At 43.0% G+C, this 72,089-nt stretch overlaps 3 protein-coding genes across 3 annotated transcripts; 1 reads left to right on the top strand and 2 right to left on the bottom strand.

Annotated features, from left to right (window-relative positions):
- Positions 1 to 10,610: 10,610 nt before the first annotated feature.
- LOC142662942 (olfactory receptor 8U9-like) lies at positions 10,611 to 11,558 on the bottom strand. The gene has a single exon (XM_075841236.1). It carries the CDS (start codon positions 11,556 to 11,558, stop codon positions 10,611 to 10,613), a length of 948 nt encoding a protein of 315 aa, XP_075697351.1.
- Positions 11,559 to 22,841: 11,283 nt separating this feature from the next.
- On the bottom strand, positions 22,842 to 36,044 carry LOC142662943 (olfactory receptor 5AR1-like). The gene is made up of 4 exons (XM_075841237.1): positions 35,993 to 36,044; positions 34,791 to 35,722; positions 29,921 to 30,009; positions 22,842 to 22,986 (listed from the first exon to the last, which is right to left on the bottom strand). The coding sequence occupies exons 1-4, from the start codon at positions 36,042 to 36,044 to the stop codon at positions 22,842 to 22,844; spliced, it is 1,218 nt and encodes a 405-aa protein (XP_075697352.1).
- Positions 36,045 to 67,551: 31,507 nt separating this feature from the next.
- On the top strand, positions 67,552 to 68,487 carry LOC142662944 (olfactory receptor 5V1-like). Its single transcript, XM_075841238.1, has one exon. It carries the CDS (start codon positions 67,552 to 67,554, stop codon positions 68,485 to 68,487), a length of 936 nt encoding a protein of 311 aa, XP_075697353.1.
- Positions 68,488 to 72,089: the final 3,602 nt, after the last annotated feature.

Consider the following 72,089-nt stretch of genomic DNA (forward strand, 5'->3'; position numbering starts at 1 on the left):
ATCAGCTATTGATGGCCTATCCTGAGGATAGGCCATCAATGTTTAGGGACTGCACAACCCCATTAAGCCTACGATGTAGCAGGCTAAGAGGGCCCATGAGACAGGATCACAGATTGTGTGATCCTGTCTGCTGGGCCCTGTATCTAAGCCAATCACATGGTAGGCTTAGATACATGGTCCATGTGTGATTCTGTCTGATGGGCCCTGTATATAAGCCTACCACACTGTAGGTTTAGATACAGGGCCCCAGCACACAGTAATCTTATACTGTATAAGATTACTGTCTGCTGGACCCTGTATCTAAGCCTACCTTGTGGTAGACTTAGATACAGGGTCCCACAGACAGTATCACACATTGGCCATGTATCTAAGCCTAACGTGTTACTAATCTTTTTTTTTGTGTGTTTTCTTACAGGTTCGGTCGTTGGACTACGTCGGATTCCAGGACTACTTCGATGACGGCTTTTTTTTTTATTATCAATAAAATGGTTAATGAGGGCTGTATGTTTTTTTTTTAATTCAATAAAATATTTCTTCTATGTCTTTGTGGTTTTTTTTAAACGTTATTACTACCGCCTTAGTAATGGCCACCGGCTGATTGACTGCATCCATTGCTAAGGTGGGGCTTAGTGTTAGCCGGTGCAGAGGCTAACACTAACCCCCTTTATTACCCCGGTACCCACCGCCACCAGGGGTGCTGAGAAGAGCCGGGTACCATCCAGTACTTGACCATCTGTAGTGATGGTCGGCCACTGGGGTGGCCACAGGCTGGTATTATCAGGAGGGGAAAGACCAAAAACAGTGGCCCTTCCCACCCTGGTGATGCTAGGCTGCTGCTGATTTATTGTATCTGGCTGGTTATGAAAAATGGGGGGGACGCCACGTCATTTTAAAAATATAAAATAAAATAAAAAAATAATTGGAAAGAACGATGTCGGGTCCCCCCCCAATTTTCATAACCAGCCTGATACAACACAGCAGCAGGCAGCATTAGCAGGGTGGTAGGTGCCACTGTTTTTGGCCTTCCCCAGCCTAATAATACCAGCCTGCGGCCACCCCGGTGCCTGCCTGTCACTACAGATGGTCGGGTACTGGTTCGTACCCGGCTCTTCCCAGTACCCCTGGTGGCGGTGGGTACCGGGGTAATAATGGAGGTTAGTGTTGGCCTTTGCACCGGCTAACATTAAGCCCCACCTTAGTAATGGAGGTTGTCAATCAGCCAGCGGCCATTACTAAGGCGGTGATGATAAAGTTTAAAAAGATACAAGCACATAGAAAAAATATTTTATTGAAATAAAAAAACACAACCCTCATTAACCATTTTATTGAGAATAAAAAAACTTCGTCATTGAAGTCCTCGTATCCGAAGTCCAACAACCGAACCTGTAAAAAAACACAAACACACAAAAATAATCAGTAACACATAAAGAAGCAAAACAATTATTATTCTTACCTTTCCTGTGTCCAGCGCTGGAGCCGCAATGTCAGCGAGCTGAGTCCTGTATCTAATCCTATCATGTGTGATACTGTCTGCTGAGCTGTGTATCTAATCCTGTCATGTGTGATACTGTCTGCTGAGCCACTGTATCTAATCCTATCATGTGTGATACTGTCTGCTGAGCCACTGTATCTAATCCTATCATGTGTGATACTGTCTGCTGGGCCCTATCTCTAATCCTATCATGTGTAATACTGTCTGCTGAATTGTATCTAATCCTATCATGTGTGATACTCTCTGCTGGGCCACTGCATCTAATCCTATCATGTGTGATACTGTCTGCTCAGCCACTGTATCTAATCCTATCATGTGTGATACTGTCTGCTGAGCTGTGTATCTAATCCTATCATGTGTGATACTGTCTTCTGAGCCACTGTATCTAATCCTATCATGTGTGATACTGTCTGCTGAGCCACTGTATCTAATCCTATCATGTGTGATACTGTCTGCTGGGCCCTATCTCTAATCCTATCATGTGTGATACTGTCTGCTGAGTCATTGTATCTAATCCTATCATGTGTGATACTGTCTGCTGGGCCACTGCATCTAATCCTATCATATGTGATACTGTCTGCTCAGCCACTGTATCTAATCCTATCATGTGTGATACTGTCTGCTCAGCCACTGTATCTAATCCTATCATGTGTGATACTGTCTGCTCAGCCACTGTATCTAATCCTATCATGTGTGATACTGTCTGCTGAGCCACTGTATCTAATCCTATCATGTGTGATACTGTCTGCTGAGCCAATGTATCTAATCCTATCCATAGTTTATAGGGTCGTAGTGCTATAGATATGCTATGCTGTCTCCTATACACACATTTTTTTTGGGCGGACACATATGTATTGGGGCTATTTCCCCTGACATTTTAAGTCTTTAGTGACGCTCCCGGCTGCTAGTGCTGCATTGTTGGGTCACTTATGAGACCCAGCGATACAGCTGAAAGCCGCGGGCCGTCGGCCATGAGAAATTTGCGGGAGGAGGGGGGAGGCCTAATAAGAACTTTTGCATTGGGCCCATGAGCCTTTAGCTGCGCCCCTGGTGCCAACTATTATTTAGCTTTGTTTTTGTTTGGCTCACTTTGGCGCATTTTAAGCCACGCCACTTTGAACACTGAACCACGGCCCCTTTTCAAGACACTTTTTAAAAGTGTCTAGTGAAGCACAAACACCTGTTTTTAAATTAGTCTAAAATGACTAAGGCTGAGTTCAGATGGTGCGGATAAGCTGTGTAAAGTTACACAGCATATCTCCCCCGATGGCCGCAGGGAATTCCGGGTGAAAAACCGCACCAAACTGTGGTGCAGTTTTTTGTCCGGAATGTCCACTATGGAAAAATGAAACACTTAGCTGGCCTCCTAGCAGGCCGGCCTCCTGGGATGACGTTTCATCACATGGGATGAGACTTCATCCCAGGAGGCCATTCTGGATGAAGAAACCCGCAACAAACAGCAGCGTTTACGCAAATACAATTGACATGCTGCAGAATAAAATTCCGCACCGAATGTCAATTTAAGAGCGTTTTTTTCCCGCTCAGTATTTATGCAGAGTGTGGATGAGATTTGTTATATCTTATCCACATTGCTGCTACTGTATTATGCTGCAGATTTACGCAACTTGTGAACTGACCCTAACTGGATAATATTACTTACATCCTTGTTAAACAGATCAAAGGCCTCCTTCGCACAAGGTTTTATTTTTATTGTAAAACCATGTGTAGTTTTGTAAATGTGTTTTTGGTTTTTTTGAAGATTCATTCATAAAAGCCAATGGAAAAAATTCCTGAAAAATTAGAGCATGCTGTGCTTTGATAAAAACGCCACTAACCCAAAAGCAATTAAAATGCCACCATCAATTTTGGCAAAAAATGCAGTGAAAAACAACACAGAAAACACTGCTAAACCCTGAGTGTGTGTTTACACGGGGCAGGTACTCTTCATAAAAGTCTGCAGGGTATCTGTCTTGGAACCTGCAGAGAATTCTGGGTGGATTCTCCGCTGCATAGACACTGCTGGGAAAAAAAAACTACCCCCGGGTATTGTTATAGCGATGCGTCCCTCTGTTCTCTGTGCAGTCAAGCCTCTTGGGATGAAGCTGCAGTCCATGTTACCGCTGCAGCCTGCGATTGGCTGCAGCAGTCACATGGGATGAAACGTCAACCCAGGAGGCCGAACTGGGCAGAAGAATGCCGGCCTGGGCGGAGAACAAAAGAATGTGTTGCTATGACAAAGCTGGGGGGGAGTATTAACTTTTTTCTTACTTTCAAACAAAAGAAGGGGGTTTTTTTCTGATATCCACTGCAAAAATTGCAACATTTTATATTTGTTGCGGGTTTTACCTCCCCATTCGCGATTCCGCAGCATAAATAGGCACGCTGTGGATTAAAAAAAACACACTGCAGGTTAATTTATGAACGGTTTCTCTGCAGATTTTTTTCTGCAGCGTGTGGATGAGATTTGTACAAATGTCATTCCCTATGCTGCTATTGTAATACACTGCAGATTTGCCACAATTAAATCTGTTGCAGAAAATCTGCAGTGTTTACGCAGTGTGTGAACATACCTTAAGGCCTCATGCACACGAACGTGCTATTGCGGCCGCAATTCCCCTGAAAATCCACGGGAGAATTGCAGCCCCATTCATTCCTATGGGTCCATGCACATGACCGTGGTTTTCACGGTCCGTGCATGGCCCAGGAGCCCGCACCACAGAAAGACCGGACATGTCTTATTACGGCCATGTTCTGCGGTCCGTGCTCATTGAAAATAATGTGCACTGACCGCGATTTGCAGACGGCTTGCGGCTGTCACTCCGTGGCCGGCTGACCCGAAAATCACGGGCGTGCACATGGCTACGGTCATGTGGATGAGGCCTAAGAGTAGGGTTTTGTGTAACCCAAAGAATGTAATATATCCCTATACCATTCAAATTTACTAAAAAGCCATAGGATTAATTGCCAGGTACATACAGTAGCTGCTACCATGGGGCCCAAAATCTAAAGCAGGCTATCTCCGCTCAGAAAAAGGAGAGAAGGAAAAAAAGTGTAAAAGATTAGATAAGGACACATAGGTGACCAAAATAGTCATAATTTCTCATATACTTGATGCCGAAAGAGCCCCATTCCTTGATGCCCCATTCCAAGCTTAATTATGAGGCCCTATAGGTTCCTGTTACGACACTGTGTTCAACCAATAAAAAAAGTGAACTTTTAATCCTTCATTGTTATTATATAGTTAGTACAGTTGGAAAAAGACGCATGTCTATCAAGTTCAACCAAGGCATGGGAGACAGGGAAGGTATGGGAGAAACTATAGAACTTTACCCCTTGTTGGGGTGTGGGTGTTCTTGCCATCATGAACAGTCCTCACTCAAGATTTGGCAAACAACGCTCGTATTTATTTTGAGCAAATACAAAATAAAACAAACAACAAAAAAACAAAACCGGTACATTAGGGGGTTGAATTGCAGCTGCCTTCATATTGAGCAGCACCCTAATCCTCAGCTCATATGCTCTGAACGGAACCTGTCCCACCCTCCTATGGGTGCACTTAAATACACAATATTCTTTTTCCCAGAATTCTGCAGTCTTAAAGGGACACAGACATTTGTGTTTAAATTTCAAACACATACATATTATACATAAACCACATATTATACATATTCCATACTTCATGTCTCCTTTTAAAAAGAAAAGGAGCTTACAATCTCTATACACATAACCAAATCATACAAAAGAAAAATACATCTTCTTTGTGTGGCTGCAGCTCTGCTTCACCTGCCATTAATCAAGTGCCTCCTATATAAACCCACCACACCTTACATTCAGGTTTGATCACATGCAGGTGAGGCGCAGGTAATGCAGTGTGTTATTGGGGGAATGCTGAAGCAGTTTTTCTGTAGAAATAATAGCGGACAGAGACAAAGGTTTGCTGGCCAGCAGGTGAGAGAGAGATACACAGACAAGCTAATTCACTATTCACCCCTCAACACCCCTATTGATCAAGAGTAATTTTTTCAACAAATAAGTATATAAAAATTGAAAATGCCTATAAGGCATTAACCAATCTTCCCTAAAAAGTAAACATTGCCTCCTGATCTCGAGTGGCAATCTGACTGGATCAGCATTCAAAGAAGAATTCTACAGATTGACATCGGAGCTGATATTTTTTCGTTCTAGGAAATGATCTAAGCCTTTTTTAAAGCCATCTACCGTAGCTGCTGTGACCAGCTCCTGCGGGAGGCTATTATATAGATTCACAGTTAGGCCTTATTCACACGAATGTGTCCGTTTTGCGCGCGTAAAAAACACAGCGTCTTTCCTGCGTGCAGTTCCGTGTGAGCTCCGTGTACAGTGTGTCTGCGGTTTTTACGCGCGTATGTCATCCATGTCACACGTTTTTTACGTCCGCAAAATAAACTGATGGAGGTGGTTTTCTTTTTCTCATAATTTCTTTAGCAACTGTTGTGTGAAAAACGCATGGCACACGGTTGTGCGTGATGCGCAAAAAACTCACAAGTATAGGACATGCAGTGAGTTTCACGCAGCGGACACGCTGCGTGAAAACACAATATCTGAATGGCCCCATTGAATTGCATAGGTCCGTGTGGCGTGTTTTTTAACGCGCGTAACACGAACGCGAAACACGCTCGTGTCAATAATGCCTAAAGAAGGCTTGTCGCCTCTGCAGATTGAACATTTTGTTTTCCAGACGGAGGGAGTGCCCCCTTGTTTTTTGAGGGGGTTTTACATGGAACAGGATTTCACCATATTTTTTGTATGTGCCATTCATATATTTATATAAGTTAATCATGCCCCCCCTTCAGTCGTCTCTTTTCAGGCTAAACAGATTTAATTATTTTAATCTTTCTTCATAACGAAGATCATCCATGCCACCTATTAGTTTAGCTGCTCTTTTTTTTGTACCTTTCTAAGAACTGGAGCCCAGAACTGAACTGCATATTCTAGATGAATAATCAATAATGCTTTGTAAAGTGGTAATATTATATCAAAATATAACAATTTAATAAAGCTGTGAAAAAGCAGTGTTACCCTCTGTGCGGTGTAATCTGTCATTTTCGTTTTGCTAAATACGCATACAATGTAAATGCAAAGTCTTATTTTTACTTATTTGTTTATTGCAATTCCCCCCAGTACAATTTTTATACATGAATGCAGATTACTGTACATACATTTATAGATCTACAATAGCTGGAAATAAAGTTGAATCCTGCGAGTTCTACGGCAGTTTCTTGACTGCTGAATGCAGATACAACAAGAAGACAGTTGCACAGCTACATTTACAGAAGACTGCTTACAATGGCAATTTGGGAAACTTGCATTTCTTTGTTCTTTTTTATTCTAGATAGGATTTACAAGGATTGTTAAATCAACTACAAAGAAAAAACAAAATGTCATCAAATAAAATGCAGTCCTCATTAACCCCTTAACGCACCATGACGTAACTGTACGTCATGGTGAGCAGTAAGTTCGCGCACCTTGACGTACAGTTACGGCAGTGCTTTGACAGTTAACCGCCGCGCGGCGCTACACCGCAGTGGTGGTTAACTGTGCAGGGTGTCAGCCCTGCTCTCCCCGTTGCCGATCAAGGGCCTGTCGCCGCTGATATCGGCAGTTAACCCCTTAATTGCGGCACTCGATTTTGAACGCCACAATTAAGGTCTTTAGCGCCGATCGGCAGCCCCCATGTGAAATCACGGGGGCTGGCGATGGTACCCATGGCAACCGGACGCCAGACAATGGCTTCCGGGTTGCCATGTACAGAAGCCTATGAGGACCACCCCGAGGGTGGTCGTCGTAGGCTTCCTGTCAGTGTGACTGTCAAGTCACAATGACAGTTGAAATGCATTACACTACGTGTGTAGTGTAATGTATTCCAGCAGCGATCAGAGCTGCAAGTCTAAGTGTCCCCTAGTGGGACAAGTGAAAAAAGTAAAAAAAAGAATAAAAATGTTTTAAAAAAAGTGTAAAAATAAAAGTTATAAGTGATATAAACAAGAACTGCTTTTTTTCCTATAATAAGTCTTTCATTATAGGAAAAAAAATGAACACGTAAAAAAAAAGTACACATATTTGGTATCACCGCGTTCGTAACGACCCCAACTATAAAACTATAATATTATTTTTCCCGCACAGTGAACCACGCAAAAAAAAAAAACGAAAAACAATGCCAGAATCACAATTTTTTGGTCACCACCCCTCACAAAATATGTAATAAAAAGTGATCAAAAAGTCGCATGTACGCCAAAATAGTACCCATACAAACTACAACCCGTCCCGCAAAAAACAAGCCCTTATACAGCTTTTTTGACTGAAAAATAAAAAAGTTATGGCTCTCAGAATACGGTGACACAGAAAATACATTTATTTTCTAAATAAGTTATTTTATTGCTCAAACGCTGCAAAACATAAAAAACCCTATATACATATGGTATCGCCGTAATCGTACCGACCCGCAGAATAAAGTATAACAGTCATTTATAGCCCAGGGTAAACGCCGTCAAAAATAAATAAAAATCATTGTCAGAATTGATGGTTTTTGGTCACCTGGCTTGCCGAAAAATTGAATAAAAAGTGATCAACAAAATCGCATGTACCCCAAAATGGTACCAATGAAAATTACAGACTGTCCCGCAACAAATAAGCCCTCACACGGCTCAGGTGGTGAAAAAATAAAAAAAGTTCCGGCTCCCAGATTATGGCGATGCAAAATGTACAGAGTGTTCCAAAAGTGGATAAGATCGGGCACCATTTATCAGTGCGACACCGGCCACATATCTGTGGATTATTATTTATTTACCCCATTATTATACCCTCTTATTATGCCCCTGATGTACTCTGCCCAGCCTACATGTGCCCCAACATTATAAACTGAAATACCAGCAAAACGCCAGAGCTACTACCAAGCAAAATATGCGCTCCAAAAGCCAAATGGCGTCCCTCCCTTCTGAGCCCTACAGCGTGCCCAAACAGCCGTTTATGTCCACCGATATGGCATCGTACCAAAAAATGGTACCAATAAAAACGACAGCTCGTCCCGCAAAAAATAAGCCCCCACACCGCTCTATTGACAGAAAAATAAAAAAGTAGTGGCTCTTGGAAAGCGGGGAGGAAAAACGAAAAAGCAAAACATGAATCAGTTCGTAAAGGGTTAATTACTTTCTAATGAAAAAACATTTATGACCACATGTGGGGTATTGCCGAACTCGGGAGAAATTGCTTTACAAACGTTGGGGTGCATTTTCTCGTTTATCCTTTGTGAAATTGAAAAAATTCAACATTTTAGTGGAAATAATGTTGATATTAATTTTCACGGCCTAATTCTAATAAATTCTGCAAAAGACGTGTGGGGCCTAAATGCTCACTATACCCCTAGATAGATTCCTTAAGTGGTGTAGTTTCCCAAATGGGGTTACTTTTGGGGGGCTTCCACTGTTTCGGTCTCTCAGGGGCTTTGCAAATTCGACATGACACCCAAAAACATTCCAGCTAAATTTGAGCTCCAAAAGCCAAATTGCGCTCCTTCCCTTCTAAGCCCCGGTGTGGGTCCAAACAGTAGTTTATTACCACATATGGGGTATTTACGTAATCAGGAGAAATTGTTTTACAAATGTTGGGGCGCTTTTTCTCCTTTATTCCTTGTAAAAATTAAAAATGGCTACCTTTTTTCAGAAAAAAAGTAGATTTTCATCTTCACATACTAATTCAAATAAATTTAGCAAAAAAACTGTGGGTTCAAAATGCTAACTATACCCATAGATAAATTCCTTGAGGGGTATAGTTTCCAAAATGGGGTCACTATTGGGGGGTTTCCACGGTTTTCTTCCCTCCAGTGCATTGCAAACGCGACACGGCACTGAAAACTATTCCAGCAAAATCAGAAATCCAAAATCCAAATGGTGCTCCTTCTCTTCTGAGGCCTGCTGTGGGTCCAAACAGCAATTTATTACCACATATGGGTTATTGCTATAATCGGAAGACATTGCTTTACATATGTTGGGGTGTTTTTTCTACTTTATTCCTTGTAAAAATTTAAAATTTCCTAATTTTTTCACAAAAAAAGTAGATTTTCACCTTCACATACTAATTCAAATAAATTTAGCAAAAAAACTGTGGGTTCAAAATGCTAACTATACCCATAGATAAATTCCTTGAGGGGTATAGTTTCCAAAATGGGGTCACTTTTGGGGTGTTTCCACTGTTTTGGCAGCACAAGGCCTCCTCACACCTGACATGGTACCTAAAATATATTCTAATAAAATAGAGGCCCAAAATCCACTAGGTGCTCCTTTGCTTCTGAGGCCTGTGTTTCAGTCCATGACCGCGCTAGGGCCACATGTGGGGTATTTCTAAAAACTGCAGAATCTGGGCAATAAATATTGAGTTGCATTTCTTGGGTAAAACCTTCTGTGGTACAGAAAAAATTTATTACAAATGAATTTTTGAAGAAAAAAAATGAAATTTGTAAATTTCACCTCTACTTTGCTTTAATTCCTGTGAAACGCCTAAAGGGCTAAAATACTTTGTGAATGCTGTTTTGAATACTTTGAGGGGTGCAGTTTTCAAAATGGGGTGATTTATGGTGACTTTCTAATATATAAGGCCCTCAAAGCCATTTCAGAACTGAACTGGTCCCTGAAAAAATAGCCTTTTGAAATTTTCTTGAAAATATGAGAAATTGCTGCTAAAGTTCTAAGCGTTGTAACGTCCTAGAAAAATAAAAGAATGTTCAAAAAATGACGCAAACATAAAGTAGACATATGGGAAATATAAACTAGTATGTATTTTGTGTGGTATTACTATCTGTTTAACAAGTAAATACATAAAAATTTAGAAAAATGCTAATTTTTGCTAATTTTCTCTAAATCTTGGCGTTTCTTACAAATAAATATTGAATTTAATGACAACATTTTTTCAGTATCATAAAGTACAACATGTCACGAGAAAACAATCCCAGAATCGCTTGGATAGGTAAAAGCATTCTGGAGTTATTGCCACATAAAGTGACACATGTCAGATTTGCAAAAATGGGGCTGGTCCTGTAGGCCAAAACAGGCTTAGACACTAAGGGGTTAAAACCATACATCAGTTGTTAAAAACTTGAATTTAATATTTTGTTTGAAAGATTCTTGAAACCAATTTTAAATTGCTGATTTTTCAAGCTATAAATAACAGGGTTCAATAAAGGAATAAGCACCCCGGATAAAAGAGAAAAAAATTTGTCCCGTTCAGCAGAATAACTTGATGAGGGCCTCATGTACAAAACAAATAAAGTCCCATAAAAAATAATTACACAAGTTAGGTGTGAGGAACAAGTAGAAAATGCTTTACGTCGACCTTCAGAAGACTTTATTTTCAGAATGGTGGAAATAATAAACATGTAAGAAACAATAGTAAGCACAAATGCATTGAAAGTGACAAGTACACCTTCTATATAATTCATAATTTCTACATCAAATGTATCACTGCAGGTCAGTTTTAATAGAGGTGAAATATCACAATAAAAATGGTCGATGAGATGTGAGCCGCAAAAGGATTGCTTAGATATGAGCACAGCATGTCCAATAGAAATGAGAAAGCTAAAGGTCCATGCAGCTATTGCAAGTCCAGCACAGTGTCTTATACTCATAAGCAGCACATATTGTAGTGGGTGGCAGATGGCCACATATCGGTCATATGCCATAACCTCCAGCAAAAGAACCTCCGTACAAGTCAAGGCTATGTAGATATACATCTGTGTCATACAGGCAATAAAAGTAACTGCATTGTTTTTAGTGACCGTAATAGACATCAAATTGGGTAGAATATTTGAAGCATAGATAATATCAGCCGCTGAAAGGTTCATTAATAAAATATACATGGGGATATGAAGTCGAGGATTTGCTAAAATAATGGTAACAATCATCAGATTACCTAAAAGAATGCTGAAGTAGACACACAAACATATTAGGAATACTAAAAATTGAAGCTCTGGGGCATCAGAAAGAGCTTGAATGGAGAAACCAGCTCCACTTGCATTCAAATGGATTCCAGATTTCATCTTCAACTTGCAAATTCTAAGTTATATGTAAATGAAAAAAAAAATTATCATAGTCTGCATGGTTAAGCAAGACATATATACAGGCTGTTAACTAAGGACATAAATACTGTACAAAACATTGATCCCCATGGCAAAAAAAAAAAAACGAAAGATGCTCCTTAAAGAGGACCTGTCACCTCTCCTGACATGTCTATTTTAATAAATGTTTACACCATGAAATAATAATTCTGGGGTATTTTTTTTTTAACATTTTGTTGTGCCATTTTTCTCCTAGAAATGTATGAATAAATTGACAACTGGGTGTTACCAGTTGGGGGTGTGTCCCTTCACAGACTGACACTGTCCAATCAGTGCTGACAAAGTGACACTGTAGGGACAGGCCCCTATGACAAGGCTATTTCTAGGAGGAATAACAGAGGATTGGCACAATACAGAGATATAAAAAAAAATATGTTCTAGAATTGTATCTGCTAAAAAAGACATGTCAGGAGAGGTGAAAGGTGTTTTTTAAGTGAGTTATGCTGTAGTCCAAAATACAATCAACATCTCCGAAATTCCATAATAGTAAAGCTTACTAAAAAAAAAACACAATTTTTTTCCAACCCAAGGCTTCTGAATTATAAAGCATGTCTAGTACAACGCACTAATTGTAAATCAGTTCAGAGATTATCAAATAGAAGCATAGTGGTAAGGTGAGATGGAGAAAACCATTGGGTTAACCACTTGTTATTCCAGAATCTAATAGAAAATAATTATATATATACTGTATATATATACTGTATATATATATATATATATCAGTAGTATATACATTGCACACCTTTACATTTATGTATTTAATAATCATCCATTGATTTGTATGCACCATGAATTACCTGCCACCTTTGTAACAGAAATACTTACTATTATTTATTTTAAATAAGCTCATTAGATGATTTAATTCTTAAAAATGTTTGTGCCTTTTTTATATATTTCCTGTTTAAATATAAACTACATTTTTATGGTCTGATGAAGACACCATTTTAGTGTTGAAACACGTTGCCACAATAAATGTAACTTTGATTACTTCAAAAAGTCCTCCTGGTCTTTGATGTCAGTAGTTCCAACAATTCCTCACCCTTTATGTTTCCGACTCATTTGTTTTCCTTTTCAGGAGCAAACATATCATATGTGCAACCTGTGCAGTTGCAAAGGGGCCCAGTAGGTAAGGTGGTCCATTACCACCTTAAAAGCTGCTTCCTTCTGTGTATTGGATTGTATATAAGGGACTGAGCTCTTGACAGTGGCTCACAATTACTGGTGGATTATTGGAGAGAAAAAAGGGACAGTTATCTATGATCAACTCTTGGAGAGCAAAGGACCCATACACAATTCTTGCACAAGAGCCCTCTGCAGTCTGTGTCCTTGATCCTACTGAAAAGTAATCACTGGACAATCACTTAGAAAGTCCCTTTGTCTCCATATTCATACATGAATAAAACATTCATTAACATTTAGACCGGTATGTTAGGAATACGTTGCAAAATATTATATAAATAATTTCCTTACCTACAACCTGTGCATATGAGTAGGACATATGAGAAAAACAGATGTAGCAGCATTCATAAACGTCAAAATGTCTTTTGAATTTGGAGAATGTATGAAACAGAGCAGTGTATTTTATAGTGTATTAGGTTAATGAACTTCCCTTGAGAAACAGAGTTAATATTAGGATTGACTCTTTCTGTAGAGGTTTGAAAAGCCAGCTGAACTCATTGCAATGATAATACAATATGGTAGGATGTGTTCACATGAATAACATATTTTGTCATTTTATTTCTTCATGCTTTTTGATCCTTATCATCCTTAACAAACAACTTCATAATACAAAAATATAATTCATCATAAATACTTTCTATCAGTTTTCTTAAAAGGGCCTCAGCCCATTGGCTTATATCTTACATAGCATCCACCCTTGACCAAGTACTGTGTCGGTAAACAATCAACCGTGTTCCAGTGAATTGGGATGTGTTGCAGTTTCTACACAGTGCTCAGCCATAGTGGTGGTAGTCAATGTTCCCTATAAGGTGCGTGGCTGTGTGGCCGCACACCTTCCACGCCCCCCCCCCCCGCTCAATGAACTGTAAAGCTTGCGCACTGTTAGTGCGGCAAACGGAAGTTTCTCAATATCCTCCCTCACTCACCTTCACGGAGCGGCCACCCAATGTGAACTCCCAGAAGGTTTGAGAGGGAGGAGATAGTCCAGAGTATCAGAGACGGCATGCAGGCCGTCCACTGACAAGTGAAAATCTGCAGGCGGGCCGCTGACAAGTGAGGTCGATGCCGGGAGTGGACCAATCCAGTCACCTGACATGAGGTCAGGTGACTGAACTAGCCCAGTCCTGTGCCATCACCGACCCCAGACAAAAGTGATCCGATCTTCGCCACATGACCACCTCCTTCTCCTCCTGACGGTGAGTTGTATCAGACAGAGCGGAGAATTGTAGCGGTAGGCTACCGCTCTCCGCTCTGTTTGCACTAAGTAGAAGGGAAGGGGGAGGCTGTGCGGCGCTACTTTCAAGGGAATGGGGGGTGCTATCTAGAAGGGTGGCTGTGTGTGGCTATCTAGAAGGGTGGCTGTGTGTGGCTATCTACAAGGGGGTCTGTGTGTGGCTATCTACAACGGGGTGCTGTGTGTGGCTATATACGAGGGGGGACTGTGTGTGGCTATATACGAGGGGGGGACTGTGTGTGGCTATATATGAGGGGGGGCTGTGTGTGGCTTTCTACAAGGGGGGGCTGTGTGTAGCTTTCTACAAGGGGGGCTGTGTGTGGCTTTCTACAAGGGGGACTGTGTGTGGCTATCTACAAGGGGGGCTGTGTAGTAGAACACAAGAGAAAACGGAGTCAGAAACTATTAAATAATATAAATTGCCAATGGCATAGAAAAATACACATTTTATTGGACAGTACAAATGTATAATTATTTGTACTGTCCAATAAAAATTTTATTTTTCTATGCCATTGGCAATTTATATTATTTAATAGTTTCTGACTCCGTTTTCTCTTGTGTTCTAATTGATATTGATTGGAGTTTCTATTGCTACTGGGGAGTCCAATAATAAAAACCGCACCTGCTGGTGACTTAGCCCATACACTCTGTAGTCCCATGAGACATATGTTGATAATAAGGGGGGCTGTGTGTAGCTATCTACAAGGGGGCTGTGTTTGGCTAACTACATGGGGGAACTGTGTGGCAGTATATACAAGGGGGGCTGTGTGGCAGTATATACAAGGGGTGCTGTGTGGCAGTATATATAAAGGCCTGTGTAGCAGTATATACAAGGGGGGCTGTGTGGCAGTATATACAAGGGGGGTCTGTGTGGCAGTATATACAAGGGGGGCTGTGTGGCAGTATATACAAGGGGGGTTGTGTGGCAGTATATACAAGGGGTGCTGTGTGGCAGTATATACAAGGGTCTATGTGGCAGTATACAAGGGGGGCTGTGTGTAGCTATCTACAAGGGGGCTGTGTTTGGCTAACTACATGGGGGGGACTATGTGTGGCTATCTACAAGAGGGGCTGTGTGGCAGTATATACAAGGGGGGCTGTGTGGCAATATATACAAGGGGTGCTGTGAGGCAGTATATACAAGGGGTGCTGTGTTGCAGTATATATAAAGGCCTGTGTGGCAGTATATACAAGGGGGGCTATGTGGCAGTATTTACAAGGGGGGGTCTGTGTGGCAGTATATACAAGGGGGGCTGTGTCGCAGTATATACAAGGGGGGTTGTGTGGCAGAATATACAAGGGGCGCTGTGCGGCAGTATATACAAGGGGCGCTGTGTAGCAGTATATACAAGGGGTGCTGTGTGGCAGTATATACAAGGGTCTATGTGGCAGTATACAAGGGGGGCTGTGTGGCAGTATATGCAAGGAGGCTGTGTGGCAGTATATACAAGGGGGGGCTGTGTGGCACTATATATAAGGGGGAGGTCTGTGTGGCAGTATATACAAGGGGGCTGTGTGGCAGTATATACAAGGGGGCTGTGTGGCAGTTTATACAAGGGGGGTGTAAAGGATCTGCCAGACACAGCTTCTGTGTCGACGCCCGTGGGTAATCAGTCTCCACCTGCTCCTAAGTCTGAGAGAGTGACACGATCTTCTACCAGTCAGGCTGGGAGGCTGAGGAGTGGGAGAGCCTATCACAGCCTGGCCAGACGGAGCTAGCTCCCGCCCTCTGTCTATTTATACCTGCATTTCCTGCTCCTCCTTTGCCTGTGATTCTGTCTGTGTCCTGGCTCTGCTGCTGCTGCTGCTTGAACATTTTGTCCTCTGCTTCATTTTGACCCTGGCTTTACTGACAATTCTCCTGCTCTGCGTTTGGTACCTCGTACACTCCTGGTTTGACTCGGCTCGTTCACTACTCTCGTTGCTCACGGTGCTGCCGTGGGCAACTGCCCCATTTCCCTAACTTCTGTTTACCCTTGTCTGTTTGTCTGTCGTGCACTTATTGAGCGTAGGGACCGTCGCCCAGTTGTACGCCGTCGCCTAGGACGGGCCGTTGTATGTAGGCAGGGACTGAGTGGCGGGTAGATTAGGGCTCACCTGTCTGTCTCCCTACCCCGTCATTACATAATCACAGGCCCATATACCTTTTCTACCCTGGTCCCTGACACTACCATGGACCCCATTGAGACCCTGGCTCAGCAAATGCAGGGCCTCTCCCTACAGGTCCAAGCACAGGCTCAGAGGGGCAAGCAGCATGATGCTACCCTTGTAGTGCCCCCCACCTCACCTCTTGAACCCCACCTCAAGTTGCCTGACCGGTTCTCAGGGGACCGGAAGACTTTTATCTCCTTTCGGGAGAGTTGTAGGCTCTATTTCCACTTAAAGCCCCACTCCTCAGGTTCTGAGAGCCAGCGAGTGGGTATAATTATGTTCCGGCTCCAGGACGGGCCCCATGAATGGGCCTTCTCCTTGGCTCCTGACGCCCCTGAACTTTCCTGTGTTGATCTTTTATTTTCTGCTCTCGGGCTCATATATGACGAGACTGAAGACTGTCTTTGCCGAGAGTCAGCTGGTGACCTTACGTCAGGGTAAGAGACCTGTTGAGGAGTACTGTTCTGACTTTAGGAAGTGGTGTGTAGCTTCTCGGTGGAATGACCCTGCCTTAAGGTGCCAGTTTAGATTGGGTCTGTCGAACGCCCTGAAAGACGTGTTAGTTAGCTATCCCTCTTCTGACTCCCTAGATCAGGTTATGGCTTTAGCGGTACGTTTTGACCGACGTCTCAGGGAACGTTTTTGTGCCTTCTCCTCTGGCTCCCCCATGATGGCTCCAGAGGTTCCGTTGCTTCGTTCTTCCACGGAAGACTCGGATGAACCTATGCAACTCGGGGCCTCCGTGTCTCCCCAACAACGTAAAGAGTTCCGCAGGAAGAATGGTCTCTGCTTCTACTGTGGGGATGACAAGCATCAAGTGAACAACTGTCCTAGGTGTAAGAATAAGCAGCCGGAAAACTTCTGCGCTTAAGTGATTATCGGGGAGGTCACTTGGGCGCACAGGTATTTCCCGTAAATATGAAACCTAATAAAATCTTGCTTCCCTTTCAGGTCTCTTTTGGTGGAAGGTCTGCTGCCGGCAGTGCCTTCGTGGATTCAGGGTCTTCTGCTAATATTATGTCTGTGGAATTTGCTATGTCTCTAGCTATGCCATTGATTGATTTGCCTAAGCCTGTCCCGGTAGTGGGTATCGACGCCACTCCTCTTGCTAATGGTTATTTTACGCAGCATACCCCTGTTTTTGAACTCCTTGTTGGCTCCATGCATTTTGAGCAGTGCTCTGTACTGGTGATGCAGGGATAATCGTCCGATTTGGTTTTAGGCCTTCCCTGGTTGCAGATGCATAATGCCACGTTTAACTGGAATACTGGGGATCTTACCAAATGGGGTAATGAATGCATAATGTCATGTTTTTCTGTTAATTCTATTTCTCTCCCTGAGGAGGTGAACACTCTACCTGAGTTTGTTCAGGACTTCGCTGATGTTTTTTTCTAAAAAGGCCTCCGAAGTGTTACCTCCTCAAAGAGAATACGATTGCGCAATCGATTTGGTACCAGGAGCTAAGCTCCCTAAGGGTAGGATATTTAATCTCTCTTGTCCTAAACGTAAAGCCATGAGAGAGTATATCCAGGAGTGCCTGGCCAAGGGTTACATTCGCCCCTCTACTTCTCCGGTAGGTGCTGGCTTCTTCTTCGTAGGGAAGAAGGATGGTGGTCTTAGGCAGTGCATTGACTACCGAAACTTGAATAAGGTCACTGTAAGGAACCAGTATCCCCTTCCTTTGATTCCTGATCTCTTCAATCAGTTTCACGGGGCCCAATGGTTCTCTAAGTTTGATCTACGGGGGGCTTATAACCTTATCCGCATCAAAGAGGGGGATGAGTGGAAGACTGCGTTTAACACGCCCGAAGGTCATTTCGAATACCTCGTCATGCCCTTTGGGTTGTGTAATGCTCCTGCGGTCTTCCAGAATTTCATAAATGAGATTTTGAGAGATTACCTGGGGGTATTTCTTGTAGTGTACCTTGATGACCTACTTGTGTTTTCCAAGGACTGGTACTCCCACATTGAGCATGTCAGGAAGGTGCTCCAGGCCCTTCGGGAAAACAAACTGTTTGCTAAAACCGAAAAATGTGTATTTGGGGTGCAGGAGATACCATTTTTGGGTCAAATCCTCACTCCTCATAAATTCTGCATGTACCCCGCCAAGGTGCAGGCTGTGGCTGAATGGGTCCAACCTGCCTCCCTGAAGGCGTTACAGTGCTTCCTGGGGTTCGCTAATTATTACAGGAGATGTATTGCTAACTTCTCGGTCATTGCTAAGCCTCTTACAGATCTTACTCGCAAAGGTGCTGATCTCCTCCACTGGCCTCCAGAGGCGGTCCAGGCTTTTGAGGTCCTTAAGAAGTGCTTTATCTCGGCCCCTGTGCTGATTCAGCCTAATACCATGGAGCCATTCATCATGGAGGTTGACGCCTCCGAGGTGGGAGTGGGTGCTGTCTTGTCCCAGGGTACCAGGTCCCTCACCCATCTCCGTCCCTGTGCCTACTTCTCCAGGAAGTTCTCGCCCACTGAGAGTAACTATGATATTGGCAACCGCGAACTCTTAGCCATTAAATGGGCATTTGAAGAGTGGTGCCACTTCCTGGAGTGGGCTAGGCACCAGGTAACGGTCCTTACTGACCACAAGAATCTGGTTTTCCCAGAATCTGCCCGGAGGCTAAACCCAAGACAAGCTTGATGGGCGTTATTTATTACTAGATTCAACTTTTTGGTCACCTATAGGGCTGGGTTTAAAAATATTAAGTCTGATGCACTGTCGCGTAGCTTCATGGCCAGCCCTCCTTCGGAGGAAGATCCTGCTTGTGTTTTGCCTCCAGGTATAATCATTTCCTTTGTTGATTCTGACTTAGTCTCCGAAATTGCGGCTGATCAAGTTTCAGCTCCCGGGAACCTTCCTGAGAACAAGCTGTTTGTTCCCCTGCAATTCCGGCTAAGGGTACTTAGGGAAAATCATGACTCTGCACTATCTGGCCATCCAGGCATCCTGGGTACCAAGCATCTCATTGCCAGAAACTATTGGTGGCCTGGGTTGCTTAAAGACGTTAAAGAGGCTCTGTCACCAGATTTTGCAACCCCTATCTGCTATTGCAGCAGATAGGCGCTGCAATGTAGATTACAGTAACGTTTTTATTTTTAAAAAACGAGCATTTTTGGCCAAGTTATGACCATTTTCGTATTTATGCAAATGAGCCTTGCAAAAGTACAACTGGGCGTGTTGAAAAGTAAAAGTACAACTGGGCGTGTATTATGTGTGTACATCGGGGCGTGTTTACTACTTTTACTAGCTGGGCGTTGTGTATAGAAGTATCATCCACTTCTCTTCACAACGCCCAGCTTCTGGCAGTGCAGATCTGTGACGTCACTCACAGGTCCTGCATTGTGTCGGCACCAGAGGCTACAGTTGATTCTGCAGCAGCATCAGCATTTGCAGGTAAGTAGCTACATCGACTTACCTGCAAACGCCGATGCTGCTGCAGAATCATCTGTAGCCTCTGGTGCCAGTGTCCTCGCTCGTCTGACACGATGCAGGACCTGTGAGTGACGTCACAGCGTGATCTCTCGAGAACACGCTGTGTCTGCACTGCCAGAAGCTGGGCGTTGTGAAGAGAAGTGGATGATACTTCTATACACAACGCCCAGCTAGTAAAAGTAGTTAACACGCCCCGATGTACGCACATAATACACGCCCAGTTGTACTTTTACTTTTCAACACGCCCAGTTGTACTTTTGCAAGCCTCATTTGCATAAATACGAAAATGGTCATAACTTGGCCAAAAATGCTCGTTTTTTAAAAATAAAAACGTTACTGTAATCTACATTGCAGCGCCTATCTGCTGCAATAGCAGATAGGGGTTGCAAAATCTGGTGACAGAGCCTCTTTAAGGCCTACGTCGCCGCTTGTGAAATTTGTGCTAGGTCCAAGACTCCCAGGTCCCGACCAGCGGGCTTACTATGTTCTTTGCCCATTCCCCAGAGACCTTGGACCCATGTCTCCATGGATTTTATCACCGATTTGCCTCCATCTCAAGGCAAGTCGGTGGTGTGGGTTGTAGTAGACCGTTTCAGTAAGATGTGCCACTTTGTGCCCCTCAAGAAACTACCCAATGCTAAGACGTTAGCTACCTTGTTTGTCAAACACATCCTGCGTCTCCATGGGGTTCCTGTCAATATTGTTTCTGACAGAGGGGTACAATTTGTTTCATTGTTTTGGAGAGCCTTCTGTAAAAAGTTGGAGATTGATCTGTACTTCTCCTCGGCCTTCCATCCTGAAACTAATGGCCAAACTGAGAGGACTAATCAGTCTCTAGAACAATATTTAAGGTGTTTTATCTCTGACTGTCAACATGATTGGGTCTCCTTCATTCCCCTCGCCGAATTTTACCTTAATAACCGGGTCAGTAACTCGTCAGGGGTCTCCCCCTTTTTCTGTAATTTTGGGTTTAATCCACGGTTCTCCTCCGTTTCACCTGGTAGTTCCAACAATCCCGAGGTAGATGTCGTTCATCAGGAACTGTGCACAGTCTGGGCCCAGGTTCAGAAGAACCTAGAGGCGTCCCAGAGCATACAAAAGACTCAGGCAGATAGAAGACGTCCTGCTAACCCCTTGTTTGTGGTCGGGGATCTGGTGTGGCTATCTTCTAAAAATTTGCGCCTTAAAGTCCCGTCCCAAAAATTTGCTCCCCGATATATAGGGCCATACAAGGTCATTGAAGTCCTTAACCCTGTCTCCTTCCGAATGGAGTTACCCCCGTCTTTTCGAGTACATGACGTGTTTCATGCCTCCCTCCTTAAACGCTGCTCCCCTTTCTTGGCTCCCTCGAGGAAACCTCCCGTCCCTATTCTCACCCCTGAAGGGGTAGAATTTGAGGTGGCCAAGATTGTGGACAGCAGGATGGTCCAAGGCTCCCTCCAGTACCTGGTCCATTGGAGAGGATACGGGCCTGAGGAGAGGACTTGGGTACCCGCCCGGGATGTTCACACTGGGGTATTGCTCAGGAGGTTCCATCTTCGCTTCCCCAATAAGCCAGGTCCACCTAGAAAGGGTCCAGTGGCCCCTTTTAAAAGGGGGGGGTACTGTAACGGATCTGCCAGACACAGCTTCTGTGTCGACGCCCGTGGGTAATCAGTCTCCACCTGCTCCTAAGTCTGAGAGAGTGACACGATCTTCTACCAATCAGGCTGGGAGGCTGAGGAGTATAAGAGCCTATCACAGCCTGGCCAGACGGAGCTAGCTCCCGCCCTCTGTCTATTTATACCTGCATTTCCTTCTCCTCCTTTGACTGTGATTCTGTCTGTGTCCCGGCTCTGCTGCTGCTGCTGCTGCTTGAACATTTTGTCCTCTGCTTCATTTTGACCCTGGCTTTACTGACAATTCTCCTGCTCTGCGTTTGGTACCTCGTACACTCCTGGTTTGACTCTGCTCGTTCACTACTGTCGTTGCTCACGGTGCTGCCGTGGGTGACTGCCCCATTTCCCTAACTTCTGTTTACCCTTGTCTGTTTGTCTGTCGTGCACTTATTGAGCGTAGGGTTCGTCGCCCAGTTGTACGCCGTCGCCTAGGATGGGCAGTTGCAAGTAGGCAGGGACTGAGTGGAGAGTAGATTAGGGCTCACCTGTCTGTCTCCCTACCTCGTCATTACAGGGGGGTCTGTGTGGCAGTATATACAGTATCAACATGGGGTAGTATCTACATGATGATGTGTGGTGTTATCTACTGGGGATGTGTGTGGCGCTATCTAGAGGGGGCTCTGTGGCGCTATCTACAGGGGGTCTCTGTGGCGCTATCTATAAGGACAGTGGTGTAACAAAGGATTCTTTCATTGATGCCTATAATTGGTGTTTATAACTGTCGTCCATTTTACTGCTGGACATGTCATATTACAGATTTTAAAAAAGTAATTAAAACTAATTTAACATAAGTTTTCTTATTCTCTTATGTAGTATGATATATTAGCTTTTACTGTGGGTATTAATTTTGGTCATCAGATCACCACCATTGATAGAGACCTGCCCTGCTCCATAACTGCCCCCCTCAGGAGCTGCCAAGACCTAGAGGGAACATTGGTGGCAGTGTGTAGGACAATACCCAACAGGCAATCATGCTTTCAGTAGCCCTCCAGTTTGGTTTATAGATGTAACGTCCGTGGTCGCTGACCACGAACTCCTTCCATCCCGTCGACGCCCTTCTCTCGAGATGTCTGCACATACGCCGGTCCTGCTCCACTATGACCACCAGGGTGCGCTCACGAGCTCAGTCCAGACTTAAAAAGCCAAAGCGCACAAATCCCCCTTTTTCTCATATTAAATTACAGAGATTATATATATCAATAGGGCCACAACTTAATAATATAATGCCATCAGCAATGTCAGGTTTGGGTATAGGGTCCCACCAGTGCATTGACAAGTCCTGTACATCGTCATCCTCTTCTGTCTTCTGCTTTTCACTGACTGTTCTCCTTAGGGTAACACACATAATTGTGGAGTCAGACTCTACGGTGGTGTCCAGTGGGGGATTTATTATGACCCTCCTCCTGGTCACTTACTTATTAAAACACATGGATGCTGCTGACAGGTTCACTCAGGTCTTTGGCCTTTGCTTTACTTTGACAATTGCTGATGTCATCAGGACTTGGTTTGGTCCTCCTCATCTGTCAGTCAACGTCTCTTGTTATTGTACATCACCGGGCTGTACTGTGAGCCTGGGATGAGTTCCCACGTAGACGACATAGCGGAGTTTTATTGTGACTGCCACAGAACTCTCCGCATCGAAATTGTCTTCCTCCGGTAAGTTGCTTGTCTGCGCGGCTGCTTAGAATTGTGACACTGCATTCAGTTCATGACAAGCACATTGTGTTGGCTCAGACTGCACCTGCCGCATCTCAGTGATGGAGTTCATCATGTTAAAAGTCTTTTAGTTCATGTTTACTGGCACTTGCTGAGGACCCAACATTTGTCAATTGTTAAAATAAATGCTAATCTGGTGATAACATTTACATAATATAAAAGTTGTTCTAAGTACTTATCAATAACAATGTCAGGCCCTTAAACTAAATCAAACACCTTTATATAAGAAAAACTTTTCTGTCCCAATGGACAGGGCACCTAGAAAATGTGTAGTTACTGGGTACATTTTATTTGCACTTGGTTTTACACTTTTCAGCAGGATTTGTACCTTGATCTGAGCGGATTACCTGTAACAGCTCCTACCCACAAAAATATACACAGATATCATATGTTTATCTGACAAGTGTCTCATACCAATTTTTTCTTCCTCTGACTTGTATTGCCTGGGAAGGCCTCTCAAGGTCTGTTCTCTTCGTGGGAGGTGGGTATGATAAAGTTGGCACCGGTCTGCCAGGACTGTTCTGTAGGCAAATCAAACAGCTCTAACAGAATTTCGCAGCAACAGCTGTAAAACCTTGGACATACCAATTAGATCTTACCAAATCGATCCTTTCGGTCTTGGGGGCATATGTGAGGTCACACACCATCAATGCAAGTGCCATCAAGAGTACATTGGGTGTTACTGGTTTACCTTCCTTTATCCATCCACATTCTGTTAGAATTTGGTTTTCACGCCTTTCGCTCCCAGTTGGACACTTCCTGTGGAGAACCATCTTAATCATTACATAATAATTAATTGATCTTAATCAAATTATTCAGTTGTAGAAAAACATTAACAAATAACATCTTCACATTAACCCCTTCCCGACATATGACATACAGTTACGTTATAGCCAGGTAGGGGAAGTATGGAACGGGCTCATGGAGTGACCCCGCTTCATACGATGCTGGTGTCGGCTGTATGTTACAGCCGACACTTCAGAATAATGAGCGGCATCGCGCTCGAGCGTGATCCTGCTCGTTTAACTAGTTAAATGCCGCGCTCAATACCGACCGCAGCATTTAAATCGTAAGAAAGAGGGGGTCGACCCCCTCTAACAGCTGATCGCTCCCCCCGCAACGCAATCGCGGGGGGGCGATGGTTGCTATGGCTGCTTGGGGGCCTAATGAAGACCCCCAGGTCTGCCATCTTTGTACACCTATTAAGCCCTGCCTCCGGCAGAGCTTAATAGATGCCTGTCAGAATCACGATATACTGCAATACATTAGTATTGCAGTATATCATGCAAGCGATCTAATGATCGCTGGTTGAAGTCCCCTAGGGGGACTTATAAAAAAAGTACAAATTAGTTAAAGTTTTTTTTGTATAAAAAAAAATATATACAGTGAAGGAAATAAGTATTTGATCCCTTGCTGATTTTGTAAGTTTGCCCACTGTCAAAGACATGAACAGTCTAGAATTTTTAGGCTAGGTTAATTTTACCAGTGAGAGATAGATTATATTTAAAAAAAAACAGAAAATCACATAGTCAAAATGATATATATTTATTTGCATTGTGCACAGAGAAATAAGTATTTGATCCCCTACCAACCATTAAGAGTTCAGCCTCCTCCAGACCAGTTACACGCTCCAAATCAACTTGGTGCCTGCATTAAAGACAGGTGTCTTACATGGTCACCTGTATAAAAGACTCCTGTCCACAGACTCAATTAATCAGTCTGACTCTAACCTCTACAACGTGGGCAAGACCAAAGAGCTTTCTAAGGAGGTCAGGGACAAGATCATAGACCAGCACAAGGCTGGAATGGGCTACAAAACCATAAGTAAGACGCTGGGTGAGAAGGAGACAACTGTTGGTGCAATAGTAAGAAAATGGAAGACATACAAAATGACTGTCAATCGACATCGATCTGGGGCTCCATGCAAAATCTCACCTCGTGGGGTATCCTTGATCCTGAGGAAGGTGAGAGCTCAGCCGAAAACTACACGGGGGGAACTTGTTAATGATCTCAAGGCAGCTGGGACCACAGTCACCAAGAAAACCATTGGTAACACATTACGCCATAATGGATTAAAATCCTGCAGTGCCCGCAAGGTCCCCCTGCTCAAGAAGGCACATGTACAGGCCCATCTGAAGTTTTCAAATGAACATCTGGATGATTCTGAGAGTGATTGGGAGAAGGTGCTGTGGTCAGATGAGACTAAAATTGAGCTCTTTGGCATTAACTCAACTCGCCGTGTTTGGAGAAAGAGAAATGCTGCCTATGACCCAAAGAACACCGTCCCCACTGTCAAGCATGGAGGTGGAAACATTATGTTTTGGGGGTGTTTCTCTGATAAGGGCACAGGACTACTTCACCGCATCAATGGGAGAATGGATGGAGCCATGTACCGTCAAATCCTGAGTGACAACCTCCTTCCCTTCACCAGGACATTAAAATTGGCTCGTGGCTGGGTCTTCCAGCACGACAATGACCCGAAACATACAGCCAAGGCAACAAAGGAGTGGCTCAAAAAGAAGCACATTAAGGTCATGGAGTGGCCTAGCCAGTCTCCAGACCTTAATCCCATCGAAAACTTATGGAGGGAGCTGAAGATCCGAGTTGCCAAGCGACAGCCTCGAAATCTTAATGATTTACAGATGATCTGCAAAGAGGAGTGGGCCAAAATTCCATCTAACATGTGTGCAAACCTCATCATCAACTACAAAAAATGTCTGACTGCTGTGCTTGCCAACAAGGGTTTTGCCACCAAGTATTAAGTCTTGTTTGCCAAAGGGATCAAATACTTATTTCTCTGAGCACAATGCAAATAAATATATATAATTTTGACAATGTGATTTTTCTGTTTGTTTTTTTATATAATCTATCTCTCACTTGTACAATTAACCTAGCCTAAAAATTCTAGACTGTTCATGTCTTTGACAGTGGGCAAATTTACAAAATCAGCAAGGGATCAAATACTTATTTCCTTCACTGCATATTAAAAGTTCCCAAAAAAACCCTTTTATCATTTTCCCCCTAGAGCATAGTAAAAAATTAATTAAATAAACATAATTGGTATCGCCGCGTCCGTAAAAGTCTGAACTATTACAATATATAATTAACCTGCACGGTGTACGCCGTAAAAAAATATTGTAAACGCCAGAATGTCTATTTTTTTGTCACCTAATCTCCCACAAAAAATGAAATAAAAGGTGATCAAACCGTTGAATTTACACCAAAATGGTATTATTACAAACTACAGCTCATCCCACAAAAAATAAGCCCTCAAACCACTTAATCGACTGAAAAATAAAAAAGTTATGGCTCTCGGAATTTGGCGACACAAAATAAATTTTCTTTTTTACACTTAGGTTTTTACTTGTAAACAGGAATTTCAGGGCCCCATACAGCTAAATTTTCTGGGCCCCCCTTTTACTGCTCGCGGGAAAAAGACGTCGACACCTCCCATTGAAATCAATGATAGGCATTTTCGGGCCATTTTTGACAAGTTTTGCGACGCGGTTTCCGTGTCAAAAAACTCGTCAAAATACTCAGTGTGAACATAGCCTTACACGTATAAATTCCCTGCGAGTGATGCAGCACCCCAGCCTACTGTATAATGACATTCTGCAGCTTTCTGTCTTCCTGCTTCAGTTCCTCATGATTTTCAAGATCTCTGCCTGCTGTCTGTGAATGAGAACATTAAAACCAGTCCAAGCTTATTACTTTCACAGCTGATGGTCTTGTTACAATGTATCAGTGTAGATAAGAGCCATCTGCCTGGAGTCCAGCACAGGAGAGGGGTTTGTGCTGTTGCTGCGTTTAGCTCACAGATGATTGACTGATACATTGTAACAAACTTTCTTATATACAACTTTAACGCCATACAGCCCCCTCTGTAAATAACGCCATACAGACCCCCTGTAGATGACGCCATACAGACCCCTCTGTAGATAATGCCATATAGCCCCCCTGTAGATAACGCCATATAGCCCCCTTTGTAGATAACGCCATACAGCCCCCTCTGTAGATATCTATGGGGGGGGGGTGTATGGCGTTATCTAGAGGGGGGGTGTATTGCGTTAGCTACAGGGGGGCTGCATAGCGTTACCCACAGGGGGGGCTGTATAGCGTTACCTACAGGGGGGGGCTGTATAGCGTTATCTACAAAGGGGGCTGTATGGCGTTATCTACAGGGGGCACTCTGTATGGCATTCTCTACAGTGGGGGCTGTATGGTGTTATCTACAGAGGGGGCTGTATGGCGCTAACGCTACATACAGCCCCCCCTGTAGGTAACGCTACATACCGCCCCCCTGTAGGTAACGCTATACAGCCCCCCCTGTAGGTAACGCTATACAGCCCCCCCTGTAGGTTCTGCTATGCAGCCCCCCTGTAGGTAACGCTATGCATCTCCCCTGTAGGTAACGCCATGCAGCCCCAACCCCCACAAAAAAATCTGACCTACAGTGTGTCCTACAAAAGACATGTATCCCCTATCCACAGGATAGGGGATACATGTGTGATCGCTGGCAGCGATAGGGAGAACGAGGGACTGAAAGTACCCTGAAGTTCTCCATGACTAACCTCTGATTTCCGGCGTCTGCGCAGCTCAATAAAAATGAAAAGAGCGCTGGTCACGCATGCGCACAAGCGCGACCGGCGCTCCATTCATTTCTACGGAGCTGCCGACACAGACCCCGGAAGTCCGAGGTTTGTGATGAGAACTTCAGGGGACTCTCAGTCCCCCGTTCTCCCTATCAATGCCAGCGATCACACATGTATCCCCTATCCTGTGGATAGGGGATACATGTGTTTTGTTTAATGGCAGAGCGGGGAGATACCTCCCTGCTCTGCCATAGTGTTCAGTGGTGTCGCGCTGTAGCAGCCATAGCGGCTGCTAGCGGAGCCTCCGGCCATGGCCACTGGCCGGGCCCCTTACAGAAGTACTCCTAATACCCCCTGATGGCGGCCCTGCTTGTAAAAGTAATAAAATATAGAAAAAACTATATATATTTGGTATCACCGTAATCGTATTGACCCACAGAATAAAGTTAACATGTTGTTTTAATTGCACAGTGTATTCCGTAAAAACGGCATGCAAAAAACCATGGAGGAATTGCTGTTTTTTTCATTATGTACCCCACAAATAATTTTTTCCCCGTTTCGTAGTAAATTATACGGCAAAATAAATGGTGCTACGAAAAAGTACAACTCGTCCCGCAAAAATCAAGCCCTCAAAGTACTATATTGATGGAAAAATAAAGACATTATGGCTTTTGGAAGGTGGGGAGGAAAGAACGATAATTAAAGGGAACCTGTCACCAGCATTTCACCTATTGAACTTTACTTATCCCTCACTGGCCGCTGCTATCAAAAGTTCATTGCCGTTATCCCCTCTCCTAAACTCCTCCTCCGACTGTAAATAACGGTCTGCAAACATTTTGCGGCTTTTATTGTAATAATACGGTGTCCCATCGTACGCACACAACAGATGAGGACATCAATGCACAAGCGCAGGATTTTGTGTGCTGGGGGAAGGCGAGGAGCTGTCAATCAGAAGTAAGGAGGCGGGGAGAACTCGGAAAGACTTGAGGAATGAAGATATGACTCTTTTCAAAAGAAGATTTGACTCTTTTATGCTCATTAGCATACGTTGTGGGAACACTAAAAAGCTGAATACTAAAGCTACAGAGCCAAGTAAGTAGACAATTATAGGTTATATAGAAATGATTTTTCACCCACTACCACCTGGTATTGCTGGTTTAATAGGTGAAATTCTGGTGACAGCTTCCCTTTAAAATCTGAAAGTTGTTTACGACGGTAAGGGGTTAAACATTCACATTGAGCAGTAACTAGCAGTGATACTTGCAAACTGATTCTTTTTCTATATATATACTTCACAGAATTTTCTGCTCTAAAATTTTCCTTTCACAACAAAAAATGTTTTCAAATGGGAATATACCGCTGCTGTACCTTTTATCTGACACATGCCTCCAATACTCCAATGCTAAGACACGTTGGTCTAGAACTTTACATAAAACGTAACCTCCGTATTTAATATTCCCACAACACTTCTTGAATACCATTATTAAACAAACTTAGGCCTCATTTACACGAGCGTGTGCATTTTGCGCACGCCAAAAAACGCAGCCTTTTGCGTGCGCAAAAGGCACTTGACAGCTCCGTGTGTCATCAGTGTATGATGCGCGGCTGCGTGATTTTCGCGCAGCCACCATCATAGTGATGAGGCTAGTCGACGTCAGTCACTGTCCAGGGTGCTGAAAGAGTTAACTGATCGGCAGTAACTCTTTCAACACTCTCGACAGTGAATTCCGATAACAATATACAGCAACCTGTGAATAAAAAAAAGACGTTCATACTTACCAAGAACTTCCTGCTTCCTCCCGGCCGTTGCCTTGGTGACGCGTCCCTCTCTTGACATCCGGCCCCACCTCCCTGGATGACGCGGCAGTCCATGTGACCGCTGCAGCCTGTGCTTGGCCTGTGATTGGCTGGAGCTGTCACTTGGACTGAATTGTCATCCCGGGAGGTCAGACTGGAGGAAGAAGCCGGGAGTTATCGGTAAGTCAGAACTTCTTTTTTTTTTTTACAGGTTCATGTATATTGTGATCGGAAGTCACTGTCCAGGGTGCTGAACCAGTTTAACTCTTTCAGCACCCTGAACAGTGACTGTCTCCTGACGTCGCGTACCGGAAATTTTTTTGCCGGGTTCGGTCAAAACGAGTTCGGCCGAACCCGGTGAAGTTCGGTTCGCTCATCTCTAAATTCTGACACTCCGTTTGGATGTTTGTAAACAGAAAAGCACGTGGTGCTTTTCTGTTTACATTCAGAGTTTGACAGCTCTTGCGCGAATCACGCAGTTCACACGGAAGTGCTTCCGTGCGACCTTCGTGGTTTTCACGCACCCATTGACTTCAATGCGTGCGTGATGCGCGAAAAACGCAGAAATGTAGAACATGTCGTGAGTTTTTTTCAGCGCACTCACGCTGAGCAAAATTCACGGACTGTCTGCATGCCCCCATATACTTGTATAGGTCCGTGCGACCCGTGTGAAAAGCACGCGCGTCGCACGGACGTATATCACGTTCGCGTAAAGGAGGCCTAACTTTGGGATAACATCTGGAGAACTGCTGATATCTTATCATTGTACAAACACCAGTTCAATACTTGGGATAAAAACTATTCCCCTGTCACTACACACTACTTCTGCAGTGGGGAAGGTACTGGCCAGGCTTCAGGCCACCCTGAGAACAGGTCTACACATTCGAGAACCTTTTCATACACACCTACCTCGCGTAGTTGTATGTTCTGCAGTTGCTGAAACGGGTAATCTGGCCGGGGTGCACTTTCATACGTACCTTTGCTGTTTTACCTATGTCATGCCTTGCGCACATCATGCAGGCTGCTACAAACCTAGTGGTGACATTATTGAATCCAGGTAGAAGCACATTTTCTGTTACCTGGCTGCACATACTCTTGTTGTCAGGACTGTCTTCTCTCGCTCTCTCAATTGGCTTACCCGATGATCCAACAAAGGTCCTACTACCAATGGGCCCATAATTGTGGGCGATGCCTAAAGCGTACCTAGAGTCAGTGGTCGTCTTACCTCTTGCCAAGTTACAAGCCTCAGCGAGCACCTCCAGCTCCACTTCTTGAGATAAACAAGAAGGTGAGAGTGGTTTCTGAATGATTTACCCCGTGCATCGTATCCTGTCTTGTACATACTATATATGATGAAATATTTCTACATTACAAATTTACAATGGAAACCCATGTCGCATATAGATAGACTATTTCAAAACGGTGTTTTATTTTTCCACATGCATTTGATAATCCAGAACACTTGTAAATCCCACCCCCATCAGGTCCTTTGAATACCTTATTAATTCAAATACAAACAAATTATTTTACTAAAATCTGGCATAAAATTAACAATGTTCAGACAATTTTCACCTCCTTCCCATCTAAATCTGTAAAGACTCATCTGTGAGTGACGTCACCTCGGCTCCTGTACAGATTTGCTGGAGGGGGATGGTCTCTTACACAATACCTCATATTGGGTGGTGACTACAGCACAGCATACCCAGTGCCATTTTTACCGTTCTGGAAGGATCTGGACCCATCTACACAGAAAACCTCAAAATCTGGGTTACTCTCTTACACATTTAATCTGCATTACTCATTGGGGTCTCATACACATTTTGTAGATCTCCTAGAACCAAATTCATTAATTCAAAACAAAACAAAATACAAAACAAAATAAAATTGTACCTGATCAGTCTGATCAAGATTGAAATGTATGTAGGGTGTGCCACAAACCCACTAATGTTTATATGCTAAGCACCTAATGTTATGTTATGTAATGCAACTGTATTTGTATTAGAAGAAAAAATTATTTTCCATAGAGCACTATATATTTTGTACAGACGGGACTCTGTGAAGGCACATTAGCATCAGAGGTCAGTTGTGGCGTGTGGCCCCTTTAAAAAAAATGGGAGGAGCCTAGTCTTTAACCCCTTCCCTCCACAGCCATTTTTCGGATTTTCCCTTTTGTTTTTTTCCTCCCCACCTTCCAAAAGCCATAACTCTTTTATTTTTCAATATGGCCGTATGAGTGCTTGTTTTTTGCGGGACGAGTTGTAGATTTTCACAGCACCATTTTTTATACCATATAATGTAGTGGGAAACGAGAAAAAAAGTATATGTGGGGTGGAATAGGAAAAAAAAACAGCGATTCCTCAACATTTTGGGTGGTTTTGTTTTTACGGCGTTCCCCGTACAGTAAAAACGGCATGTTAACTTTATTTTTCGGGTCAATATGATTACAGCGATATCAAATTTATATAGTTTTCTTTATGCTTTACTACTTTTACAAGGAAAAAACTGGTTGTTAAAAATAAAATTTGAGTTTTGTCGCCACATTCTGAGAGCCATAACGTTTTTATTTTTCTGTCGATTTAGCCGTGTGAGGGCTTATTTTTTGCGGGGCGAGCTGCAGTTTATATTGGTATAATTTTGGGGTACATGAGACTTTTGATCACTTTTTATTTCATTTTTTGTGGGAGAAGAAGGGCAAATCTGATGTTTTTTATTTTTTACGGCGTTCACCGTGCGGAATAAATAATGATATATTGTAATAGTTCAGACTTTAACGGACGTGTCGATACCAGTTATGTTAGCTTTTTATTTTTTTACATTGTGCTTGAGGCAAAATGGGAAAAGACCAGCAAAATGGGAAAAGACCAGCGATTGTTAGATCGTTTGCGCGATATACTGCAATACTAATGTATTGCAATATACGCGATTCTGACAGTCTCCTATGAAGCCCTGCTAACACACAGCCGACACACTTGCTCTATGGAGCGGTCTCAGCCTGTGAGCCCTCTCCATATTCCCTCACACGGCGTGTGCCGTATATACACGGCGGATGTCGGGAAGGGGTTAAAAAAATTATTTATTTATTTTTTTTTATATATTTTTTTTTTTATAATGACAGTTGGTGAGTGATGGAGGAGACAGACAGAAAGAGTGATGCGTGTGGGGTAAGCGGGAGGAGAAAGAAGTCAGTACAAAGTGGGTGGATTTGCCGAGCGGGGTGTGAGCCACTGTTGGATAGCTGGGCAGGGCGAGACCTGCCACTTGAGATTGCCAGGCAGGGCGCAAGCTACCAAGTGACTGATCCACCAAAAAGACTTTATCTTGCTGGGCTGAACTGCGTATCTCTAGTGCAGCATTTCACATGAGAACAAAGATCCCCTGCACCACAAGTTTTAGTTGAGACTGAACCATTAGCCAACACGATGTCCCGTTCCCACCAGTTACATCTGAAACTGTCAAGTGTAAAGCCCATTTATTAGTGAAACCGTCAAGATTATGTACCAAATATTGTAACCATGAAGATTGTGCCTCTGCTGGAGTAAAGTTCTGTTCAGCATCTTATAACTGTGTCGTCTGAAATTCTTGCTGTGCAATTTCCTCTGCGGAACAGTAACCATCCTATACCCCCTCCCATCTGTTTACAAAATGTAACATTAGGTGCTGAACATATATACGTAAGTGGGTTCAGGGCACACCCTACATATAAGTCCTCTAGTGACTGATGTTGATTTTTGACTGATGTTAACCTGCAGTCCTTTGGAATCCACCAAGAACATATCCAAAAATCATATAAAACTGGTGATCGGCTCACAGGCATCCTTTGACATGTCCAATTCTGGTCGATATAATATTTATGATTTTTACAATATTATGATTTTTTTTAATAAAAGAAGCACTTTTTTTTCCCATAAATCATAAACTCGTGGTATTATTAATAAATTACATCCTTTCCATGATTTTGGCTTTCCTTACAATTACCATTAGTTACTGAATTTCTGTGCTCTTTTAGACCTGCTGACACCACTTCACACCACCCCTCCATGCCTACAGTTGCCAAGATTCCCCTGTCACACTCACACACACCGCAGAGATGGATCGCAGTGACGTTAGGATAGGAGTGTGAAGAAGAGGAGTCATTTTGCAGAGACTGCGGTGTTCACTGAGGCAAGCAGAATTGTAGTCAGCAGAAAGTGGGTCATGCTGTGAGATGGTGACCCCTTGCTAGAGCAGAAAGACCAGTAAAGCGCAGGGGATCACCATCACATCACATGACCTAACCTAACAGGAGGAATCTATGCTTTTTTTACCAAAAAAGTTATAGAATAAAAAGGTAAAAGTAGCGGCATTACACATATTTTCTGAATAACTGTCTATGACGATAATAAAAAATATTACCAGAGTGCTTTTTTAACAAAAGTCCATACCATTGTTAATGCTGGCTAATATTATTGAATATGTGTATGTGCTATCTAACAAGTTGAAGAGCATTGAATATATACTGTATTAGTATTTGCGAGATATATACTAGCAATACTTTTGGACGTTCTGTTTGTAGCTTACACCCTCTTTTAGTGTTTTTAATTGTCTTTATGTGTATGTGTTTTTATGAGGTGATAGTGGTTGACCTAAGTATGACTATTTGATATAATACATGATGATTATGTTCCTGATACATGATTTATATGTTTGCCTTATTATGTTTCTGACAGGTGTGTAGCAGTTGCACCCGAGCCCTGGAGCCTGAGAGAACCCAAAATCACGTCAGCTGCATAAGAAGACACCAGTATTATAAATAATATATGGTACGGGGGGCCCTGTTATAGATTTTGCTTTGGGTCCCAGCAGCTTCATATTACGCTTCTGGTTTCTGATACATGGCTTATGTGTTTTCTTTAGGCTATTATAGGTTATTTATTCAGTTTGTTGCCCGGGTTTCCTTGGGTTTACTATTTAATTGATTAGGGTGTCCTCTATTTATAGGTTTAAATGGTCTAATAGATTGCCTGTCAGTTTATGACTGGTGGCCAATAATGCTTTGTAATGCTAAGTATTCCAAAGTATTATATATATTTAAACAACTGATCCTCTAAAAAAACGATGTGAAAAAGATTTGTAAAAAAATTTAAATAACGCCTTTTTTTAATAAAAATATTTTATTGTTCATAAATAGTACACGCTTAAAAATACATATCATTTATACCACATGGCACGTGGTGCGAAAAAAAAAAATCCCTAAAATGATGCAAATGAAGGCCCAAAGTATTCCAGCCCTTAAGGGATTTATCATGTATAGTTATCTACATTTTCAGTTTTAAAATCCTGTTCGCCTTCTACAGAAGATATTGTATTTAGATTCAATATACCTGTTTAAATAGTTTCTTTGGTTTAAATATATTATTTTTTATTAATTGTCTTAAGTTTTCTCAAACCCTTTTTGACTTCTTCATTTTTTAGACTGTAAATAAAAGGATTTAACATTGGAACCAATGCAGCATATACAAGAGAAAAGCACTTGTCAATTTTTAAAGAATAAGTTGATGTGGGTCTCATGTGCAGACACATTATTGTTCCATAAAACATAATGACGCAAGTTAGATGTGAAGAGCAAGTAGAAAAAGCTTTACCTCGACCTCCTGGGGATTTAATAGTAAGAATTTTCAAAATGATAAAAATATATGATAATAATGTAAAAATTAATGTAAGAATTCCCACAAGAGTCCCTACAGCATAGGTTAACATTTCCACACTATGAATATCACTACATGAGATCCTTAACAATGGTGAAATATCACAGTAGAAATGACTGAGTACATGAGAAGCACAAAAAGACATTCTTGATATGAGGGTGACATGTCCGACTGGACTCAAAAGTCCAACAGTCCATGCCATGATAGATAGTCCAGCAGTGTGCTTTAAACTCATTATAATAATATATTGGAAAGGGTAGCAGATTGCTAAATAGCGATCATACGCCATGGCTGCAAGAAGGAAAACCTCAGTGCAAACAAACAAAATAAAAAGATATAGCTGAGTTATACATTCCCCGAATGAGATTGTATTATACTTTATGAAGATCATAATTAAAAGCTTTGGTAGAATATTTGAGGTAGATGCAATGTCAATGACGGACAGGTTTAATAAGAAGATATACATCGGAGTGTGCAGACGAGAATCCTGCCAAATAACCAAAAATATGATACCGTTTCCACAAATGATTATAAAATAGATGATTAGGAATACTACTAAAAATATGTACTGCAGCATTGGGTCATGTGTTAAACCTTCAAATATAAAATCTGTTCGGTTTAATGACTCTTCTGATTTCATTCCTAGAAGAAAAATAATAGAATAAGATAAGGAAATGAAATCGAAATAAATCACATTAGATTTAATACTATTTATATATAAGTGCCAATGAGTCCTAGATCTATATTGAGTATGATGGACAATCTAAGAAGTCTTACTGTCCACCTCATGATGGTTTGGTTGATAACTAAGCGGAATAATTTACTGAAACATTATCAGTGTGCGGAAACATTGCCCATTGCTTCACACATCTAAAAGACTCTGAAATTTAAAAAAAAACTTTATAAGCCCACTTGGCACTTCATGGCGACCTTGTTCAGGTGGGTTCAAGGTGCCGGACGGCATTGCGATCAACGCCACGGGAACACAGCACCTGCAGTGGCAGTAGCCTAAGGCTGGGTTCACACGAGCATATTACGTCCATAATGGACGGAATGTATTTCGGCCGCAAGTCCCGGACCGAACACACTGCAGGGAGCCGGGCTCCTAGCATCACAGTTATGTACGATGCTCTGAGTCCCTGCCTCGCTGCAAGACAACTGTCCCGTACTGTAATCATGTTTTCAGTACGGGACAGTAGTTCCACATAGAGGCAGGGACTCCTAGCATTGTACATAACTATGATGCTAGGAGCCCGGCTCCCTGCAGTGTATTCGGTCCGGGACTTGCGGCCGAAATACGTTCCGTCCATTACGGACGTAATATGCTCGTGTGAATCCAGCCTAACAGTACCCCTGCTGCCAGGCCCCCTTGGCTCTAAGCTACGCCATTCCACAGACAAAGCACTAAAGCAACAGAGACCACATGACAGCGCTGCAACCATGTGAACAGATCAATATGTTAATCTCTCTATGTGGCCTCCAAAACAATCTGAAAGCAAATAGGAAGAAACCTATATGCAGTCCCCTGCAGTCTTTCGGCCAAATTAAAAGGAAAGCTAATAATGTTTGTAATATATAATATGTAATTTACCTCAATCATCTGTCAACAATGCAAATACCAGACTAGTTGACTGATATATAAGAAGCATCAAAATAGGGGGTGCGGAGGTAGTCAGTCCTGGTTTATGAACGGGCCCCAATTTCCCACTGCCACCTAAGAAATGTGACACCAGTATTATATATGGTAGGTGAGCGGCCCTGTTGCATATTTTGCATTGGGGCCCAATTACACGTTTGTGTTAGATAGCTGGCTGACAAAACAATGTTTCTTATTCCTTTGGTTCAGCAAGAGGGGATAATGCGTTATTTTTTTGGGCAAGCGCTGTCAATTTTGCTAATGTTTTCCACCATCCTTCTGAATATGAGTTTCATGTACCAAAATTCACTCAGGAAGCTGTCAACTAGCACCATTTTTGCAGAATAAGTGGAAAAGGTTCCAGCAAGGTATATAAAGATTAGTAACTGAAACATTGCAAACATTATTACTTTACAAATAATTGACATAAAATAAAACTATTTGACATTTTTTCTTTTTTTTCACATTTCTTTTTGGCTGCACTGACTACAATATATGCATTTAATATATGTATCTGTGCTAACACTGCAGAATAAAATATTTGATGGATTTTTTTTCTGAACTTTATATTACCAATCTAATATTTAAATCTAATGTTTAAATTAACCTATTATATCCCATTTGCATCTTCCATTTCGAAGGCCTCAGGCACATGATGGTATTATAATTCCGTAAAACCTCAATGTTGTACAAAGTCGCATTAAGGCGCCAAAAAAGTCTCTGAGGGATTACTGTGTCTTTGTGCCTTCATACTTCATATTAGATAGTTTGCTTCTCATAATGAATATCTAAAAAACATGGCACCATATGGCGCACCATGGGGCGGCACAGGTGTTGCCCATGGCTCCTTAGTTCTTAATATTAGTTTGTGTTATTCACAACTTTGTACTATACTAGAAATGCCTCCTTAAGTGCTATGTACACCTCACAGGAAACGCTGACACTGAACCTGTCAGGTCCGCGGGACTGACGGATTCATTGTAAAACGAGCGACACAGCTGTTCTGTATAGCGAATACAAAACAGCTATATCTCCAAAAGTAAAATGGCTTTTTAATAAAGACTAATAACAAAGTCACACTAACTGATCTATTTATTTTAGTTTATTTTTTTAAATGCCCTCAAAGGTGTACATAGCCTTTAACTACTTTTTTTTTCTTTTAAATTGTATTTATATGTAGCAATGTTTAATTTATATTATTGCATTGATAATTTTTCTCAAAAGGAAAGATATTACTTACCTGTCTTGTTTGCAACTATATGTAAATCAATGGCGTAGTCACTGCTAAGTATCAGAAGTCTCTGCAATGAGCTAATTTATAGTAAGTGTGTGAGAAGGTTTATTCTCTGGGGACTGTTCAAAGTATAAGCAAAACAAAAGTTAAAAAGGAAACAAATACGGAAACAAAAGAACACTAGTAAATGTTAGTCATGGTCAAGTTTTGAGTTTTCGGTTAGGAGCAATTAAGCCAAGGAAAGTCTAAAAACAAAAGTCAAAACTGTTATGTAGTAAAAATAATAGTAATAATTAAGGACCCATCATAGTACAGACTATACTAAAACCTCTCAAACAAAATAAAAAAAATTAGATACCAAAATTAAGTAGAATGAATTCTGATGGATTGTGTATTCAATCGGCAAAGTGTATTAAGTTATAATAAAAGCTCAATTCACACTGCACATGGTAATGTAAATATATATTTTTATTGCAGTCAATGGGAGATATATGCAACAGTATAGCCATATAGCTGCATATGTCTGTCTATACGTTTGGCGGGACCATTTGAAACAGTCCCACCGATTGTAAACGCTTTACACTGTATATTTTTGGTCTAATCCATAAATCCCACAGACACTGGCGATTCAAATAGAAATAACGTTTATTATACTGTACTAACAAGTACAATGCGAGACTGGGATACAAAAGGTTAAACTTTAAACCCCAACTCAAGTTTTAGCTGATGGCTTATCTGGGGCCATTTCCTTTTCCTATTATGCCTAAAATATGCAGATTTATTAAACCCATTAGATAAGTTAGATATATGTAACCAATTTTATATATATACAGATATAATAAAATATCAATGCAGGAAAATATTACATACATTTCATGTTTCAAGAACATGGTAGGGTCTTTGACGTTCTGTATGCTGGTGCTGTATTCACTTCATTTGCTGATGTATGGCACCATATTATGAAAGTATTCTGCCAGAGAAGCAATTAGTCCTGTAATACAGCATCTGATGGAACATGGCACATGTCACGGTTTATGAGTACAGTATGTGGACCCACTAGGCCGCAAAGCCATAGTGCGGAGGCAGCTGGCCAAACAACAGGGAACCCCAGCAATACACACAAGGGTACCTGGATAGTCCAGACAGTGGCCGCAGCTCTGGCACAGATGGAGGTGGGAGCAGCAGGTAAAGCAGGTAAAGCCAGAAGTGGCGCATGACAGCAGGAGCCGCAGGTTGCGCCAGACGTGGCGAATCACACTGGACGTGGCAGATGGCACAGGACGTGGCGGATGACACAGGACATGACAAACAACAGCAGGTGCAGTAGACACGACTCCAACTAGTAGGCACAGGAACAAGAACACAGCACGGGATACAGGAACATTTAACAGGGCACGTGTAACAATTAGAACAGGAAACACTAAGGGACCATTTGTAAGACAGACTTGGGATATACTAACTAAGCTCAGGCAAGGATCAGAAGGGATGGGGCCTTCCTATAGTCCGGGAAATCATGTGAGTTGATGATGATGATTGTCTTCATATGTGTGCGCTGGCCCTTTAAGAGCGGGCAAGAGCGTGCACGCGCACCCTACGGGACACAGCGGACTAGAGCGGAGGTGAACGCTGGCGTCTCCTAGGAAGGAGATGGGGACCAGCGCTCACAGATCCATGGCTGCGGGGGTCAGGAGGTGAGTATACCCGACGGCCCGCGGCCTTGGACGCTACAGTATCCCCCCTCTTACGCCCCATCTTCTTGGGACCAGAGCGAGAGAGGAATTTCTTAATGAGAGCAAGGGTATCGAGGTTCTCCTTTGGCTCCCAGGACCTCTCGCTTTTTGCTTCATGCGATCGACTGCCAGCGAAATAGAGGACCGGGTCTGTTGCCATATTTACAGAAAGTCCCAAAATGAGTCAGCAGCGGGTACCTGAGAAGTAGTAGACACTGGAAGAGGGACTCTAGGATTTTGACTGTACACAATGCAAAACGGAGTGGAAGTGGTGGACTCGCTTGTGTGGTTGTTGTACGAGAACTCGCCCATGGAAGAAGCTGTACCCAGTTATCATGCTGTAAGGAGATGAAGTGACGGAGATTATTCTCCATGATCTGGTTGATCCTCTTGACTTGCCCATTGGACTGGGGGGTGATAGGCTGAGGAAAAGTCCAATCTGACATCCAGGAGTTTACAGAGGACTCTCTAGAATTTCGAGGTAAACTGAACCCCCCGATCGGACACAATGTGAAGGGGCAAGCCATGCAAGCGGAAGATGTGCTAAGTGAAAAGACTCGCCAGTCGGGGAGCAGAAGGTAGGCCGGTCAGCGGGATAAAATGTGCCATCTTCGAGAACAGGTCCACCACCACCCAGACAGTGTTGCATCCTGCTGAGGGAGGAAGGTCAGTGACAAAGTCCATTGCAATGTGATGCCAGCGGGCATTGGGTACAGGCAGAGGATGAAGCAGGCCGTCAGGCTTGGAGTGAGTAACCATGTTAGAAGCACACACCGTGCAAGAAGAGACAAAGTCCGCAATATCCTTGGGTAGCGTGGGCCACCAGAAGTGAAGAGCAATCAGGTCTCGGGTTTTACGAACACCAGGGCGCCCAGCCAGTTTAGAACTGTGTCCCCATTGGAGAATTCTTCTCCTATCTGCCAACCGAACAAATTTCCCCCCGGAGGGATGTCTCTAACCTGCAAAGGATTGGCAGTGACAATGCAGGACAGGTCTCAAATGACCTGGACAGGCCATCGGCCCCCACATTTTTGTCTGCGGGATGGTAGTGGAGAACAAATTGGAAACGGGTGAAGAACAGCGACCACCTGGCTTCATAGGGATTTTGACGTTGAGCGGACTGAAGGTAGATGAGGTTCTTGTGGTCGGTGTAGATCAGGATGGGATGAGCTGCGCCCTCCAGCAGATGTCTCCACTCCTCCAGAGCCAATTTGATGGCCAGTAGCTCCCGATCCCCAATAGAGTAATTGCGCTCTGCAAAAGAAAAAAAGTCTCGAGTAGTAGCCACATACTACTGCCTTTCCTTTGGAGCTCTTCTGGAACAGAAGTGCACCTGCACCAACAGAAGAGGTGTCCACCTCCAAAGGAAACTGCAGAGATACGTCAGGATGATGGAGGATCGAGGCTGAAGTGAAGGCCTTTTTGAGACTAATAAATGTGGACTCTGCCTCTGGAGTCCACACCTTGGCGTTCACACCCTTCTTGGTAAGGGTGGAAATGGCAGATGTCAGTGATGAGAAGTTTGGGATAAGCTGCCGGTAGAAATTGGCGAATCCCCATTTTATGGACCTCAGGCCTTGAGGACGTGGCCACTCCAGGACAGCTCTCACTTTCTCAGAATCCATCTTGAGACCTTGATCCGAGATGATGTAGCCCAGGAAGGGCAGAGAACTCTTCTCAAAGATGCACTTCTCCAGCTTGGCGTATAAACGATTCTCCCTTAATCGTAGTAGAACTTGACGGAAATGCCTCCGATGAGTCATCGGATTCGGGGAGAAAATCAAAATATCATCGAGAAAAACCACAACACAGATATAGAGGAGATCTCGGAAGATATCATTAATGAATTCCTGGAAGACCGTGGGAGCGTTACACAGTCCAAATGGCATTACCAGGTATTCATAGTGCCCGTCTCGAGTGTTGAACGCCGTCTTCCACTCGTCCTCTTGACGGATTCGGATCAAATTATAAGCCCCACGCAAGTATAGTTTAGAAAAAATTCTAGCTCCTCGTATACGGTCAAACAGTTCAGATATAAGTGGCAATGGGTATTTGTTCTTGACTGTGATCTGGTTGAGACCATGGTAGTCAATGCAGGGTCGAAGAGATCTGTCTTTCTTTTTAACGAAGAAGAACCCAGCCCGGGCCGGGGAGGAAGACTTTCGTATGAAACCCCTCTCCAAATTCTCCTTGATATGGGCCGACATGGATAGACAAATGACAGAAAAATCAGCAAAGCGCACAATAGTGCATGAAACGGTGTATATATGAGTGTGTACTGGGTTCAAGTAATGCTAACCTTTTGCGGTTATGCTGGGAGCATAACATCCAGTAGAGCAGAATCCAGGATACCTCAAGGGTATAATGGTGATTAGGTTCGGTTGCAGCCTGAGACCCGGTTTGAGAGCTTGGCAGGAAGCCTCAATGCTGAAATGGAGTAGATAAAAAAGAAAGAACGGGTATTTCTCTGGCGCTGCCGATCGGAGTGTCATCCGTGATGAGAAAGATCCATTCGTCTCATGGATGAAGACAAGGTGAGTGATTGAAAGGTTTATTAGTACAAGTACACAGAACAACAGCAGACTGTTTCGAAACTGGACCGGTTTCTTCCCCAGGTAGCGTACAAATGAATAAGTGGGTGGGGTGTGGGTTAAATAACCGAGTTAAAGGTCGGTTAAAAGCTACCAGGTCAGGTATACAGGTCAGGTCTGGCAAACATGCATATACATACAGATACAAACAATTACAAACAATTAACGAAATTGTGTTTGTGGCGGTGTTTGAAAATTCCACTGGCGATTATTATGTTATAAATAATGATTAAAAAGATTTTATTATTTTGGTTAAAAGGTGCTTTCCTAAAAAATGTACGAAAGATTAATTAAAACATCTATAATAAAAGATCTATGATAAAAAAACACGTTATATTAATGGTTTAAAAAGGAGAAAATAGCTGTAATTTAAAGTCTCACTTGTTTAGCGTCAGCGGTTGCCATAGTGAAAACTCTCGGCATACAAATGTAGTATCATCCTGTTTTTCAATTATTGTTATACTAAAGACTGAATTCCATGGATAGAGACTCTGGCAAGGAGAGAGAATATACTCGTCCATGGGGGAGAGAGGCATTAGGAACCAGTTCCATGGGGCAGTCATAAGTCCGATGTGGAGGCAGCGTCTCAGCCTCCCTTTTGCTGAAGACATCTGCAAACTGAGCGAAATGGGGGGGCTGTCCCGCCAATGACTGAGGCAGAATCTGCAATAGACAACGACCGAGGCACTTGGAGCCCCATTGGAGAACCTCTTCAGAATTCCAGTCCAGGACTGGGGCATGCAGTCGAAGCCAAGGCAGGCCCAGCAGAACAGGATTGATGGCCTTGGGCAAAACAAGGAAATAAATTAATTCAGAATGAAGGACTCCAACCTGGAGCTTCCACGGCTTTGTTTTAAAAACGATGGAATCAGGCAGAGGCAGTCCATTCACTGAGGCAACAGCCAAAGATGTCTCCAGGGGAACTGTGGGCAACTGAAGATGATCCACTAGCTCCTTTTGGATGAAGTTTGTCGCAGACCCAGAGTCAAGATAGTCAGAAACCTGATGCGTCCTCTCGCCGGATACTAGGGTCACAGGAATAGTCAATTTGGAACAGAATGCTTTATTAGGTACCGTTGCACCTAGGGTTGTCTCTCCAGCCAAACCTAGGCAATGGGGTCTCTCTGGCTTCTGTGGACACAGACGCACAATATGGCCTCCGAGGCCGTAATACAGACAAAGTTCAGAAGTGCGTCTGCATTGTTTCTCCTGGGTAGACAATTTGACATGGTTCATCTGCATAGGATCCTCTGGTGAGATGACTGAGGAGGATAGTAAGGATTACTGGAAAGTAGAATCCAGACTAGGAAGTACTCTCTCCCAGAGAACCTCTTGGGAACGCTCCCGGATCCTCATGTCAACCCGGGTGGCAAGTAGGATAAGATCGTCCAGGGTAGATGGCAGATCGCGAGCAGCCAGCTCGTCCTTAATCCCTGAAGACAGTCCCTGCCAGAAGCCACCAAAGCCTCGTTGTTCCAGGTTAATTCAGCACGGAGAGGTCTCCCTAGTGTAGGGTCAGCAGAGATGCAGCAGCTGAAGAAACTCTCCCAGGTTCCTCAAAGATCGAGCGGAAGGTCCGTAAGAAGCACTGCAAGTCACGGGTCTCTGGTCCCTGATGTTCAAACAGAGGATTTGCCCATGCCATGGCTTTGCCAGTAAGGAGAGAGATGATGAAGGTGATCCTGACGTCATCTGAAGAGAAGGCCCTGGCATGTAGTCTGAAGTGGATCTGGCACAGATTCAAAAATCCCCTGCAGGTCCTCGGGTCTCCGTCATAGCGTGGAGGTAGCGGCAAGAAGCACAGGGGATCAGCACTGGTACAGACAGGAAGTGTAGCAGGAGGAACAGCAGGAATGGGTGCGGTGACGACTGTGGTTGGAGCAACCAGCCGATGGGCAATGGCGTTCACCGACAGGAGGAGTTGGTCTTGCCGTGACTGGAGGTCTTGCATCTCGGCCAGCATGGCTTGTATTGTCAAGGTCTCAGGTTGACCTGCGGGTCCATGGCGTACTCTCACGGTTTGTGGGTATGTGGACCCACTAGGCCGCACCGCCGTAGTGGGGAGGCAGCTGGCCAAACAACAGGGAACCCCAGCAATACAAAGTCCCGCACAAGGGTACCTGGATAGTCCAGACAGTGGCCGCAGCTCTGGCACAGATGGAGGTGGGAGCAGCAGGTAACGCCAGACGTGGCGGATGACAGCAGGTGCCACAGGTTGCGCCAGACGTGGCGAATAACACTGGATGTGGCAGATGGCACAGGACGTGGCGGATAACACAGGACATGGCAAACAACAGCAGCTGCAGTAGACACGACTCCAACTAGTAGGCACAGGAACAAGAACACAGCACGGGATACAGGAACAGGTAACAGGGCATGGGTAACAACTGGAACGGGAAACACTAAGGGACCATTTGCAAGACAGACTTGGGATATACTAACAATGCTCAAGCAAGGATCAGAAGGGCTGGGGCCTTCTTATAGTCCAGGAAATCATGTAAGTTGATGATGATGATTGTCTTCATGTGCGCGCGCTGGCCCTTTAAGAGCGGGCACGAGCGGACCGGAGCGGAAGTGAGCGCTGGTGTCTCACAGATCCATGGCTGCGGGCGTCAGGAGGTGAGCAGACCTTTTTACACATTATTTAGAAGTTTTTTACTTATGAGATATTTTTTCAGACCCGAGAGATTGATTTCATATATAAACTAACAAACAGATGCCAGAGGCAGAATAGCCCTATTTCCCAGCCACCATTAAAAATATTTAGTATTCTTTATTATGCTGTATTTAGCAAAAGGACTAACAGACACAACAGACATAAAAGGTTAAAATTGCAAATGTGTGGAGCGGGCTAATGAACTTAAGTAAGTACGGCAGAGTGCATGTGTATATAACGTCTATCAGACAAGGCGTGCAGCCTAAATACAGGGACCTCTGGGATCAGCAGAAGTCACCTAAGTATATAGGTATTATAAGTATGGCAGAGTGCACGTGTCCACAGCATCTGTCAGATAAGACATGCAGCCTAAATGCAGAGACCGCTGGTGTCAGCAGCAGTCATCTAAGTAAATAGATATTGAGCCCAAAGACCAAGCATGAGTTAAAATTATAAGAGTAGCCCCCCCCCCCCCGACATGTTTCGCCACAGATGCAGCGTCCTCAGGGGTTATCGGGGCTTAGCCAAACAGTGTGCGCCTGAATATAATAATACCACACACTGTAAAACACCACATATACACAGCCCCCTGTACATAGTGCCACACACAACCCCTGTAGATATTACACACCCCCATAGATAGCGCCACACACAGCCCCCTGTAGATATCACACATCCCCCCCGTAGAGAGCATTACACACAGCCCCTATTGTGAAGGATGATTTATTTGCTTATATTCTCTGTATGAAATTACATTGTGAATTATCAAGCAGGATGCCGAATTACTTAGATATGTATTATGTGAAAGTGATGATAATGTTTAAATGATTTAGTTTCGTGCAGCAGCCATCTTGTCTGGAGTTCCCATCTTGGTTCTTTTGTAGTGAATAGAAAAGTCATTGTTTCTTTAATACAAGTAATGTTGATTTCGTATGTTTTATCTTTGACCTTGGTTCCCATGTGAAGTTGGACAGGGAGGGTGGCAAGTATGCGTGAGGGAAGGTCTCCCCCATCTCCACGAGGACATTCTGTCCTAAAGAGATTAGACACCTGCAAAACCTGATGTATGAAGAATTATAATGATGTATCTGGGATGTATTTTATTGTATGCTTTTTACTGAATAACAAATATTGTTACATTGTCTCTGATTGGTTTACCTCAAGCCTACACCCCTTTCTGAATTTCAGTTTAACAGTTTGAGTTTGGTAATAAATCCTTCAGAGGAGCATTTTGAACATTTCAGCGTGTCTGTGTGTTTTCTTCTCCTCTCTCGATATATATCGGTGAAATATCCTAATTAGGATTCTGACTAATGGAGTCTGGCCTTGAGAGTCTGTTTGTACTCGTATAAATTTCAGTCTAATATATATTTTGAGCGATGGATTTCCACGACAGTAATGGTGCCGATTAAAACCCGGGAAGATTGCACGTCTGATAAGCTGTCACTGGAGAGGTCTGGCTTTGCATCTGTGAATTACAAAAAACCGCGGTAGGTAAGGAGCTTATTCTTACACCATTCACACATGTATTGCGTAAGCCTTGGAATCTAGCTGTCAGACGTCACTTCTTTATGGACGAGGCTCTTTAGTCAGAACGGGTTGAAAGATGGAGCCAAAAAGGTATGTTGAAGCTTTTTGTGGGATGAAGGATTGCAGGTGTGTACGTGATCTTAAACTGTTGATATGAAAGACATGAGAGAATTTTTGCCAGCAAATAAATAGTTAACCAGGAAAATTGTGAGAAGTGTAAAACCTCCGCCTTTGGAATGCAGTGACGTAGCGCATGGCAGAGAGAAGTCGTAACTCACATGTGAAGTATTTGAAATGAAAAGATTGTAGTCTGGACTGTGAGGAAAAAACAAAACTTGTGCTTGCTGCTTTGTTTTAGTGTCATTTGTTATTTAGTTGTCTAAAATTGTTGAGAATTAATAGTTGATCTGTTACCCGTTTGTCTGGGATTATAGTTGGGAGGTACTGACTGTTTGTAGGTGAGAGGAAAGTTGGATAGTTGTGAGTAATATCCTGTAGTACCACAGGGGCTTCAATGGTTAAGTCCTGATAATGTAGAATCCAGTGTAAGGAGAAGCAATTGTGTCTATATTGAATTTGCACTCAATACCATTACCCAGTGCAACAGGGAAAACTTTGAATACTGTATTAGAAAATCATTTATATTTTCCTGGCTCATTGCCAGCCAGTGATATTGTGTGTAAGGGTCCATAAACCAGTTGTATGCATTGCCAGACTGGCATAAGGTGGGAATCAGTACAGACTGATTTCTAGCACATGTGATAATCCGGCATATACACTTTGATGTAAAATAACATCCAAGTAATTAAGTCTGTAGTAGTATAACATCAGACCGCTGGATTGAATACCGTTGTAATATAACATCCTGTATTCAATGAATGACCCTGACACTTACCCCAGGTGCCACCTGTGTCGTAGTAGTAATTACAGTGAAGAACATTGGTATTGGATCAGACCCATAGCCCGTAAAGAAATTATCACCAACATAGATAACAGCCCCCTAAACTACAACCCACAGAGTGAACGGCTGAGCGGGGAGGATAATATATATATGTTACCAAATATAATTTGCATGTGAAACCATTGCAAAGATGCTAGAGGAAAGAGTTTGGGATATATGCTACATCACGGGCTGTATGAACTGAAAGACACACCCCGGCAGCAAGTGTTCTGCATAAGTGAAGTGTTACCAACTCCTGCTTGAATCAATGGAGGTTCATGAATGTCGATTGTGTTGAAGAATTTGCTCTTGTAATTGTTGATTGGCAGCATTTTGTCTGTTCTTGATGTTCAATACAGTGAGGGATCAGAGGATCCTACTGCTAGAATGTCTGGAGGAACGACTTTTGATATCGTATTGGTAAGACAGTCTAGGAGATAGATTGGTCTGAGATATCTGTCGGCAAACGTAGCATGGCCTGTTTGCCTGGAGGTGGGGGATTTACCGGAAATCACCCTACTGCTCTCCGACCATGGGGTCAGGAGGAAGTTGGACAAAGATGCTTTGGGGCACTGGTCCCGGCCAACATTAGAATGAGCAAAAGGAGCTGGGGCTTTAATTGTAAAGTATGTGAAAGCAAAATAACACACTGAAAAAAATAGTTGAAGAGGCTGGCAGCGGTAAGAAGGATGCTTGCATGTGATAAAGACAATGGTTTGTGGAAAGTTGAGAAAGGGAGTGGAGTGGCCAGGACAAGGCATAAGTTAAAAGGACAAAGCAGGTGATTACAGGTGGTTACAAGTAAGATGATGTGAGAAAGAACAATTTAAATACAGGTGTAGATTTTCATTGGAAGAGTGAAGAAAACGGAGCAGCCAGGTAACATTGCAGTGACTAATGTGGGTCAGAACGGGGGGAGTGTAATGTGAACAGATGTGATGAGACATCTGTGTGATGTGTAATGTAACATGTGTGATGTGATGAGACATCTGTGTGATGTGTGCAATGTAACATGTGTGATGTGATGAGACATCTGTGTGATGTGTGTAATGTAACATGTCTGAAGTTTGAAACTAATGGCCACAATAAAAGCAGAACTATATTGTATGTTTCCTATTTTTAACAGCAGTAATGTCTAAAAATGTTTATGTAATGTGTCTTATCTTGGCGCACGCGCAGTCGTCTGTAACTACACCAAGCGAGAAAAATATTACAGCCGGCTGGATCTGTTTGTAAAAAGATAAAAGCTATACTGCAGATTAATGTGTTATAATGTGATAAGATTTAATGTTGGAATGTTTTGATGTTGATTCAAATGTATTAAACTACAGATATTGTGAGACACGGTGTAAAGGATCTGCCAGGCACTGCTTCAGGGTTAACTCCCAGAATTAATCAGTCAACACCTGAGTGTACATCCCTGAGACAGACACCAGCTTCCTCCACTCAGGCTGGCAGGCTTAGGAGTGGGAGAGCCTATCGCAACCTGGCCAGACTCAGCTAGCTCCCGCCCTCGGTCTATTTAAGCCTGCTCTTCCTGTCCATCTGTGCTTGTGAATTCTTTCCCTGAGGTTTCCTGGCCCAGCTACAGCTCCTGCTACTTTTTGATCCTGCTCCATACAGACCCCGGCTTACCGACTACTCTTCTGCTTTTCGCTTTGTACCTCGCACTCTCCTGGCTTGACTCGGCTCGTTCACTACTCTGTTGCTCACGGTGTTTCCGCGAGCAACTGCCCATTTCCCTTGCTTGTGTTCCCTTGTTTGTTTGTCGTGTTTGTCATGCACTTACTGAGCGCAGGGACCGCCGCCCAGTTGTACCCCGTCGTCTAGGGCGGGTCGTTGCAAGTAGGCAGGGACAGAGTGGCGGGTAGATTAGGGCTCACTTGTCCGTTTCCCTACCCCCCCCACCTTTACAAATTCACAAGCCCCCTATACCTAGTCTACCCTGGTCCCTGACACCATTATGGAACCCCGTGAAACCCTGGCTCAGCAAATGCAGGGTCTCTCCCTACAGGTCCAGGCCCTGGCTCAGAGGGTCAACCAGCCTGATGCTACCTTGGTAGTTCCCCTCACCGCACCCCTTGAACCCCACCTCAAGTTGCCCGACCGGTTCTCAGGTGACCGGAGGGCTTTTCTCTCCTTTCGGGAGAGTTGTAAGCTTTACTTTCGCTTAAAGCCTCACTCCTCAGGTTCTGAGAGCCAGCGGGTGGGTATAATTATGTCCCGGCTCCAGGAAGGGCCCCAAGAGTGGGCCTTCTCCTTGGCTCCTGGCGCCCCTGAACTTTCCTCCGTTGATTGTTTCTTTTCTGCCCTCGGACTTATTTATGACGAGACTGACAGAACTGCCTTTGCCGAGAGTCAGCTGGTGACCTTACGTCAGGGTAAGAGACCTGTTGAGGAGTATTGCTCTGACTTTCGGAAGTGGTGCGTAGCTTCTCGGTGGAATGACCCTGCCTTAAGGTGCCAGTTTAGGTTGGGTCTGTCGAACGCCCTGAAAGACCTGCTAGTTAGTTATCCCTCTTCTGACTCCTTAGACCAGGTTATGGCTTTAGTGGTACGACTTGACCGACGTCTCAGGGAACGACAACGTGAACGTTTATGTGTTTTTTCCTCCGACTCCCCCATGATGCCTCCCGAAGTCCCGTTGCTTCGTTTCTCCCCTAAAGACTCAGAAATACCTATGCAACTCGGGGCCTCCGTGTCCCCTCAACAACGTAGAGAATTCCGCAGGAAGAATGGTCTCTGCTTCTACTGTGGGGATGTCAAGCATCAAGTAAACAACTGTCCCAAGCGTAAGAATGCTGCCAGAGAGCTCCCGCGTCTAAGTGATCATCGGGGAGGTCACTTGGGCGCACAGGTATTTCCCGTAAATATGAAACGTACTAAGATATTGCTTCCCTTTCAGGTCTCGTTTGGTGGTAGGTCTGCTACCGGCAGTGCCTTCGTGGATTCAGGGTCCTCTACTAATATCATGTCTGTGGAATTTGCTATGTCTCTCGCTATGCCTCTGATTGATTTGCCTAAACCTGTTCCGGTAGTGGGTATCGACTCCACTCCTCTTGCTAATGGTTATTTTACACAGCATACCCCTGTTTTTGAACTCCTTGTTGGCTCCATGCATTTGGAGCAATGCTCTGTACTATTGATGCAGGGATTATCGTACGATTTGGTTCTAGGTCTTCCCTGGTTGCAGTTGCATAATCCTACGTTTGACTGGAATACTGGGGAGCTAACCAAATGGGGTAATGAATGTTGTACGTCATGTTTTTCTGTTAATTCTATTTCTCCCCCTAAGGAGGTGAATACGCTACCCGAGTTTGTTCAGGACTTCGCTGATGTTTTCTCTAAAGAGGCCTCCGAAGTATTACCGCCTCATAGAGAATACGATTGCGCTATCGAATTGGTACCAGGAGCTAAGCTTCCTAAGGGTAGGATATTTAACCTTTCTTGTCCCGAACGTGAAGCCATGAGGGAGTATATCCAGGAATCCCTGGCCAAGGGTTACATTCGTCCCTCTTCTTCTCCGGTAGGTGCTGGCTTCTTCTTCGTAGGGAAGAAGGATGGGGGTCTTAGGCCATGCATTGACTACCGTGGCCTGAATAAGGTCACGGTAAGGAACCAGTATCCCCTTCCTTTGATTCCTGATCTCTTTAATCAGGTTCAGGGGGCCCAATGGTTCTCTAAATTGGATCTACGGGGGGCGTATAACCTTATTCGCATCAAAGAGGGGGATGAGTGGAAGACTGCGTTTAACACGCCCGAAGGCCATTTCGAATACCTCGTCATGCCCTTTGGGTTGTGCAATGCCCCTGCGGTCTTCCAGAACTTCATAAATGAGATTTTGAGAAATTACCTGGGGATATTTCTTGTAGTGTACCTTGATGACATATTGGTGTTTTCCAGGGACTGGTCCTCCCACATAGAGCATGTCAGGAAAGTGCTCCAGGTCCTTCGAGAAAACAAACTGTTTGCCAAAATCGAAAAATGTGTATTTGGGGTACAGGAGATACCATTTTTAGGTCAAATCCTCACTCCTCATGAATTCCGCATGGACCCTGCCAAGGTTCAGGCTGTGGCTGAATGGGTCCAACCTGCCTCCCTGAAAGCGCTACAGTGTTTTTTGGGGTTCGCTAACTATTACAGGAGATTTATTGCTAACTTCTCGGTCGTCGCTAAGCCTCTTACGGACCTCACTCGCAAGGGTGCTGATGTCCTCCATTGGCCCCCTGAGGCCGTCCAGGCTTTTGAGACCCTCAAGAAGTGCTTTATCTCGGCCCCCGTGCTGGTTCAGCCCAACCAAAGGGAGCCATTTATTGTGGAGGTTGACGCGTCCGAGGTGGGAGTGGGGGCCGTCTTGTCCCAGGGTACCAGCTCCCTCACCCATCTCCGCCCCTGTGCTTACTTTTCTAGGAAGTTTTCGCCCACGGAGTGTAACTATGATATTGGCAACCGCGAACTTTTAGCCATTAAATGGGCATTTGAAGAGTGGCGCCACTTCCTGGAGGGGGCTAGGCACCAGGTAACGGTCCTTACCGACCACAAGAATCTGGTTTTCCTAGAATCTGCCCGGAGGCTAAACCCGAGACAAGCTCGATGGGCGTTGTTTTTTACCAGATTCAATTTTTTGGTTACCTATAGGGCCGGGTCTAAAAATATTAAGGCGGATGCACTGTCGCGTAGCTTCATGGCCAGCCCTCCTTCGGAGGAAGATCCTGTTTGTATTTTGCCTCCAGGTATAGTCATTTCCTCTATCGAGTCCGATTTAGTCTCTGAAATTGCTGCTGATCAAGGTTCAGCTCCTGGGAACCTTCCTGAGAACAAGCTGTTTGTTCCCCTGCATTTCCGGCTAAGGGTACTTAGGGAAAATCACGACTCCGCACTATCTGGCCATCCAGGCATCCTGGGTACCAAACACCTCATTACCAGAAATTATTGGTGGCCTGGTTTGCCTAAAGACGTTAAGGCCTACGTCGCCGCCTGTGAGGTTTGTGCCAGGTCCAAGACTCCCAGGTCCCGACCAGCGGGCTTACTGCGTTCGTTGCCCATTCCCCAGAGACCTTGGACACATATCTCCATGGATTTTATCACCGATTTGCCTCCATCCCAAGGCAAGTCGGTGGTGTGGGTGGTGGTAGACCGCTTCAGTAAAATGTGCCACTTTGTGCCCCTCAAGAAACTACCCAACGCCAAGACGTTGGCTACCTTGTTTATCAAACACATCCTGCGTCTCCATGGGGTCCCCGTCAATATTGTTTCTGACAGAGGGGTACAATTTGTTTCATTGTTTTGGAGAGCCTTCTGTAATAAGTTGGGGATTGATCTGTCCTTCTCCTCTGCCTTCCATCCTGAAACCAATGGCCAAACGGAGAGGACTAATCAGTCTCTAGAACAATACTTAAGATGTTTTGTCGCTGACTGTCAATTTGATTGGGTTTCTTTCATTCCCCTCGCCGAATTTTCCCTTAATAACCGGGTCAGTAACTCGTCAGGGGTCTCTCCCTTTTTCTGTAATTTTGGGTTTAATCCACGGTTCTCCTCCGTTTCACCTGGTTGTTCCAACAATCCCGAGGTGGAGGTCGTTCATCGGGATCTGTGCACAGTCTGGGCCCAGGTTCAGAAGAACCTAGAGGCGTCCCAGAGCATACAGAAGGCTCAGGCCGATAGAAGACGTTCTGCTAACCCCCTGTTTGTGGTCGGGGATCTGGTGTGGTTGTCATCCAGGAACTTGCGTCTCAAGGTTCCGTCCAAAAAGTTTGCTCCCCGGTTTATTGGGCCGTATAAGGTCATTGAGGTCCTCAGTCCTGTCTCTTTCCGGCTGGAGTTACCCCCGTCTTTTCGTATACACAACGTGTTTCATGCCTCCCTCCTGAAACGCTGCTCCCCGTCCTTGGCCCCCTCGAGGAAACCTCCTGTTCCCGTCCTCACCCCTGAGGGGGTGGAATTTGAGGTGGCCAGGATCGTGGACAGCAAGACGGTCCAAGGCTCCCTCCAGTACCTGGTCCATTGGAGAGGATACGGGCCCGAGGAGAGGACTTGGGTACCCGCCCGGGATGTTCACGCTGGGGTATTGGTCAGGAGGTTCCACCTGCGTTTCCCCAGTAAGCCAGGTCCACTTAGAAAGGGTCCGGTGGCCCCTCATAAAAGGGGGGGTACTGTAAAGGATCTGCCAGGCACTGCTTCAGGGTTAACTCCCAGAATTAATCAGTCAACACCTGAGTGTACATCCCTGAGACAGACACCAGCTTCCTCCACTCAGGCTGGCAGGCTTAGGAGTGGGAGAGCCTATCGCAACCTGGCCAGACTCAGCTAGCTCCCGCCCTCGGTCTATTTAAGCCTGCTCTTCCTGTCCATCTGTGCTTGTGAATTCTTTCCCTGAGGTTTCCTGGCCCAGCTACAGCTCCTGCTACTTTTTGATCCTGCTCCATACAGACCCCGGCTTACCGACTACTCTTCTGCTTTTCGCTTTGTACCTCGCACTCTCCTGGCTTGACTCGGCTCGTTCACTACTCTGTTGCTCACGGTGTTTCCGCGAGCAACTGCCCATTTCCCTTGCTTGTGTTCCCTTGTTTGTTTGTCGTGTTTGTCATGCACTTACTGAGCGCAGGGACCGCCGCCCAGTTGTACCCCGTCGTCTAGGGCGGGTCGTTGCAAGTAGGCAGGGACAGAGTGGCGGGTAGATTAGGGCTCACTTGTCCGTTTCCCTACCCCCCCCCACCTTTACACACGGGGTCTTGAACATGTATGTGCCCCCCACTGTTCCCTATTCTTACGTACAGCTTATTGGTTTGCAGTAATTAATATTACCAGATATATTATTTTCTGTGTTATTGAATAACTAATTACATTTGTCTTGTTTTTGTTTTCACACATGAGGCACGTGCTATGGGGCTGCCTAAATGTTATTTTTGAAAATGTGAGATGTTTTACAGGTAAATGGTTGCAGGTCATTTTAAAGATAAAATGTATTTTTGTCAGGAGAAAGTAATCTTTTTTGTTCCAGGCTGTTGCGTATTACAGGGGGTTAAATTAGTGCCCCCCCCCCCCCCCCCGATAGAGTGTCTAGTTTTATTATGTTGATATGTAGTTTTGAACCCTGCTACATTACTTTCGCAGAGTCCAAAGAGGAGGGAATGTTGAAGGGACTGATCAGGTCGTTTTGTTTTGTGTTTTATTTTGTTTTGAATTAATGAATTTGGTTCTAGGAGATCTACAAAATGTGTATGAGCTTTAAGGAGTAACCCAGATTAAATGTGTATGACAGTAACCTACATTTTGAGGTTTTTCTGTGTAGATGGTTCCAGATCCTTCCAGAACGGTGAATATGGCACTGGGTAAGCTGTGCTGTAGTCTCCACCCAATATGAGGTATTGTGTAAGAGACCATCCCTTTCCAGCAAATTTACACAGGAGGCAGAGGTGACGTCACTCACAGATGAGTCTTTACAGATTTAGATGGGGAGAAGGCAAAACAAAAAAATTGTTTGAATATTGTTTATTTTATGCCAGATTTCAGTAACATATTTTGTTTGTTTTTGTATTAATCAGGTATTTACAGGACCTGGTGGGTGGGATTTACAAGTGTTCTGGATCATCAGATGAATGTGGAACAATAAAACTCCACCCTTTTGAAATGTTCTATCTATATGTGACATGGGTTTCCAATGTAAATTTGTAATGTAGACATACTTTATCATATACAGCATGTGTAGAACAGGATACGAGGCACAAGGTAAATTACCCAGAAACCACTCTCACCTTCTTGTTCATCTCAAGGAGCGGAGCTGGAGGTGCTCGCTGAGGCTTGTAACCTGGCAGAAGGTAAGATGGCCGACATTTACACTGACTCTAGGTACGCTTTTGGCATCGCCCACAATTATGGGCCCATTGGTAGTAGGAACTTTATTGGATCATTGGGTAAGCCAATTGAGAGAGCGAGAGAAGACAGACCTGACAACAAGGATATGTGCAGCCAGGTGTCAGTAAATTGGCTTGTCCCTGGATACAATAATGCCACCACTAGGTTTGTAGCAGCCGGCATGATGTGCGCACGGCATGACATAGGTAAAACAGCAAAGGTACCTGTGCAAAGTGCAACCCGGCCAGATTACCCGTCACAGTGACTGCAGAACATACAACTACCCGAGGTAGAAGTGTATGACAATGTGCTCGTGTGTGTAGACCTGTTCTCAGGGGGGCCTGAAGCCCGGCCTGTATTTTCCCCACTGCAGACGTTGTGTGTAAGTGACAGGGGAACAATGTTATCCCAAGTATTGACCTGATGTATGTACAATAAGATATCAGCAGTTCTCCAGATGTTATCCCAAAGTTAGTTTGTTTAATAATTGTATTTAAGAAGTGTTGTGGGAATATTAAATACTGAAGTTAAGTTTTATGTAAAGTTCTGGACCAGCCTTAGCATTGGACTATTAGAGTCATGCGTCAGATAAAAGGTACAGAAGCGGAATATTCCCATTTGAAAACATTTTTAGTTATTTGTTTTTTGTCGTTGTTATTGTGAAAGGAAAATTCTGTGCAGTGTTTGTGTGTGTGTGTGTGTGTGTGTGTGTGTGTATATATATATATATATATATAGAAGAAAAATCAGTTTGCATGTATCACTTCTAGTTATTGCTCAATGTGAATGTTTGATGTAAAGATGTTATTTGTTAATGTTTTTCTTCAAATTAATTATTTGATTAAGATCAATTAATGTTTATACAATGAAAAAGCTTGTTCTTCACAGGAAGAGTTCAACTGGGAGCGGAAGGCGTGAGAACCAGATTCTAACAGAATGTGGACGGATAAGGGAACGTGAACCGGTAACACCCAAGGCACTCTTGATGGCTTTTGCATTGATGGTGTATGACCTCACATATGCCCCAAGACTGCAAGGATCGATTTGGTAAGATCTAATTGGTATGTCCCAGGCTTTACAGCTGTTGCTGCTAAATTCTGTTAGAGCTGTTTGATTTGCCTACAGAACAGTCCTGGCAGACCGGTGCCAACCTTATCATACTCGCCTCCCACGAAGAGAACAGACCTTGAGAGGCCTTCCCATGCAATACAAATTAGAGTAAGAAAAATTGGTTTGCGACATTTGTCAGATAAACATGTGGAATCTGTGTATATTTTGGTGAGCTAGAAATGTTCCAGCCAATCAGCTCCGATCAAGGTACAAATCCTGCTGGAAAGCGTGACACCAAGTGCAAATGAAATGTACCCAATAATTACACATCTTCTAGGTGCCCTGTCCATTGGAACAGAGAAGTTTTTCTTATATAAAAGGTGTTTGTTTGATTTAGTTTAAGGGCCTGATATTGTTATTGTATGTACTTAGAACAACTTTTATAGTACATAGATGTTATCACCAGATTAATATTTGTTTTAACAATTGACAAGGGTTGGGGTTCCCCAGCAAGTGCCAGTAAACATGAACTAAAAGATTTTTAATACGATGAACTCCATCACTGAGGTTCGGCAGGCGCAGCCGGAGCCAGTACAACGCGTTTGTCATGAACTGACGGCAGTGTCACAATTCCAAGCAGCCGCCCAGACAAGTAACTTACCGCAGTAAGAAGACAGATGAGCGGAGGGTTTGTGGCGTCACAATAACACTCTACTAATCCGCCTACGTGGGATCTCACACCAGGCTCACAGCATGAGGTGTTGTGTACAGCCCGGTGACGTATACTAAAAGAGACGGGGTCTGAAAGATGAGAAGGACCAAACCAAGTCCTGATGACATCAGCAAAGTTCAAAGTAAAGACCAAAGACCTGAGTGAATCCGTCAGCAGTATCAAGTGTTCTAATCAGAAGACAGGAGAAGAAGAGGACGATGATGTACATGACTTGTCAATACACTGGTGGGACCCCATACCCTAACCGGACATTGGTGATGGCATCATATTAGTTGTGGCCCTATTGATATATTGTTTGAGTTTCATAATCATAATATATAATTTCTGTAATTTAATATGAGAAAAAGGGAGGTTTGTGAAGGATGATTTATTTGCTTATATTCTCTGTATGAAATTACATTGTGAATTATCAAGCAGGATGCCGAATTACTAAGATATGTATTATGTGAAAGTGATGATAATGTTTAAATGATTTAGTTTCGTCCAGCAGCCATCTTGTCTGGAGTTCCCATCTTGGTTCTTTTGTAGTGAATAGAAAAGTCATTGTTCCTTTAATACAAGTAATGTTGATTTCGTATGTTTTATCTTTGACCTTGGTTCCCATGTGAAGTTGGACAGGGAGGGTGGCAAGTATGCGTGAGGGAAGGTCTCCCCCATCTCCACGAGGACATTCTGTCCTAAAGAGATTAGACACCTGCAAAACCTGATGTGTGAAGAATTATAATGATGTATCTGGGATGTATTTTATTGTATGCTTTTTACTGAATAACAAATATTGTTACATTGTCTCTGATTGGTTTACCTCAAGCCTACACCCCTTTCTGAATTTCAGTTTAACAGTTTGAGTTTGGTAATAAATCCTTCAGAGGAGCATTTTGAACATTTCAGCATGTCTGTGTGTTTTCTTCTCCTCTCTCGATATATATCGGTGAAATATCCTCATTAGGATTCTGACTAATGGAGTCTGGCCTTGAGAGTCTGTTTGTACTCGTATAAATTTCAGTCTAATATATATTTTGAGCGATGGATTTCCACGACACTATAGATAGTGCCATACAGCCCCCCTGTAGAGAGCGCAACACAGCCCTCCACCTCTTGTCAATAACGCCAAAAAGCCCCACTATAAAGAGCGCCACACAAATACTGCTGTGGCTAGCGCTTTTTTAAATTCTGTTTTTATTTATTTATCAAAGGTGCATGACAAAGAAATAGAACATTTCACGACTCGGTGATATACAGTTGTGACATAGGAGCACAAATGAAAATTATACAGACATAGAGAATTCAAAGAAAGAGAGTGAACTGGAAAGGGGAAGGGAAGAGGAAGAAGGGTATAGAGGGTGAACTTATCCTCAGCATCCACCCCATAAGCAGACGTCTCTTAGGAGGAATACGTAAATTCAGTTACACACTATTGGGACAGCAGAGCGATGTACTCCGAAGAATTCTCAAAGCTTACCCAGGTTGACGACATTCGCATAACCTTATCATGAGTGTCCCGCAAGGAAGTCTTAAGCTCCTCCATACTTTTCACTTCCTGGATCTTCTGAAACCAAAGGCGACCTGTTTCCACATAGCCGGAATGCAAGCACGTTCCATGTTGATCAGATGTCGTACTATTGACTTCTTGTATGTGGAGATCGGAATGTCACACAGATGAAGTAGGAAGAAGCCCGGGGATCTGGGCACCATCTGCTTTTTTAAATGTTTTTATCGTGTTTGTGGATTATTTTTTGTTAATAAATTGATATGCTTTATTATATATTCTTTGTGTCTATAGACTTTTTGCCATATACATACCTGTGCGCGTTCTTTGACTTTACCCATTGTAGTTTTTAATGGTATGTAGCAACATTTATGCGGTGCCCGCTGATGCATTTTTGTCCCAATTAGACACGTTACAAAAGTAAGTTAGGTGGGGGTTTCACCTCTGGGACCCCCACTGTTGCCAAGAACGCAGGACCTTTAGTCCTAGTTCTCGTCTGGTGAGCAGGACGAACATGCTTCGTTCGTCTCATAAACTTGAAAGAACACGCTCATTCGACTGTTTCCGACAACCCCATTCACGGCGGCTCACAGTAAGTACAGTGCTCAGATAGACACATCCATGCAGCTCAAGCACTAGCTCTGCCCCCTGTTTAAAAGTACTTTTTCTATACAACATGCCCCAGTTAGTGCCACTGTATCGGGGCAGGACTGCACATATGATTGTTGTAGGATATTTTAATTATTCTATTATTATGATATTTTATTTTATTACTATTATTATTATTCCCGTCGTAAACAACTTTCAGATTTAAATTTTAGTTTTTTCCTCCCCACCTTCAAAGCCATAACTTTTTTAATTTTCTGTCGATATAGTCCTATGAGGGCTTGATTTTTGCAGGACGAGTTGTAGTTTTTCGTAGCACCATTTATTGTGCCATATAAAGTTCTTGGAAGCGGGAAAATAATTATTTGTGGGGTAGAAAATGAAAAAAACAGTGATTCCTCCATTGTTTTTTGCGCTTAGTTTTTACGGAATTCACTGTGAAATTAAAAAAACATGTTAACTTTATTCTGCGGGTCAATACAATTATGGCAATATGAAATATATATTGTTTTTTCTATATTTTACTACTTTTACAAGTAAAAAACTAAGTGTAATAAATGTAATTTATTTTGTGTCACCAAATTCTGAGAGCCATAACTTTTTTATTTTTCCGTTGATTAAGTGGTATGAGGGCTTATTTTTTGCGGAATAAGCTGTAGTTTGATACCATTATGGGGTACATGAGACATTATGATCACTTTTTATTTCTTCTTTCGTGGGAGATGAGTTGACCAAAAAATAGCGAATATGGCATTTACAATTTTTTTTTTACGGCGTTCACTGTGCGAGTTAAATAATGATATATTCTAATAGTTCAGACTTTTATGGATGCGGCGATACCAATTATGTTTATTTCTTTTTTTACTATGCTCTAGGGGGAAAATGGGAAAAGGATTTTTTTAACTATTCATTTTTTATTTTATTTTACATTAAAAAAAACTTTATTTTAGTATTTTTACTTTTTTTATTAGTCCCCCAATGGGACTTCAACCAGCGATCGTTGGATCGCTTGCACGATATACTGTAATACTAATGTATTGCAGTATACTGTCTTTCTGACAGGCTTCTATTCTAGTAGGATCACAAGATGGCAGACCTGGGGGCCTTTATTAGGCCCCCCAGGCAGCCATAGCAACCATCGCCAATGCAATCGCGGGGGGCGCGATGAGCTGCTAGAGGGGGTCGTCACCCTCTTTCTAACGATTTAAATGCAGCGGTCGCTATTGACTGCAGCATTTAACGGGTTAAACGAGCGGGATCGCCTACCCGGCTATGACGTATGGATACATCAAATGTCGGGAATGGGTTAAAATATCATTTTTATTATGAATTATGACTATCATAGCAGATACAGAGGAAATCAGGGAAGACAAGTAACAGCAGTCACTATCTGGGCTTTACTATTGTAGGTTTAGTTACATTACCATTCTGCAAGGGATCACATGATCTCAAGGATTAACTATGGCTTCGTTCACATCTGCATCGGGGTTCCGTTCGTGGGTTCCGTCAGACCTGTCCATCAGGGGAACCCATGAACGCAAACCAAACGGAAACCATAGCTTTCTTTTGCATTACCATCGATTTCAATGGTAACGCTTCCGTTGCTAATGGTTTCCGCTTGTCTCCGTTTCGTAAGGTTACCGTTTTTTTGGCGGAATCAATAGCGTAGTCGGCTGTTGTTTCGTTTCTTTCCTTTCGTGGGTACCCCTGACGGAAAGGTCTAACGGAACCCATGAACAGAATCCCGACGCAGATTTGACCGAAGCATAAGGCAGCGCTGTTTATGCAGGTCATTGTTCCATAGCGCCATAAAAACACAACGCTGTAGAATAAGGTTTCCTAATGAAAATATGCCATAAAAAGTCTTATTGGGACTCATTAAAGGGACAAAGTGTGCAACCTGTGTGGTAACACAGGAAACATCACTCATCTTTGGAAAAAGGGACGCAGGTTATTGATCACAGAGAAAACTGTTCAGCTGGTGAATGATGGTTGCACATTTCTCTCTCCTGCACTGATCAATGCAGAAAGAATTACAAGACTGTGGCAGGCTCAAAGTAACAATGTATTTTTTTTTTCCAGTGATTTGTAAACTTTGCTAAATCTGAAACCTTTTTTAATCCCAAGAGTATAATTCCATTTTCAGATTTGTATCCCATAAGGCATTAAACACTTACAACATAAGATATAAAAGAGCATGTATTACAATACATATCGCAGATTCCTGCTGCTGTGGAACCTGCCATTATTTTTATGTTTTCAAGTACATTATATAATGCGTGTTTAGATGAATCTCATCATACACACGGGTATGTAGCTATTGTACTGAAAACAATGTATTGCATTATATATATTTTTTAATGTGCAGGGTGGTGCTAATACGTTTCTAATGCATTTGCCATCTAGTCAAATAGATTTATTTTTATTAATATCAAATGTTATGTTAATTGTACAATATTTCAGAAATGTTATTACATTTAAAGTGGTTGTATCGGGCAAAACGTTGATGGCATATCCCAAGGATATGTGTGATTGGTACTGGTACAGGTCACCGCCATTCAAGAGAAAGGACTGAGCTGCACCTAAGCAGCAATATGAGATACAGCCCATGTCTAAAAGTGGCACTGTGTCTGAAAATAAAGGGACAAAGGTACAACTCTATTCTTCTAATCGGTGGAAGTACCAGGTGGAAGGAACCCCTCTGTTGCTGAGAATGCAGGACCTTTAGTCCTAGTTCTTGACTGGTGAGCAGGACGAGCATGCTTTGTTCTTCTCATAGACTTGAATAAACACGCTCATTCATCTCTTTCCATTAGTCCCATCCACTGAGACACATTCACATTAAAATAATTACCTTTTTCTTGTGTTATCTATACTAAAATGTACCCATTGACAATTATTGCATTGAAGTGTATAGCATACATTCAGGCCTTAGAGGGTTTGTCCCACTATTAAATAGGACATTACTGTTAGATCACACAAAACATAATTTTTATTAAAAAAAAAAAAAGCTCCTGTTTCTAGATATTGTTGTTACATATTTGTTATGGTGCAGCCTGGTGTTGTTTTAATTCCCTCTCAGAATATTCACCTAACGTGTCCAACACTGGTGAGAAGAAGCTTCCACTAATATGATGATTCTCATTGACTGGCCTGTGAAATAGAAGAAATCCGTCTGCCATTTGTGTAAAAAAAGATATGGGAGCAGGGACTAAAAGCCATTTTACATGGGCCAATGATCAGGCGAACAAACTCTCTATAAACAGGGCAGTGATTAGGCCAGCGAAGCAGGTCAGCTCATCGCATCTTTTATGTGGCCAAAATAATGGTCACTTGTCGGCAGCACATCTCCCTGTGTAAACAGGGGTGATCGAACCGGAAATGCAATCCCTGGCAGACCCCGTCCGGAAGTGTACGGTGCTGTGCCTGGTAAACTATGGAGAGGCCATGGCATTTGTCGCCGCAGCACCTTCAGTCAGCTGATCAGCAGGGGTGCCAGGACTCGAACCCCCACCGATTTGATTTTGATGCCTTATCCGAATGATATGCCATCACTAAAAATGTCTTGGAAAACCCCTTTAAACTACTGAGCCTGTATGACCTCTGGCACTGGACACATTAGGCAGGTATTTGAGCAGAAATCAACCGTGCTCTGGATATTTGCATTCTGAAAAGTGTAGCCTTTACACCAGAGACTGTACAGAAATCTGTCCCATTATATCATAGGAGCGTAGGAAAGTTGTCGACTGTTTCAAATAACAACAAGCAGAATTTCTGAATGTGTTTTTTATTTCAGGTATTTATGGGGCACTACACTAATAAGGAGGGGATAAGAAGAACAAGTGGTGTATTTACACACTAAAATACACCAATATGAAATTCTGCTACAAATTGCCCTTAATGATGTATAATATAACCACTATTGATATACAACATAATGACTAATGACATAATACCAGTGGCGGATTAAGTAGACCATGGGCCCTGGGCTGTTACCCAAATTTGGGCCGCCCTTCTGCACCGCCACCCTGCCGCGGCGTAACTATTTTTAACACTACCTTTTTGGGCAAGCATTAACAAATGGGTGTTACGATTCCCCTTGTCACAGGGCTGTGTCCCTACATACTGAGAGTATCACACTGTGCTGGGACACATCCTCCTGACTTGGGGAATTGTCTATCAGTCCTGGACTGCACAAAGACTTTTTGTAAAATACAAGGATTTCCTATAATAAACATGTCAGAAGAGGTGACAGATTCTCTATATATAGTTTTTTTCCTCTCCATCCGGTCCAGAGCTCATGACGACTTCTCCCGGCCATGACTCATTTCTGCAGAATTTGCCCCTCCGATGTCTTCGGCTCCTCACTTTTCCAACATTTCCACACCTATAAACGAAAATAAAATGATCATGTTGCCACATACTGTGCCCCTAAATATAATAGCACCAAACACTGAATATAATAATACCACACACTGTAAAACACCACATACACACAGCCCCCTGTACATAGTGCCACACACAGCCCCTGTAGATATTTCACACCCCCATAGATAGCACCACACACAGCCCCCTTTAGATATCACCTCCCCCCCCCCCCGTAGAGAGCATTACATACAGCCCCTATAGATAGTGCCATACAGCCCCCCATTATAGAGCGCAACGCAGCCCTCCCCTTCTTGTAAATAACGCCAAAAAGCCCCCCTATAAAGAGAGCCACACACATTCCGCTGTGGATAGCGCTACACAGCCCCCCTTGTACATAGTGCTACACAGCCCTCCCCTATGTACATAGTGTCACACAACCCTCCCCCCCTTGTATATAGTGTCACACAGCGCTCCCCCCTTTGTATATAGTGTCCCACAGCACTCCCCCTTTGTATATAGGGCCACACAGCGCTCCTCCTGGCATATAGGGCCACATAGCGCTCCCCCTTGTATATAGTGCACACAGCGCTACCCACTTTGTATATAGTGCCACACAGCACTCCCCCCCTTGTAAATAGGGCCACCCAGCACTCCCCCTTGTATATAGTGTAACGGAGCAATCCCCCCTCCTTATATATATACACAGCTATAGTTCCCACCTAAAAAAATATATACAGTTTACTTACCTTACCCCGTGGCGGCTGCTCCAGCTGGACGCGTGTGAATCCTCCAGACTAGATGCATGCGCAGACCGGCGTGATGCAGTACCTCATCACGCCAGCCTGCGCAGGGAGTTTTCCCAGCGCCTTATAGCTGCAAGCCGAACGTGACCTGCAGCCTATAGTATTAATTTGTATCTAAGTCCTGAGGACTCAGATACAAATGAATGTGGCTGCCGCTAGCACTGGGGCCCCCTCCGGTGCTAGCGACGCCACCGGTCATGAGGGGGCCCGTGCGATCATGTGCAGTTCGGCCAGCCATGGGCCCCCGGGAGCCTTTGACCCCGGGTGGCCGCCCGAACCGCCTTAATCATAATCCGCCATTGCATAATACCATAGTCGACTGCGCTATTCATTCCATCAAAATGACGGAACGCTTACCGTTTAAACAATGGTGATACAAGCGTAAACCTATGGTTTTCGTTTGTTTCAGTTTGGAGTCTGTTCATGGGTTCCTCTGACGGAAAGGTCCGACGGTAGCCATGAACAGAGTCCCAACGCAGATATGAACGAAGCCTGAGAAGTCTATACTCAGGTCTATACACAGGTAAAATAGATCAACTCTAGCAATGTAGTGTATATTATAATCAATTGTTGCGCTCAACCAGTGTCTATATGATGCAAAGGAAAGTGTATATAGCCTTTCTTCTCCGATTCCAGGATAAATAGGCAGATTGGACCAGTTGCCTCCAAGCCAAACCATACTAAATTCCTCGGGCAGATGGTATAACATGCTGTTACTATTAAAGAAGAAACACATAAGCAGGCATAGTGCAATTTACTTGCAACTAATCAGAGGATGTTAAAATCTGTGTTTATTATACCCACAAACATCAGTTTAAAACACGTGTATATCCATACAAGTCCATGCTGTATCCAGCCATGTATAGCCCGACAGTCAGAAAACAGCAGTATGCAATTAATGCCATAAATATATGATTCCATATAAAATGATAAAATCAAATGTATAATGTATTCTACAAACTTATTCACATAAAAAAACATTAAAACCCCATGTACGAATGTGATGTATACAGATAAGCAGACATCATCAATCCAAAGGAAAAACAAGCATTGCTTTTAACTTACAGGACTTTTCAATTATTCATTATTATTTCACTAGTTAACTCTAGCAATGTATTGTATCATACAATATATTGATATAAGGCCAAGACAAATTACTGTTTGGTGGTTGTATGAAAACTATCAACTCCTGCAGTATAGACAAAAGTCCAATTACGTAAGAACCAAAGGGTCTGAATTGGGTTGCCATTCTACTACAATTTAATATTACTATCCTGCCTATCATATCTCAAACTCTTATTCAAAGTTATGAGGTTTATTGCAACTATTTAATGAGGGATTAGGTAGGATCAATGCACTTGTTTTCTGGAAATTTCTGGATGGTTGACACATTATTCACATCATAAAATATTCTGACCATTGAGATTGTGATAAGGAAACTCCAAGAACCTTTTAAACACCTCATATAATCTGCATTGAAAATGTTGTAAAATTTGCCAATTGTAGGCAGACTTCAGTGGGTCATTGGACTATAGGAGCGCTATTGAAGAATTGCCTTTAGAGGTCCAATAAATTCATTTTATATTTGGCATAACAATTTTAAGACTATCAAGGGGAGCTTCGCGTAACGCTGGTGTTATCAGTTCTCATTTGGAGACTGTCATTTTATAAAAGACAAAGTGGTCCTAATTATAGGGAAATCTATGTCTACATTAATGTTTAAAAGTATAAAGCTTTTCAAAAAGAAATCTCTATATACTTTATATCTAGTATAGAGTATCATGCCAGGGATGCTCATTCTATAAAAGCTCACAATTCAGAATGCTATGTGTAAAAAAAAACAAAAATGTCAACTAGGCATGATAAGTCTTTCCTAAGTGCAAATGTGAAAAGACACCTAGGTGGAAAGAACATATATTCACAATCACCTCAGTCCATGGATATCATTGCAGTTTTCAGTGATCTCAGCAGTGTCCATTTTTGAGAAAATATTGCAAGTTTAATTTTTTTTAGAGGTGAACCCAGTTCATCTTGTGGGGTGCAGACAAATGACTTTGTGCGGAGCTTCATTTGAAGAGGTCATTACATGAGAGAACCACATACACCGTATAGGCGAGGTATCCTTGTATGTTCTGGATGTTGTTTATACAGAGGAACCTAATAGAGGTTCTATGTGCTTGAGAGTATGGCCACTAACAGTTCAGCAAATATCGTGATGTAACAAAAAAACATTCTTAGATGCTGCCAGAGATCGATGCTATTTTGAAGAGAGACTCTCCATAATGGTTGAAGTGCAGAGTTTCAGGAGGTCTCCGAAAATGCTGAACTATACATTTGCTGCCCTTGGCAGGTCCCTCTGTGGAGTGCAATAAATAATCAGGGGGGAATTATTTCAATTGGTCGATATGACCTACAAATCTAACTATTTTGTGAACAATCCCCTACATCTGCTAATTTGAGTTTAACGGCCACAATATCCTCTTCCGCTTCATTACATACATTCACAAAGAAGTTATAGACCACAGTAAATATCTCCATTTTTATTTCAAAGTATGTCCACCAAGATTAAAAATCTCTTTGTGCAGGGATTCTACAGCTGTTGGGATGTCATTTTGGAAGATTTCCCTCAAATATGCGAGGAGGGATCGCATGGTGCTCATGGTGCTTTTTGTAATCCTTCCTGTGGCTCCTAGAAGAGATAGAGAAGACTCCTCACTTTTAGGGACTGTGAGGGGAGTTTACACTGACTGCTTTCCTCATCTGTGCAGGCTTCTTCCTGGAGTACTGGGTATGCCCTTGAACCATGGGTAAGGTGTCCAATTCCTTGTTTGGGCTGCATTAGTTAGTGCAGGTCACAGATCTGCAGGCTCAGATGTTAACTCTCCCCATATCCAGACACATATCCAGACACATCTACGTACCCTCCCCCACAATTACTTCAATTGCTCATACTTTGTTTTCACATTTATTAACTTGAGATTTGTCAGATAAAAGTATTCAAAGAGCACAAGTAAAAATGTTTATATTTTTTTCCATTACTTTCTATTGTTTTATTATGAGTTTATGAATATTGCGGGTTTTATTTTAAAACAGTCACATATGCTTGAAGTATTCATTTTAATACTTGAATTTTATAAACTAAGGGATTTTTTTTAACACTGTAATGTTTGCAATTAAGGCTTGACCAACTGAATAGAGAGGATAAAAGGGAAATATATTTTTATACCTACATAGAAAATGAAATCACAAACACAATGAAATTAGGTGTTAAACTGAATTCATCAGGATTCATAATCCAGGGCTTCTCTGAAATTCCTGAACTTCAAGTCCCAATCTTTGGGATTTTTCTACTCCTTTACATCCTGATTATCTGTGGGAACCTGACTATTGTCGTTGTTGTGTGGAAAACCCCTCATCTTCATACTCCTATGTATCATTTTCTTATCAATCTTTCATTTATTGACATTGCTTCATCCTCAAACATTCTGCCAAAATTATTAGCTATTCTCTGCTCCCAACTAAGTACAATCTCATTTGTAGGTTGTATAACTCAAATGTATATTTTTATATCTTTGTCTTGTACCGAGATCATCCTTCTTGCTGCTATGGCATATGATCGTTATGTAGCAATCTGTCATCCCCTCCATTACGTTATACTTATGCCTCTAAGACAATGTGCTAGACTGTCCTTTATTTCATGGTTTCTTGGGTTTTTAGACCCTATTGGACATGCTGTACTAATATCAAATATGTCTTTTTGCTTAACTAACCACATTGACCATTTTTTCTGTGACGTTAACCCATTGTTACAAATAACTTGTACAGATACTTTTAATATCAGCATAATAAACTATGTTGAAGGAATATTATTAGGGATTACAGCTTTCTTGCTTACCTTAATATCATATATTTGTATTATCTCCACAATTCTGAAGATAAAATCCACCAAAAGACAACGTAAAGCATTTTCTACCTGTACAGCCCATCTGACTTGTGTCACTATTTTTTATTGGACATTAATGTGTTTGTACATGAGACCCACATCAAGCTTTTCTCCAAAACAGGATAAGTATTTTTCTCTACTATATATTGTCCTAGTTCCCATGTTAAACCCTATTATATACAGCCTTAAGAATGAAGATGTTAAAAAGGTTCTCGTTAGATTCAAGGAAAAGTGTATTTTGTATTGAAACTGATGCTTTGCACAAGGCAGACTTAAAAAAATAATGATATTTATTCATCTGAAACTGCAGAAGCTTGAAGCTCAAGAGGCAAAGAAGCTGAGAGATAGACCATAAAAATCATCGGCTAAAAGCTGTTTGACTGTAGCTTGAGTTTCAAAGGCTGATTTTTTTTCTAGTATTTGGATAATCCAGGAAAGTTAACAATTACCCTTATGGTCCTACAAGTACTTTCTTAATGTTTTCTATACAATAAAAAATGCTTGTACCAAGAAATATAATTTTTACACTCTTATTGGCGTATTATTGTTGATCTGTTATGTCTTTAAATTACACTCTCTTTTCACGTGACCATTATACAGATGTCTTCTGAGTATCATTGAGGTTCTCACTAAGCCCAATAATGTGACACTAAGAAACAAGCATTGTGTTTCTAAATACTGTCATTGCCTATTATATGTTGGCAGGTAGTACAATATAACATAGCACCGCCAAAAATATTTTACCAATGCATTCCCCAAGAATTAAACCATCTACTTTGTCAATCCCAGTCCAAAGTGGCAAGAGGCACTGGAATACTGGTGCCTTATGGTTAATTACCAAGTTTCTAATACCTCCCCCCACCTTTATAGAGTTATACAAACCTCTGATAAATAGCACCACTATGCTGTTTGGCTTTTTGGTCCCAACATTTTCACATAGCAACATTATTTGATAAAGATGGGGTTGGGCTCTTTTTTAGAAGCTTTATACCCTCAACCCATCATCGTATTTTTATGAAAGTTGTAAATGTCTCAGTATCTGACACCACTGAAGAGAGCTACTTACTAAGATTTTAAAAGGTGAAGAATAGAGCCTAACCCTGTTTCAGAGTTTTAAATGGGGGAAAATAGTTTCTGGGCCAGTTTTCTATTTTTTTTTTTAGCTGAGTACATGGATCTTTGAGCTTGCACTAGTGCCGATATGATACCAAGCAATAACTAAACAATACTTGTATCCTGCTGTGGCATAGGGTCCAATGTGCTGCAAGGGAAATACAGTAACTTAGGGTGCAATGTGTTAAAGAGTAAGTGGCATGGTGGAGGGCAAGTACAGGTGGTGAACGGTGCTGCAAATTGTGAATATCTCACAAATGTAGAAGAGATTTATCTCAGCAGTGCAATGAATACACACAAAAAAAAAAATGTCTATATGTGGTCATGATAATTATTTTTTGTATATGAGCAAATACTTGTCTATGTCTGCTCAGCATGACAAATATACAGATAAGCACCATGGAGCAGCAGCAACTAGTAGCTAGAACAGCTACTTACAGGGTCAGGGAGCTAGGGTCAGGGAGCTGGGTACTACTGAGCTGTACCCCACCAAGCTCAGCGACAGCGGGCCGCTTGTCATGACTCAGATGATGTGCAGTTCCTCTTCCTATAGCCCTGCCCCTCTTCCTCCCTCGACACAGGACAGCACTGACTGACTTTGGGGCAATTGTGGAACTGTCGGAAGACCTTATAAGTACTGGCTGGGTGGACAGACCACTTTTTCCACGGGCCCTCCCCAGTTTTCCTCATAATCTACTCCCCTCCCACACAGTGTCTATTCACAGCTACCGGCTGTGGCTCACCCATAACTTTTTGCTGCATGCAGCACTACTAACAGTGGCAGCAGTCCAGTGAACATAAATGCGGGGGAATGGCATAGGACCCCGGTTGCAACTGCAACCACTGCAACCTCTATGCCTACCCACTAAGGACTGTATATATGACACGCCTTCAGAAACTTCAGTTAATACATACAGTTTCATTTTTACAGCTATTGGAAGATTTCAGTATACTGAGACATTACTTTTTTAAACACCTGGAGATTAATCATCTCCGACATAAACTCCCACCACCAGGTCCGCCACAAATTTCTTATAAACTAGATCTTTAGCTATTCTCATCACAAGGATCCAACAACGGGATTTCCAAGTGCTAGCACCTGCATCTATAAGACATTTATGGCCTGGAAATAACCCTTTAATTTGCAAATATTATGCTATTCCTCTGCATATTTTTAATTAAAGGGGTTTTCTGATAATCAATATTTATCCCTTATCCACAAGATAGGTGACAAAGATCTGATTGGTGGGTGTCTGACCGCTGGGACCCCACCGATCATGAGAACGAGCTTACCTTGCCGTTCCTGGGAGCCCCATATGAATGGAGCGATAGTTTGCATGCCCAGTCACCGCCCTTTTCATTTTTATGGGGCTGCCAAATGTTATCTTCGGCACTCCCATTTAAATTAATGGAGTGGTGGCCAAGCATGAGCACTACCGCTCCATTCATATAGGGCTCCCAGGAACAGCAAGGTAAGCTTTCTTGTGATCGGTGGGGGGTCCCAGCGGTCAGACCCCCACCGATTATATATTCATCACCTATCCTGTGGATAGATCATAAATATTGATTATGGGAAAACTCCTTCATCTATGCTCTGTTGTTGTCCAGTTTTGAAATTACAGAACAATCGGGTTTTTTTTTTTCATGTTTTCCTTGCCACATTTCAAGAGCTATAACGCTTTTATTTTCCCTTCGATGTTGCTGTATGATGGCTTGTTCTTTTGCGGGATGAGTTGAAGCTTTTATTGCCAGCATCTTGTGGGTGCATATAATTTATTGAGCAACTTTTGTTCATTTTTGTTCTAGGGGGAATGGAAAAAAACAGCTGTTGTTGTGATTTTTTTTTAATGCTTTTTATCGTGCGGTATGAAAAAAATCCTCATACACCTTTGTTAGGTTGACAGAAATTTCTCTAATTACAGCTTTCTGTGTCTGTATAAACATCCTTAAGTAATTATACGTCATGGAGCCTAAAGACAAGGCTATCCATGACATACATTTACGTCATGTAGCGCCATGGGGTTAAGGTACCTAATAAAGTGTTCTGTACCCCCACAGAAAGAATGGGCTTCAGGGCTAGACTGACAATTTTTATTTATGTCTGTTTCTAGAAAGGCACTGCAAGTAATTGTAGAAGGGTTGATCTCCTGTACAAAAATAAATACATATGCTTAAATTAGAGATAAAAAACATAAATCTGCCATGAATAAAAGGAAGCAGAATAGATCTGAGCCATGACTCCTGAGCTGCCCACTCAAAGTATTTGTACAGTAACATCTCTGATGCTGAATGATGCCTTTAGTTCAAGAAAAGCCTATTTCACATATACTGTATAAACAACTGATAAGGTCAGAAATTTCACCGTTCATTTCCAGTCTTCCTGACTGAAACACAGTTGTGATGCCGCAGTAGCTTATCTGGCACAGTTGTGATGTCACAGCTAGTCATTTGAAAGAAACACAGCTGTGAAGTCACAGCAGCTTACTGTCACGAAGGGTCTGAGGACCCACTGGGCCGTACCGCCTTGGCGGTAAGGCAGCTGGCCAACAGGGAGCAGGTGAAAGTCTATAGTTCGTATAGGTACCTGTGGCAGCTCAGACAGCAGCAGGGCAGGTTCGGCTTGGACTAGGCAACAGGTCGATGTCAGGCGAGGTGAAGCAGGTCAGGCGTGGATACAGCACGACACGACTTTGGCACAGCACAGTGCTGAACCAGGATGGTATGGAAATTCATGGA

This window comes from Rhinoderma darwinii, chromosome 11 (assembly GCF_050947455.1).
Source record: "Rhinoderma darwinii isolate aRhiDar2 chromosome 11, aRhiDar2.hap1, whole genome shotgun sequence".
NCBI classification, from domain to species: Eukaryota; Metazoa; Chordata; class Amphibia; order Anura; family Rhinodermatidae; genus Rhinoderma; species Rhinoderma darwinii.

What these genes read in the sequence shown, in the direction of transcription:
- LOC142662942 (XM_075841236.1), bottom strand. Translation starts at nt 11,558, where the DNA reads ATGAAATCTGGAATCCATTTGAATGCAAGTGGAGCTGGTTTCTCCATT.
- LOC142662943 (XM_075841237.1), bottom strand. Translation starts at nt 36,044, where the DNA reads ATGCCGTCCGGCACCTTGAACCCACCTGAACAAGGTCGCCATGAAGTG. An exon ending in AGGTCGCCATGAAGTGCCAA is followed by an intron (nt 35,723 to 35,992) that starts GTGGGCTTATAA and finishes TTTTTCTTCTAG; the next exon opens with GAATGAAATCAGAAGAGTCA. An exon ending in TTAAGACAATTAATAAAAAA is followed by an intron (nt 30,010 to 34,790) that starts TAATATATTTAA and finishes AGTCCGTGAATT; the next exon opens with TTGCTCAGCGTGAGTGCGCT.
- LOC142662944 (XM_075841238.1), top strand. Translation starts at nt 67,552, where the DNA reads ATGAAATTAGGTGTTAAACTGAATTCATCAGGATTCATAATCCAGGGC.